Source organism: Aotus nancymaae, unplaced genomic scaffold, assembly GCF_030222135.1.
Source record: "Aotus nancymaae isolate 86718 unplaced genomic scaffold, 86718_ANA_hifiasm-v0.15.2.pri h1tg000108l, whole genome shotgun sequence".
Classification (NCBI taxonomy): Eukaryota; Metazoa; Chordata; class Mammalia; order Primates; family Aotidae; genus Aotus; species Aotus nancymaae.
In genome coordinates this window covers 36,173,370-36,243,091 of record NW_026988523.1, presented here as the reverse complement: position 1 = coordinate 36,243,091, position 69,722 = coordinate 36,173,370, and the positions used below count along the sequence as shown (strand labels likewise).

Below are 69,722 nucleotides of genomic sequence, written 5' to 3'. Positions count from 1 at the left end.
TTTGGTGTCTGAGTCAGACTATGGTCATAGCAGATCAGTCTTTTGGCCAAATGGGTCAAGGGGAGCTAGGGGGTCTCCTAGGCCCTTTGTCTGTCCCAGGTGCGTCTCCTGGGTGTGGTGTCTCAAGGCCAGCCAACTCTGGTGATCATGGAGTTAATGACCCGTGGGGACCTCAAGAGCCATCTTCGATCTTTGCGGCCTGAGGCAGAGGTAGGGACCAGGAAGACCCTGAGCCCAGGGTCTGGGGAGTGAGAGAAGAATTGGGCACGTTGTGAGGGGCAGGGGCCAGTTCTGGGCAGGAGACTAGCCTCTGGGCTCCTTCCTCACTAGCCCCTAATCTTGACTCTAGAACAACCCTGGGCTCCCGCAGCCAGCACTGAGGGATATGATCCAGATGGCTGGTGAGATTGCAGATGGCATGGCCTACCTTGCCGCCAACAAGTTTGTGCACCGAGACCTCGCAGCCCGCAACTGCATGGTGTCCCAGGACTTCACCGTCAAGATCGGGGGTACAGAGGGTACCAGGCAGATGAGGGCAGCCTGGAAAGTAGAGCAACTCCCCTACACTAGGCATCAGGAGACCCACAGCCCTGGCTCTGACAGCCTGTGAGGCCTTTGGCAAGTCATGTCCACCCTGGATCTCAGTCTCTCCTCCAGGGGCAGAGGAGTTTGGATGGGATGAGCTCTGAGGTCTATTGAGCCCCTACTTTCCAGGGTTCTTGGTGACTCTGGAGGGTGAGAAGATTGGGAGAGGTATCCCAGGGGCAGAAGCTAGTGTGTGGCTCTTATGCCCCACACCTCATCCACCCTCTCCCTCACTTTCCAGACTTCGGGATGACTCGGGACGTGTATGAGACAGACTACTACCGCAAGGGTGGGAAGGGGCTGCTGCCCGTGCGCTGGATGGCCCCCGAGTCCCTCAAAGATGGGATCTTCACCACCCACTCGGATGTCTGGTGGGGCCGAGATGGAGCATAGGGCTCCAGGGATGCGGAGGCGGGATCTGGGGAGGGGCCTGGAACACCCGCCTCCCTCAGAGTGCACCGAGCAGCATGAAGGGTGCTGGGCTCAGGCGCTCCTGCATGCCCTCCAGGTCCTTCGGTGTGGTACTCTGGGAGATTGTGACCCTGGCTGAACAACCCTACCAGGGCCTGTCCAACGAGCAGGTGCTCAAGTTCGTCATGGATGGAGGGGTCCTGGAGGAGCTGGAAGGCTGTCCCCTTCAGCTGTGAGTCACCTCTCCTCCCCTTCATCATCACTGCTCTACGTACAACCCTCCGCCTCCCGCCCCATGATTCTGGCTCACCTCCCCCTCCCGCCCCATGATTCTGGCTCACCTCCTTTGATGCTTCCACATCCACTGATCCTCAGCCATCAGCCCCTCCCGTCCCTGTCCCAAACCCCCACAACTCCCATTTAATCCCCTCTCACTCTCCCAGGCATAATGCCCCACGACCCCCACTTCCACCAACTGACCTCAGTGCAGGAGGCTGAATGTGGCAGGGGCTCCAGGATGCCCCTGACCCTGCTCCCCACACCCCCCAGGCAGGAGCTGATGAGCCGCTGCTGGCAGCCAAACCCGCGCCTGCGCCCAGCTTTCACGCACATTTTGGACAGCATACAGGAGGAGCTGCGGCCCTCCTTCCGCCACCTCTCCTTCTACTACAGCCCAGAGTGCCGGGGCGGCCGGGGCTCCCTGCCTCCCATGGATGCAGAGCCTGACTCCTCACCCACCCCAAGAGTGGCTTCCTCAGACTGCAGCCCTCAAAATGGGGGTCCAGGGCACTGAGGGGCACCCCATTCCCTGGCTGACTGGCCTCCCATGGGTAGAGAGGAAGGGACCCGACCTCTGTGGCTGAGATGTCTAGATGTGTGCCCCCACGCAGACAGGGCAGGGGGTAACCGAGGGTGGGGCAGAGAACAGGAGCAGGGAAGGCTGCAGGGGTGGCAGAGTGGTCTCACCATAAAACTTTCTCAGACTCTGAGTCCCTGGGGGAAAGCAAGCAGGGTCACAGCAGGAGGAGTGGAGATCGGGCCAGGGACAGATGTCCTGCCCTCCGTCAAGGGACCCTACTCAGACTAGGAAAAGGGGCCCCGCCCAGCCGAGAGGTCCTGCCCCTCAGTTTGGAGCCTCCTGTGGACAGGTAGGGGCATCGACATGTCTGAAATCAGATGAGCAATCAGAAGCAGGCCTGGGGCGCTCTCCCTGCATGTGTGGGAGGTGGGGTCGGGGGGCCACATGGCCGCCTTGCTTGCCACTGCTTTTCACCTCCTCCCCTCGGCCCCACTGACCAGGTGGTGTGGGGAGAAGCCAGGGGCCTGGGGAGTGGTTCCCAGCCTGCCCGCCCTCACCTCCTCCTCTCCTCTTGCCCCACCTAAGGCCCCCCAAGCTTGGTGCATCCCTTGGAGGACAGTCACCCCTTCTCCAGTCCCTCCCCTCAATGATTCGACCTGGATGCTTAAGGCTTTAAGAGCCTCATCTTCCTCCCTCCCCTCACCCTCGCCCAGCCCCGCCCCCAGCCCCTGCCTCTCATGGGAAGACTGAAGAAGGCACAATAAATGCTGAGGCCTGTTTGTACCCTGGTCCCAAGCAGCCCATTATCTCTCCATCTACATGGTGTTAACACTGGATGAACTTCCTCTCTCCCTCCTCTGGGACTCGAGGTGGTGACCCTAAGGCAGAGACACAGTATAAATACACTGCTGTCAAACACCACCTCCATGAGGACCTGAGCAGCCAGGGTTGCCATGGCAGTGAGGCAGGACAATCTTGCTATTATCTCCTGCTCAGGACCAGAAGTGGCTGAGCCCGGCAGGGAACCTTTGTGTCTAGCCTCCAAGCAGAACCAGCCAGGCCCCGACACCTCATCTTAATTACAGCACTTGTTATGTCTGTTATATCGGTCCACTGGGTGGGTATTTTCTGGAGTGTCATAGGACAGACTACAGACTTTAAGTGGGCAGACATGGGGCAGGGAAGAGGCCCTGATGACATCACCTGTTCATGCCAGATGCCCCCCCCCACCCCAGCCAGGGGACACACAGCAGAGCAGGGTCCGTGTGTCTGGCACCCTGTGGTTATCCTGGGGGGCCAGAATCTCAGTGTTTGTCCTGCACGTAGAGACGCCATTGAGGCATGTGGACATCGCACAGGACAGTCAGTTCCAGGCTTTTATGGCAGTGCCGTAAGGGCATTGGAAATGGAAGAGTTGCAAAAGAATGACCTCAAACCTTGGTGAAGGGGGTGGCAGCGGGAGGGGCTGCCCACGGCTCAGGACGCTTTAGCTTCCTGCACCCAGAGGCTTGGGGCATAGCTGCCATGCCACACCCATGCCACACGCTCTGGGTCTGGTGAGATGAGCCCCTCTGGGCATCCTTGCTCACCCCCGCCAGCAGCTGTCCTGCAAACCACAGCTCCTTCACACCACAGTGGAGTGGGCACGAGTCTGCGTGAGGCCGTCTCTATGACAACGACTACCCTGTTATCCCCACAGGGTCAGGGTGGGCAGCAAGGACCACCTGTGTGGAGCCCCACTCCTCCCCTGCCCCGCATTGGTGACTGAAGCAACAGTGACCCCTAATGGTTACCAGCAGAACCGCAGCTAAGGGAGAACGTTGGGGAGGTTGGGCTTCCCTTCCTCTGTTGCTGGGCCTCTAAGCGGCCTCCAGGAGGGTGGAAGGGTAGAGAGACTCCACGCAAGCCCTGGGTCTGAGACCCGCACGCTCACGCAGAGCACACAGGCATGCCTTCATTTGCATATGCCCGCAGGGCAGCAGTGGGGTCCACCCCTCTCCCCACCACGCCCCCCAACCCTCACAGCGCTGGTCGTCTGGATGTAGAAGAGCTTAATGAAGGGATTGGAAGTTGAAGAAAAGAGGGCTTCAGAAATACGCCGTCAGGGCTGCACCTGCAAAGATGGGCAGGTGGTGGCTGGCCCAGAAATACTTCTGGGGATGCTAGGAAACAAGCTCGATTGCTGGCCAAGTCCTAGAAAAGAAGTGGATTTAACTAGGTAGCAAGATTGATGGAGGCCGGACTTCAGGAGGGACTTCCGAACGCTACAGGGAAGCTTTGTGGAGGGAAGACATGTGTCCTCTCTGAGAGATAGTTGCAGACAGACAGCAGGTTGACCCGGAGGAGGAAGGATGGACACCTACCACAGAGGCAGAGCAGTAAATGCAGCAACTAAAATCCAGAAACACCCCTCCTCTCCCCCAGATCCAGACAGAACTCCAGAAAAAATAGCCTGTAGCTGGCTAGAAGACAGGGGAGCATAAAGGAAGGGGATGTTTGTCACCTATCCCCTCAGAACTGTCCCTGTGGCCTTGCGGCCGGTCCTCCATCTGAGAATGGGTGCTGGGGACTATGGCTCTCATACCCTACCCTTTCCAAGCTCAAGAACCACTGATGCTCTTTGTGGGGACTGGGAGAACGGGTTGGAGTTCTCTAGGGAGAGAGGCCTGGGGCAGGAGGTGGACATGGTCCAACCTCAGGTGAGCTGTGCCGGGCGTCGGTGGCAGCAGGATGAGGTTCCTCTTCCTCTAGGCAGGTGGAGCAGGGGGTGGCTCCTGACTGTCACCATGTAGGAAGAATAGGGTACAAGGACATGAGAGCTCAGCTTCCGACACCTGCTCTTGCCAATGTCTTTTATCCCACCCCGTAACACCAAGCTCCCTCCAAGTCCCAGGGAGCTTGGATGGCAGAGTACCAGGTCTTAGATGCCCAGCCAAGGGGCAGCCCTGGAGTGGACACTTTGGACCTTGCCCTTGGTCCAGTGTGGACACACTGTGGAAGCTCCCTCCCCGGTCCATGAGCTGTTGGCATCTTCTCCCACTTTCTGTTGAGGGCTAAGGACAAGGGGGATGTTAGTAGGTGACCGCCAACCCACAGCAAAGGTCTTCCTGCTTCTAGCCTGAGGCTCCCATGCACAACTCCTCAGGCCAACACTGCCTCTCCCAGGGGTAGGACTGGAGCTGATCTCCTCCCAGCCCTGTGAAGCCGATTGACAAAGTGCTGACACTCCTGCCCACCCGCTTTCTTTGCACAGGAGGCAGACAGCCTGAACACCTGGGTCATCTCCTGGCCATCCACCATGAAATTGAGCCCCTCTGGGTTCCTCAGCCAAGGGGCTCACTAGTGAGTGATCACCAGGGTGGCATCATCTACTGCAGGAGAGGGTGGGGAATGTGGCATCCTCTTGAATGTGTACCAAATAAGGAATCCAGGTGGGTGGAGCTGGGGATGGATTTAGAGCAGAAGATACTTGGTGAGCCCGTGGACCCTGGATGCAAAGCTGGAGTGGAGGATGCTTGGGGAGCCCTGGCGCATAGTACACAAGGTACCTGGTGGTCCCTGGTACACAGGTGGAGCGGAGGGTGCTTGGGGAGCCCTGACGCATAGTACACAAGGTACCTGGTGGTCCCTGGTACACAGGTGGAGCGGAGGGTGCTTGGGGAGCCCTGGCGCATAGTACACAAGGTACCTGGTGGTCCCTGGTACACAGGTGGAGTGGAGGGTGCTTGGGGAGCCCTGGCGCATAGTACACAAGGTACCTGGTGGTCCCTGGTACACAGGTGGAGCGGAGGGTGCTTGGGGAGCCCTGGTACATACTGCACAAGGTACCTGGTGGTCCCTGGTACACAGGTGGAGCGGAGGGTGCTTGGGGAGCCCTGGCGCATAGTACACAAGGTACCTGGTGGTCCCTGGTACACAGGTGGAGCGGAGGGTGCTTGGGGAGCCCTGACGCATAGTACACAAGGTACCTGGTGGTCCCTGGTACACAGGTGGAGCGGAGGGTGCTTGGGGAGCCCTGGCGCATAGTACACAAGGTACCTGGTGGTCCCTGGTACACAGGTGGAGTGGAGGGTGCTTGGGGAGCCCTGGCGCATAGTACACAAGGTACCTGGTGGTCCCTGGTACACAGGTGGAGCGGAGGGTGCTTGGGGAGCCCTGGTACATACTGCACAAGGTACCTGGTGGTCCCTGGTACACAGGTGGAGCGGAGGGTGCTTGGGGAGCCCTGGCGCATAGTACACAAGGTACCTGGTGGTCCCTGGTACACAGGTGGAGTGGAGGATGCTTGGAGAGCCCTGGATGCAGTCAGATGGGAAGGGTACTGGGTGAGTTAAGCACCAGAGATCAGATCTTCAGTTGTAGCTGATGCCTGGCTGAAGCAAGGCTTTTTAAAGGAGCCACAGGACTCAGAGTTCTGATGTCCTTGCTGTTGAAAGGTGGCCTGATGGGCCATGGGGCAAGTGCTCAGAGTGGATGTGGCAAGGCGTGGAGTGACCACTGGGCATGGATATATGGATTTCCCTAACTCTGAAATATTTGCCCTTTTCCAAAGCCAGAAGATCCAGCTGCCTGCCCAGGATCTTGGCTAATTGCATGGCTTGTCCAGTCCCAGCTTTGATATGCTCCTCATTCAGCCCTGTGAAATATGCTTCTCATCCAGCCCTGGGAAGACAGCACATCTGAACGGTTTGGCCTCCCCAACTTAGCAGGCCCAGAGTTGCAGGCAGAGGTCCAGCCTCTCCCCACCTTCATCACTCCCACCACAAAAGGGGAGGGAGGAGAGAAGAGCATAGGGAGGGGCTCACAGGGTGAACGCAGGACTGAAGGTCCAGGACCAAAAAGTGAGGCTAATCAGGGACAGAGGGCATTCCTTCTTGCCTCTCTCCCCACCCTCTCCTTCCACACAGAGGGAGGCAGCTGTCAGGAACCAAGGCCTCTATATGTCGGAGGTAGGACAAGAAAGGATGGGGTGCCAGGTAGGTCATGAGGAGAGAAAGAAGCAGAGCAGGGTCTGGAAGAGAGACAGCGGTAGGGAGATGGGAACTCAGAAACCTCCCTGCACACATCTGTGGATGCTCTGAGGACACCCCGGGACTTTTTACCCAGCCCTGCCCCTTTGATGTCTGTGGGTCTGGCCCCCAACCCTCCCCACTTGTGAACAGAGGGACTTTCTGCTCAGTCATTTCCGAACATGAGATGGGTCCCATCCTGAGGGCCCGCTCTGGCTCCCAGCCCCCAAGTGTGTCAAGCCGTATCTTCAGCAGAACTGGACAGGAGGAGGGGGGCAGGCAGATATGCAGGAGGAGACAGGGGAGGACAGATGAAGCAGAGAAGACGACGGTGGCAGCTGAGAGGAAATTCTGAGACTGTGAAGAAGGAGTCTCAAGGAAATGAGACAAAAAGGACAGAAGTTGACAGCAGGGTCAGATAAGAAGTGGAGAGGGAGAAGGGGCCTGGCCAGCGTCCCTCCCTAGAGGGTGGTGACTTCCAGGGAGCAGGAGGCACAGGTGTGAAGGAGGCAGGGGGGCCTCTTTTGGAAGCAGAATTTCCTAGGGGAAGACCTTCATGCTGGAAGGCCAAGAGCTGAAATAAGATAATGAATGCCCAGGCCGGGTGCAGTGGCTCACGACTGTAATCTCAGCACTTTGGGAGGCCGAGTTAGGTGGATCATGAGGTCAGGAGTTCAAGACCAGCCTGGCCAAGATGGTGAAACCCCACCTCTACTAAAAATACAAAAATTAACTGGGTGTAGCGGCAGGCACCTGTAATCCCAGCTACTCGAGAGGCTGAGGCAGAGAATTGCTTGAACCCAGGAGGCGGAGGTTGCAGTGAGCTGAGATCGCGCCACTGCACTCCAGACTGGGTCACAGAGTGAGACTCCATCTCAAAAAAAAAAAAAACAGATAATGATGCCCAGTGCTTTGTAAGCTCTAAAGCACCATACAAATTATTGTCGTTGTTATCTGGTTGTGATATCATTTACAAAGATACCGCAGAAGCACATTTAGTGACACGGAAAGATGGCCATGATGGACTGTGGAGTGAAAAGAGCAGTTTACAAATAATATAAATGATGCCATTTTTTTACATTTACATGTGCAGATTCAGAAAAAAATATCTGGAAGCATAAATATGCATCTGGGTGATGAGGTGTGGATGATTTATACCTTCTTTTTGCCTATCTGTATTTTCTCTTTGTGTTTTTTAAAGAATATACATTATTCATACAGTGAAAAACAAGCAGTTTGCTTTTAAAAGAACGAGGCTTCCTGCCCAGAGGTCTGGGCTCAGGATGAGTGAGCAAAGCCTTCCAACTCCCCCCTCCCCGCTCTACCTCCTCGCTCCCTGGGTGTGTATTTTGGGTTCTGTCTCACACATACTCTCCAAGAACACTTTTTTCCTCCATGTTTTAGGCTGCGGCAAAGTCCATTTTCTTGAATTCAAGATTGGCAGCATGTTTTTGTAGCCCTACCGTGTCTTCCATCCCAGGAGACATAAAACAGGAGGGAAGTAGAGAAAAGCAGATAATTCTCAGAGATTCCCAGCAACCCTAGGCTTACCCCAAAGGAGGCCAGTAGCTCTCTGCTTGCAGGGTCTTTATTATTATTATTATTATTATTATTATTATTATTATTTGAGATGGAGTTTTGCTCTTGTTGCCCAGGCTGGAGTGCAATGGTGTGATCTAGGCTCACTGCAATGTCCGCCTCCTGGGTTCAAGCGATTCTCCTGCCTCAGCTTCCCAACTAGCTGGGATTACAGGTGCCTGCCACCACGCCCAGCTAATTTTTTTTTTTTTGTATTTTTAGTAGAGATGGGGTTTTACTATGTTGGCCAGGATGGTCTCAAACTCCTGACCTCAGGTGATCCACCCGCCTCGACCTCCCAAAGTGCTGGGATTACAGGCATGAGCCACCGCACCTGGCCTCTGCTTGCAGGATCTTTGGGGCCTCCGAAAGTGAGGGCACCTTCCCCTCCCAACCCTGTGGGGTCAGCCTCTGTCCATAGAGGCTCAAAGGCTCAAGTCTAGGTTTCCACAGCCTTTCATTTCTCACACATTCCATGCCCATCACCCAGATGTGTCTCCCTCTTCCATTCCTTCCCTCATTCTCTGCCCACCTTTCCTCCCAGTCTGCATGCGGACCATTGCACCCCTTGAAGCCTTCCCCAGATTCTTCCTCACTGGGCTCCCACTATCCTCCCTTTCCCAGCCTGGAAATACAACCCCCCTCCTAAAACCCCTCCCCCAGAGCCACTCCTCCCCACCTACTCAGAATAGCTTTTGTTCTGTTTTGTCTTTTTAAATAGAGACAGGGTCTCTATCACCCAGACTGGAATGCAGTCAGAATAACATTTAACATCAGTAACTTTTATACTGGCAAAGAACTTTCTATTTCCAAATTAGATTCTTTTGAATCTACTTTAGAGAGGGTGGCACGATCTGAGAAGCAAAATGACTCGCCTAAGATCACATAGCTAGTTCCTGGAGGTCCAGCCCACGTCCACCACCCCACTCTGCCTGGAGGGCTGCGAATCCAGCTGCATTTTTCTCTCTTGGCCTTCAGTCTCTGTCTATAGTTCTAAATTGCATCTTCCCTGTCCCTAGGCTGTGGCATCTAAGCCTTCTACTTCTAGCTGCAACCTGCCTTTCCAGCATCATGACATGCCCCAGCCTAATACAAACCCCATGTTTCAACCAATCTAGACTCTTCCCTATCTGCCAGCTTGTACTGTGCCACCCATCATCAAACCTGGGACTTGCATCTTCTGAGACTTGCCTCCACATCTGTCCCCATCCCCTCCGCTGCATCCTTGGTCTCTGTGGCTTCCCTGTGATGCCCTTTCTGATCTCTATACCACCCACAGGGCTTTTACTACCTACTACCGTACACAGCCATGGTGTGAGTGTTAGGGGTCCTCTTAGGAACACAGAAACCATTCGAGGTATTTCCATAGAAAGTATTGAATATAAGGGATTGACTCTTCTGGTGTGAAAGGGTCAAGAAACAAAAAAGAGAACACGAAGTAACACAGAGATAACTGCAGGAAGATGCTAACTCCCCTAGGCTGGGGGAACAAAGAGGTGAGGTTGAGGTTGTGATAATCTAGAAATGCTAGAAAGGGACCCTACAGAGCTGGGACCCCTCCTCCTCGGAGGTGGTGCTGCCCAGCTGGTACCCCAGCAAAACTGAAAGGAAACAAACAGAAAGAAATGAGTCCTCCCCTGTCTCCCTGCAGTACCCACTACTGGCAGAACCTAACAGACAGACAGCTGGCAAAGGAGTCTGGGAAATGTGGTTGGCAGAGTTTCAGCCCCAGCCTCACACAGCAGAGTAGAGAAGGGAGGGTTTAGAGCCAAGAAACAATGGGGAAATGACCAGCATGGTGGTAGTTATTATTTCTCTTATACCTAAAATATATTGAGCAACTACTACATGTCTACACTTGACATACACATTCTTTTTTCTTTTTTTTTGAGATGGAGTCTCATTCTGTGGCCCAGGTTGGAGCGCAGTGGTGCAATTTCGGCTCACTGCAACCTTCATCTCCCAGATTCAAGTGATTCTCCTGCCTCAGCCTCCCAAGTATCTGGGATTACAGGTGCACACCACCACACCCAGCTAATTTTTGTATTTTTAATAAAGATCAGGTTTCACCATGTTGGCCAGGTTGATCTCGAACTCCTGACCTCAGGTGATCCACCTGCCTTGGCCTCCCAAAGTGCTGGGATTACAGACATGAGCCACTGCGCCTAACCTTGACATACACTTTAACACAAAAAACAATCTGGTAAGCTCATACTATTGCTGACATTTTACAGATGAGGAAACTGCGCCTTACACAAGTCAAATAACTTGCTTAAAGTCCCATAACTAATAAATGGCAGAGCTGGGATTCAAAGTCAGATCTGTACACATATTCTCCACTGTATCATGCTGCCTACATGGGGTGCACCACTCTGGACCAAGAGGGCTTTGGAGATGGGTGGGCATTAATCCTTACGGGCAGGACAGTGTCTGTATGGCCCCAGCACCAAAATGTGTTTAGCGAATAGCGATGTGCTGAATACCCACTCATAGCAGGTCCTGCAGTGGGTGAAGAAGTCACAGAGATGGGCAAGAACGAGCCCCTGCCCTGCGGGGCATGCTGTCTACTGGGAGAGAAGCTCCTCACGGAGCTGTGTAAGAACCAGATGCTACAAGAGCACCGTAAATGAAGGAATGAGGACGATGAAACTTGGATCTCGACGCTTTCCTGCTGAAAAGCCTTCAATGGCTCCCTAGTGCCAATGAGGTAAGCACAAAGCTTGCAGACAGGCCTACCTCCAGGCTTCATCTCTTCAGCCTCCTGCCTCTTCACACCCATACCATCCTCCAGAGGGCTTTGCAGCTCTAAGCCTGCATGCCCTCACTCACTTTGCTCCTGCGACTCAGCATCCTCCACTCTCCTCCACCTCTCCCTTCCCATTTATCTTGAGGATCACCTACTCCCCCTTTAAATCAGCTCTTTCAACTGCCACCTCCTCTCTGAAGCCCTTCCTGACTTCTCTCCCCCATGCAATCTCATCCTAGGCAGAATGGATCGCTCCTTCTTATACCTCTTCCCCCAAATCCTTGCTTCAAAGTTAAACTCTGAATTACCTGGATTTGTTTGCCTATATATCTTTCTTATCCTCATGTCTCTTTATCTTTGCATCCCTTGAAGCCATAACAAATGCCAGCACATTCTAGGTTTCCAATAGACGCTCGATGTATTAATGACAACAAGCCAACTAGGGGCAGAGAACACAGAAAGGAAAAAAAATACTGCCTGAGAGCCAGACCTAAAGCGAACCTTGCTTCAACATACTTAACTAAAACCCGTTAAGTTTAATTTTCTCTAGCAAAGTTATTGGTAATTTACTTCTCCGATCCTCGGTTAAGTCGTCTGTCAAATGGAAAGTCCGCCACGTACCTCGGGACACATGATGCCTGAGCCAAGCATCAGCTGGACCAACTGCCTCGTCCCTGAGGTGGTCCGGGATGATGTTGGGACCACGTGTGAGGACCTCAGTCCCTGGAGCTGCACTAGGAAATCTGAAGGCCTGACTGCCATGACTGCTCCTCAGCCATCAAGTCTACACTCAGCCATGATCAAGGAGGGAGGAGGGAAACCCTTAAATCTCCCATCCGCTCCAGCCCTCCAGTTCCAGCGCTCAGCGTCTGTGAGATCCTCAATTCCCTCTAACATCTTTCTTCCCCGACCCTCACATCCTCTGATTCCTTTGATGCCTTTAGCTTCGTGGGTCCCTCAGAACATCTAAAGCCTCCTTGGGCTCTCTAGGGTATCTCTTAGTATCCTTGAGACCACCAGGACACCAAGCAGTATCCCTCCCCGATGACCTCCAAGCAGTCCTGGAACGTGGCTCTCAAGTCGCCAAGCACTTTCTCTGCCAGTCTCTCCAGACTCTCGGGCTGTCTCGTTCTCTTCACCATCCTTCTCCGCCCCCTCCAGGCACTGCCAGCTCTGACCTAGCACCATCTGGACACGCGGCCCCCTGACACAGGGCTACAGCTGCTGTGGGGCACCTCCCCCTGCCCTCCTGTCACCGCTGCCCCAGCCGGTTCGTTGCCATTCAGTCTAACAGCAAATTCAGGCTCAGGAAATTTCTGGCAGCAAAGCACCCACAGCAGGAGAGAAAAGAAGGAGAGAAGTGGGGAGGGCAAGCTGATCTGACCCAGCGTGCTCCTGCCACAGCTCCAAGTGACCCCCCGCCCCCACATCCTTGCCCAAGCCCTTCCCCATGCTCAGGACACCCTCTCCACCCATGACTTCTTATCAGGATCCTACTTAGTTTTTAAGGCCCAGCCCAGATGCCCCCAGACTGCACTCTCTTGAGTTTCCTCCTCTCCTCTCCAGGATGTAAGCTCCTCGAGGAGAGGATGACATTTGGGAGGCCTTTCAGGGCCCAGCAGCATACAAGGTTGAAGAGACAGATAAACCCAGAGGGGAGACCTGAGGTCTGACCCTCAGCCCTAGTCAGCAAGAACAAGAAGGTTGCTACATGTTCCCTTCAGGGTTCTGGGGGCTGGAAGAAAAGAAAGGAAGAAAATACCCAAGCTTCTGATGGCTGGCACATCCATTTGCTGATAGAATCCCACAACCATTCCAGGCGTGGTTGCTGACCCCTGTAATCCCAGCACTTTGGGAGGCTGAGGCGGGTGGATCACGAGGTCAGGAGATCAAGACCGTCCTGGCCAACATGGTGAAACCCCGTCTCTACTAAAAATACAAAATTAGGTGAGCGTCGTGGCTTGTGCCTGTAGTCCCAGCTACTCGGGAGGCTGAGACAGGAGAATCACTTCAACCAGGGAGTCGGAGGTTGCAGTGAGCTGAGATCATGCCACTGCACTCCAGCCTGGAGACAGAGCGAGACTCCATCTCAAAAAAATAAAAAAAAGAAAAGAAAGAGCTGCTGGCCTGGGCCCAGGCTTCCACACACAGAGGGACTGATTCCATTTTAAAGGTGAAAACACTTCTATGGCAGTGATTACAATGTGTATCAAAGGGGTGAGCACAGTTTCTAGAAGTGGGCTGTGCAAACAAGCGTTCAGTCCATGCAGAGTGGAGGCCCAGCGTTTGACGGGTTGTACTGAGACTGCCCCACTGCCTGGAAAGCAATGCTTAGACAGCGGGCTTTGGAGAGAATGGCAATCAGGTGTTTGAATGCTAACAGTCAGACTCACTGCTCTCCTTGTTTGGCCCTTTTCAAATAGAAAAAGACAACCAGGCCAGGGGCGGTGGCTCACACCTGTAATCCCAACACTTTGGGAGGCCAAGGTGGGCAGATCGCTTGAGGTCAGGAGTTCAAGACCAACCTGCCCAACACAGTAAAACCCCGTCTCTACTAAAAATACAAAATTAGCCAGGCGTGGTGGCACGCACCTGTAATCTCAGCTACTCAGGAGGCTGAGAGGAGGGCTCAACTCTCTTGAATGAGCTGACTGGATGGACCTCCACTTCTTATTACTCCTCTACAATATAATATAAACATAACAATGATAATAATTCCAGCCTGACAGCAGCAGCCTTTTGCAGTTGACAAAGCAATGCACTGAGTCACTGGGCATGTCCCACCTACAATGACTTAGTCTGGGTTATTCTCATTTTACGTATGAGGAAACTGAGGCTCAGAGGGCCTCTGGGATTTGCCACAGGCCACAGGGCCTTTGTGGTGGCAGAGCAGAGACTCAAAAAGGCCCCGACCCCCACTCTCCTTCCATAGCCTCACAGTCACCCGTACAGGGAAGGGTAAACCACGGCTCCTTCTTCCTCATCATCCTCATCCACGCGGGTGCTCGTGGCAAACACAGGCATGTGAGTGAAGAATCATCTGCCACACACACAGGCTGACCCGAGACTGTGCGTGAGGAGACTCGTGGACCCGCAGGAGGGCAGCCTGCGAGGGGCCCATCGGGAGCGTGGGGGAGGAGTCAACACGGAGCCGCCCCTCCCTGGGAGGGCGATTATCCTCTACACCTTCCTTTTCTTCCTTCCTTTGCTATATTTTCCTCATAATGTCAATAAACAGTTATTCAGCATCTCCTACATGCCAGCATTTCACCAGGCACTGAGAATTCCACATAAATAAGACAAGGTTTCCACCTCAGAGTGGAAACGAATGAAGAAAATAAATTTGAAATCTATCGCTTCTGCCATTGATTTGTTGTTTAGTCGAGCAAATCAGCTGACCTTTGAGCCCATTATAGTCCTGGAATCCCAACACTTTGGGAGCCTGAGGCAGGAGGCTGCGTGTGCCCAGGAGTTTGAGACCAGCCTGGACAACATAGTAAGAACCCCATCTCTCTTAAAAAAAAAAAAAAGGGATATCTTATTATACTATATAACATTTTGTGAAATAAGTTTTTTTCATACCTTCATAAGAACAAGGACCGATTTTACTAGGCCTGGCTCATTATAAATTCATGCACTAATTCTATAATAAAGCCTGATTTAGAAACCCAGCCAGACACATGTCAGACCCACAGAAAAATAAAAGTCCCTGTTGAAGTCAGGGCCAAGGGCTGACCATTTCAGGTTCACAGTCTCTCACTTCTATTTCACTTGTTACCTGCTAATTTTCAATTCGAAGTAAGAGGCACTAAAAAGTTAACGTGCAGCCAGGCAGGGCGGCTCCTGCCTTTCATCGCAGCACTTTGGAAGACTGAGACGGGAGGATCGCTTGAGCCCAGGAGTTCAAGACCAGCCTGGGCAACATAGGGAGACCCATCTCCACAAAAAATTTAAAAATAGGCCGGGTGCACTGGCTCATGCCTTTAATCTCAGCACTTTGGGAGGCCAAGGAGGGCAGATCACCTGAGGTCAGGAGTTCAAGACCAGCTTGGCCAATATGGTGAAACCTCGTCTCTACTAAAAATACAAAAAGTAGCCAGGCGTGGTAGTGAGCACCTGAAATCCCAACTACTTGGGAGGCTGAGGAAGGAGAATCACTTGAGCCCGGGAGCCAGGAGAATCACTTGAGCCCGGGAGGCAGAGATTGCAGTGAGCTGAGATCATGCCACTGCACTCCAGCCTGGGCGACAGAGTGAGACTCTGTCTCAAAAAAATAAAATTAAAAAATAAATAAACTAGTGGGGAAAGGGAGGGCCCACTGAGAACCATTGCAGCAACCTGACCACGGCTGGTCTTCCCTGGACACCATGAGCCATACTGTCCAATCCTTCTTCACTCCCGCCAACACCAACCGTCCCCCCACCTATGAGATGCTGAGGGAAGAGCACGAGGTGGCTGCACTGGGGGAGCCCCACAACCCAGCCCCCCTGACATCCACCGTGATCCACATCCGCAGCGAGACCTCTGTGCCCGACCATGTCGTCTGGTCCCTGTTCAACACCCTTTTCATGAACTCCTGCTGCCTGGGCTTCATAGCGTTCACCTACTCTGTGAAGTCTAGGGACAGGAAGATGGTTGGTGACCTGACCGGGGCCCAGGCCGATGCCTCCACTGCCAAATGCCTGAACATCTGGGCCCTGATCATGGGCATCATCATGACCATTCTGCTGATCATCATCCCAATACTGATTCTGCAAGCCTAGCAATAGATCGAGAGGAATCATCCAGGCCAGGGGCTCTGCCCGTCACCTGTTTCCCACGTACTCCACCTTCCATTCCTCGCCCTGCTCCCAGCCAAGTCCTGTATCAGCACTTTGTCCTCACACGCTTTTCTACATTGGTGTTCAATAAAGTGCACGTGTTCCTGATAAAATAAGTAAATAAAATTAGCTGGGTGTGGTGGCGTGCACCTGTGCTCCCAGCTACTTGGGAAGCTGAAGTGGAAGGATCACTTGAGCCTGGGGGCTCAAGGCTGCAGTGAGCTGTGATTGTGCCACTGTACTCCAGCCTGAGTGACACAGAGAGATCCTGTCTCAAAAAAATAAGGAAAGAAATAAAAAGTTAATATGCAATGGTTATTTCTTTTCCCTCAGATGTGAACTCCAAAACAGGGAGCTGAGTTTTTATTTACTTTTGCATGTTTGGTGAACTGTAGGCATAGAATCCGTGTTGACTAAATAGATACAGGAAGAGTAACTACGAAGTAATGCTTTGGCTCTGCAAATGCCTACAACTATTCAGAGAAAAGGCATTATGTGAAATCTAAGACATCCCACTGCTCCTTTCAGCGGTGTTGTGGGAGGGTGCTATGATTGCTCCTGATGTTGGCAAAGCACATTCTGCTGAAAGAAAACTACTTGCAGAAAGATACTATGGCTCTGCAAATGAGTCATGTTTGGGGTTTAAACGGCTGTAAAGCATACATTCCTGCAAGGGTAGGATTGGGGCTGGTGATTAGAAAAACGTCCTGGATTCTGGTTTCTTTTCTTTTTTAATTTTTTTTTTTTTTTTTGAGATGGAATTTTGCTCTTGTTGCCCAGGCTGGAGTGCAATGGTGCAATCTCGGCTCACCAAAACCTCCACCTCCCAGGTTCAAGCAATTCTCCTGCCTCGACCTCCCGAGTAGCTGGAATTACAGGCATGTGCCACCATGCCCAGCTAATTTTGTATTTTTAGTAGAGACGGGGTTTCTCCATGTTGATCAGGTTGTTCTCGAACTCCTGACCTTAGGTGATCTGCCCAAGCAGCTTCCTAAAGTGCTGGGATTACAGGCGTGAGCCACTGTGCCCAGCCGCATTCTGGTTTCTTAAAGCTTGAAACTGAACTGGATGTGGTGGTATGTGCCTCTAGCCCCAGCTACTCAGAAGGAGTTCAAGTCTAGCCTGGACAACATAGCAAAACCCCAACTCTGAAAACAACAAACCAAAAAAAGCTTGAAACTGTCTTCCCAGGGCGATTCCGTACAGAGCTCTTTTGCTCTAGCAGTAGTTCAAGGCTTTGGAAAGTCCTGCTCCTTTTCCTTTCTCCTCAGGCATCTTTACCGTGAACTCATTCCATGGAAAAGCAGTGAGCAGTGCCCACCCATCTGTGGGTAGCTGTGTCCCTAACTCTTTGGCAGTTATACTGGCTAGTGATTGATATCCCAAAATCTGACACCAGATCATCTGGTTCTAATCCCCACTTCTTTCTGTGTGACCCTGGGCAAGTCATTAACCTCCCCAAGTCTCGGACTCCCTGTCTATAAAGTGGGGAGAATAATAATAGCGCCCACTTCACGGGCCAGTTATAAAGGCAGGTGAGTTCATACCAGTAAAGCACTTGGCACAGCGTTTGCTCATGGCAAGCAGGACATGACCATCTATCTCTCTCCACCCCCACAGCCTACAGGTTCCAGATCGGAAGCCCCAAGTTCAGACTAATGTTCTTACTGTGTGACTGAAGCCAAGTCTCTTGACCACGATCTCAGTTTTCTCACCTGTAAAATGGCACCAGGTAATCCTCAAATCAGGCAAAGCCAGGCCTGGGCAGTTATTTGTCAAATCATCACTGACTTACTAAGGTAACAATGGGCCATTGTCAAGGTTTGGACACAAAGAGCAGGGTGGTAAAAATTAGAACTCATCAGTGCTGTTCCCTGAAAGCAGACAGTAGGAATAAAACAGTGAAGAGTTCTCTCTGCATGATCCACTGTGCTATCATTCTTGCTATATTGGACACAGATCTCCTCAGATTCCCTTGATCACCATATTCTTTCCAAAAGCCCCATCCTAGAGCTTGCTATACAGGACAAGATGTTGCACCCTGCGCTTCCTGGCACTAAAAAAGAGGCACGGCATTTATTTCATCTCTCTGCATTTTGGAGGCAAGATATGCTACACTTGAGAATCTTGTTCCACCTGGTTATTGGGTGACCCAGAAGGCAGCTGATTCAAGTGAGTCCCAGGATTAAAAAAAAAAAAGTCCCTACTAGGCCGGGTGCAGTGGTTCATGCCTGTGATCCCACCACTTTGGGAGGCCGAGGCAGGAGGATCACTCGAGGTCAGGATTTCAAGACCAGCTTGACCAACATGTTCAAAACCCCCATCTCTACTAAAAATCTAAAAATTATCCGGGCATGGTGGTGCATACCTGTAATTCCAGCTACTCAGGAGGCTGAGGCAAGAGAACTACGTCAACCCAGGAGGCGGAGGTTGCAGTTAGCCAAGATTGTGCCATTGCACTCCAGCCTGGGCAACAGGAACGATTAAAAAAAAAAAAAAAAGGAGAAAGAGAGAGAGAGGGAGGGAGTGAGGAAGAAAGGAAAGGAAGGAGGAGGAGAAGGAGAAGGAGAAGGGGGGAGGGGAGGGAAGGGGAAGGGGAAGGGGAAGGAGAAGGAAAGTCCCTACCGAAGTTCAGGCTGTGGCGCAAGCTGCTCTGCCTCCTGGGTTATGTGACCCAGCATGTTCAGTGATGCTGGAATCACCATGGTGGATCAAGGATGGAGTCTCTGGTGAGCTCCCAGGGAGAACTGCAGCACATGCCCTAGGGTTCCAGAACAACCCTCCCATGTCATCTCTGACAAAGAATTACACTCTGAAAAACAGCTATAGTATGCTCTTGGGCCCTCACGGAGACTAAGTGCCTGACCAGTGGACACCAAGTGACCATTCAGCCTGAGATGGCCATCCTAAGCTGAATGATGGGTCACAAGGTTGGACATGCAAGGCAGCAATCCAGTATGTGATGGGAGGGATACATTCGAACCAGGCTCAAGTTGGTTCAGAGCACAGAAGTAAATTGCATGAGCAGGCGGTGGCCCAGATCCCGAAATCACCTGCCTCTATTGTACTACTGCTGCTTCAATCTGCATGTACGACCTCTGGGCAGGGGTGGGCAGGGGGTCCATATAACCAACTGATAAATGCGCCAGCATCATATGCTGGCACTAGCAGCAGTGTGGCTGAACTCAGGAGGTCCCTGAAGGACAACAGTAAAGGAAAATCCTACCAGAGATCAGAGCTGCAAGTATATGGCTGTTCATCCATTTCGGACATGGGGAGCGATAGTCCAGGGTAAGAATATACACTGACTACAGGGAAGTGGCACCTGGCCTGGCCAGCTGGACAGGGCTCTGAAAGGAATAAATAAAATGGAAAGACTGAGAAAAGAAGATCTGGGAAAAACATAGAGTATGGCAGGGCCGGGATGAGGGAGCATTTGCACAATCTAAGGATGTGTGCCTCCCCAGGAACCTCATTGCCTCATCCAGTCCCAGCCCTGGCACATGGGCTATGGAAGTGGGTACACAGGGTGTAGATCTTTGGGACTCACATTAATGCTCACTGAAGAGCATCTGTCACCAGGGAGGCAGTCAACAACCCGTTGGGCAGGATAACTCATCCTGTAGATGTTAGCCAGCCTTTCCCTTCAGCCACCTGTACCCCCCAGTGCTGGCACAATGGGTCAATCAACATAGTGGACTTGGTGGCTTCTCAGGGGCTCAAGATCATGGACACCTTCTCACTAACGTGCAGAGCTACAGCTAAGCACCCAACTTGCTTGTAGCAGAGACTGACACGGAGCCCTATACCTGGTACTATTCCTTAGTGGGGAGAGAAAACATCCAGCCATATGGTGGCAGGTTGATGACATCAGAGCCCTTCCTCTTTTCAGGGAGCAGTGATTCGTCCTTACCAGAATTATTACAAACTCCAGCAGCAGCCTCCACGTGCCTACAGAATGCCTGCTCTCTCCACATGGTATCCCACAGCACAGTGCCTCACACCAAGGAACCCATTTCACAGCGAAGAGGCACAACAGGCTTTCGATCACAGGGTGAACTGGTCCTGCCCCATCACCCATAATTAATCAGCATGGTAGAATGATGGAGTGGCCTGTTGAAGGCTCAGGAAGGCACCATCTGGGGAACAACCCTTTGTTGGGGTACTGGTATAAAAATAGACATGTAGACCAATGGAACAGAATAGAGAATCCAGAAATAAAGTCAAATATGTACAGCCAATTGAGCTTTGATGAAGCACACAAAAACATAAATTAGGGGGCTGGGTGCGGTGGCTCACACCTATAGTCCCAGCACTTTGGGTGGCCAAAGCAGGCAGATGGCTTGAGCCTAGGAGTTCAAGACCAGCCTGGGCAACATGGCAAAACTCTGTCTCTACAAAAAGTACAAAAATTAGCCATGTATGGTGATGCATGCCTGTAGTCCCAGCTACTTGGGAGGCTAAGGTGAGAGGATCGCTTGAGCCCAGGAGGTTGAGGCTGCAGTGGGCTGAGATTGTGCCACTGCATTCCAGCCTGGGTGACAGAGTGAGACCCTGTCTTAAAAAATAAACAAATAAATTGGGGAAGGACACCTTGTTCAATAAATCGTGTTGAGTAAACTGGCAAGCCACATGTAGAAGAATGAAACTGGTTCCCCATGTCTCACCTTATACAAAAATCAACTGGAGATGGATTAAAGACTTAAATCTAAAGCCTGAAACCATAAAAATTCCAGAAGATAACATCGGAAAAACTCTTCTGGACATTGGCTTAAGCAAAGAATTCACGATTAAGACCCCAAAAGCAAATGCTACAAAAACAAAAACAAATAAATGGGACCTGATTAAACTAAAAAGCTTCTGCATAGCGAAAAACCAATCAGCAGAGTAAACAGCCCACGGAGTGGGAGAAAACATTCTCAAACTGTGCATCGGTTCCCATAGGATAAACAAAGACTAGTGTCCAGAATCAAGGAATTCAAACAAATCAGCAAGAAAAAAAAATCCCATCAGAAAGTGAGCAAAGGACATCAATAGACATTTCTCAGAAAAGGTATTCAAACAGCCCAAACACATAGGACAAAATGCTCAATATCACCAATCATCAGGGAAATGCAAATTAAAACCACAATGAAATACCACCTTACTTCTGTAAGAATGGCCATAATTAAAAAGTCAAAATACAATAGATGTGGCCAGCTGTGGTGGCTCATGCTTGTAATCCCAGCACTTTGGGAGGCTGAGGCAGGGGGATCACCTGAGATCAGGAGTTTGAGACCAGCCTGGCCAACATGGCGAAACCAGGTCTCTACTAAAAATACAAAAGTTATCTGGGCATGGTGTCAGTCACCTGTAATCCCAGCTATTTGGGAGGCTGAGGCAGGAGAATCACTTGAACCTGGAAGGCAGAGGTTGCAGTGAGTCGAGATCGCGCCTCTGCACTCCAGCCTGGGCGACAGAGTGAGACTCCATCTCTCACACACACACACACACACACACACACACACACACACACAAATAGATGTTGGCATAGATGTGGTGAAAAGGGAAAAACAGTTTTACATTACTGGCAGGAATGTAAATTTGTACAACCGCTATGAAAACCAGTATGGAGATTCCCTTTAAAAAAAAAAGTAGAATTACCATTATATCCAGCAATCCCATTAGTGGGTGTCTATCCAAAGGAAAAGAAATCATTCTATAAAAGACATATGCACATGCATGTTTATAGCAGCACAATTTGCAATTGCAAAGATATGAAACCAACCTAAGTGCCCATCGACCAACGAGTGGATAAAGAAAATGTGGGATATACGCACCATGGAATACTACTCAGCCATAAAAAGGAATGAAATAATGTCTTTTGCAGCACTTGGATGGAGCTGGAGGCCATTATTCTAAATGGAGTAACTCAGGAATGGAAAACTCATTTATAAGTGGGAGCTAAGCTATGAGGACACAAAGGCTTGAGGGTGATATAAGGCAATCTGGGGACTTGGGAAGGATGGGAGGTGGAGTAAGGAATAAAAGACTACATATTGGGGACAGTTACACTGCTTGGGTGACAGGTGCATTAAAATCTCAGAAATCACCACTAGATAACATATCCATGTAACCAAAACCCAACTGTACCTCAAAAACTATTGAAAATGTAGAACACGTTTTAAAAAGGAAGAGAACAGTACATAATTTTTTTTCGAAAACAGTATGTCTTGGCAAGTCCATCTCCCCCACCTGACATCTTGAGACAAAGTTGTTTTCTCTCATTGTTCTCAGTACCAAGAACAGCGCATAGCACATAGTCATGAACCTTTGGCCTAAATCACAGTGAAATTAGTGAAAGGCAGTCTAGCTTCTAGTCCCAGTGCTCACACCAACTTCTCAGATACTGAATGACTCTGGCCAAGGCACTTCTCTGAACTTCAGTTTACCCTTCTGGTAAATAGGGACAATGTTCCTGTCCCCTTCTTAGTCTGTGAGATCAATTCAGAGAGAAATGGGATTAGTCCTTTGGTGTGGCGGGAAGTCTAAGCACACTGGAAGTTTAAGACATCAGAACCAGCCAGCTCACGCCCGTAATCCCAGCACTTTGGGAGGCAGAGGCAGGTGGATCACTTGAGGCCAGGAGTTCAAGACCAGCCTGGCCAACATAGAAATCCCTCTCTATTAAAAATACAAAAATTAGCCAGGCGTGATCCCAGCTACTCGGGAGGCTGAGGCACAAGAATTCCTTGACCTGGGAGGCGGAAGTTGCAGGGAGCTGAGATTGTGCCATTGCAGTCCAGCCTGAGAGACAGAGCTAGACTCTGTCTCAAACAAACAAACAGAAGACACCAGCACTGATGTTATTAACAACAACTGCTGATAGCGTTGATACTAATGATGACCTGCTTAGTTGGAGAATTCTCCTTCCTCCCTCCAGGATTGCCTGGTTTTGACCTAACTCAGCTCCATTATCTGCTGAATGATGGAAGCCAGGCCCCCTCCTCTCTAACCCCTTGTCTCACAGATTTCTTTTTTAATTTTTAAAAAATAGAGATGGGTCTCACTATGTTACCAGGCTGAGCATGAACTCCTGGGCTCAAGCAATCCTCTCGGCTGAGCTTCCCAAGGTACTGGGATTACAGGTGTGAGCCACCATGCCCAGACTCATAGATTTCATATGTCCTCAAAAAGTCCTTCCAGAAGTCTGACCCACATCCTTCATGTTGCAACCCTGCCCCCTCCCTTCCTCATGTCCCCTCAAATCATAATCTGCAAGCACCTTGTGTGGCTTATCCCTGAGAGTAACATCCCCATTCCCACTGCAGAACAGGCCAAGAGGCAGAGGGGAAGATTTTCCAGAAAGAAAGAAATATAAGCCAAGAGAGACGAGAGAGAAGGAGTAAGGGGGGGAGAGAGAGAGAGAGAAAGGGAAGTTCTAGTTTGAGGTGAGGGAGCAGAGAAAGAATCTGGAGGGATGGAGGTCAGATAGCAGTAAGGACTTCCTAACACCTAAACACAGAGTGACACAGATACCCCCCACCGCTATACCACCGCTATCAACAGCTGCACGGCTTCCGGGGGTGGGACCATTGTCTTAAGTCTTTCCATGACGTGGGTCCTCTGCCAGAACGAAGGCTGTGGGTAAGGCGACATTTCCTGCCCCCGGGGTCAGGGCGCGGGGAGAGATGATGAGTTGCTGAGTGTGCACCCCTTTCCGGAGCACATACACACTCCCTGTCTGGGGTCCCTTGTCAGGCCTCCCCCATGGAGCTCCCCCTGGCCCAGATATGTCCCCGAGGTAAGTGTGAAGTTGGAGGATATGGGTGGGAGGGGGCACCAAGACCCCCACCCCCCTGCCCTGTCTCCAGGGCCGGAGCTCCCACTTCAGGGATGAGGGGCCCCGCCCTAGGCCAGAGCTGGCAAGGTTCTTCAGCACCACAGCCCTGCCTGGGGCTCCGTGCTCACTCATCCCTGAGGATAAAGGTGACAGGGTTTGTTGAGTGCTTCTCAGAGAGGAGAGAGGAGGGAGCAGAAGGATGAAGGGAGGAGGAGGCAAAAGATCCTGGACCAGAAGAGGGGCCTGCCCTGAAGCAATCTGCCTCCCTGACCATCCAAAGGCCAGCCTGGTTCCCAGGCTTTCCTTCTAGGCACCTGGTGTCCCTGACAGCCTCCTCTGGCAGCATTAGCCCCCCACCCAGGAGCCACCTTGGCTCCTTATCCTCATGCCTGAGAAACTCCCCTGCTGCCCTCCTGCATTTTTCCTGTCTTTAAGACTGTCCCAGCCCTCCAGGTCCCCTGAGCCTTGGGGGACGGGTGGTCAGGCTGAGATAGACATGGTCCGTCTCTGAGAAACCCCGGCAGCCCTCTTTGCACTCACAGGGAGTCACGAAGTCCCCATCCCAACCTTCAGCACCTTCCAGCCCACGGACATGACCCGCAAGAGCTGCCAGCACCTGGGCTACACTTCGGTGAGTGGAAAACTGGGATGGCAGGGGGGTGCAGGGCCCTCTTCTCTCCTGCCCTCCCATGAGTAAGGACTTGCAGATGGACAAAGGCCACCCCGAGAGAAGGCAGGAATGATCAGGAATGATCCGGGTCTGCCAACAGCCCGGGGCACAGAGGGAGAGAATGAAATGGGGAGTACCTCCTTCATGCACTGAGTTTCCCACTCACCCGCTCGATGCTCCTAGGCCCTCCAGCAGCTCAGGCTGAGTCCGCAGGTGACCAGGGTCCAGCGCATGGAGTCCCAGAAGCAGCCATCGGCGCTCTGTGTCAGAGGCCTTCATTTGCCCAGTGCATTCCACGTTCCCATCTCAGCCCTTCTCTCCCCCCCCCGTCAAGAACCTTCCCTGAGAATTAGCTCAGTCCCTCATATTGTGGAATAAGCCCCTCCCTCATTCTGGCCTCTTGGGTGACTTCTTGCATCATGTCCCTTCATCCTCAAGGCCAAGGAATGACTCTGTCCATCTGGAAGGCCATGCTGCCTTTCCCGCCCCTCCTAGAGCCCAGCATGACAGCTCACTGCTGCTGGATTAAAAGCCCTCAGGACCCAGATGGCAGAAGAGAATCTCTGGAAGCCACAACAGCTGGAGCTGACAAAGGTTTTAAGTTAGACTTTAGGAAGGACTTGCTGGGCAATTGTACCCTAAAATAGGCAGGAAAGGCTGGGTATGAGGAAGAGAAGGTGGCAGGTGGCTCGAAGTCAGGAGAAAGCCCACTCATCATGCTGCTTCCCTCTCGAACTCTTCCCCGATCCAGGCATCTCCCCAGGCCCCAGAGGCTGCCTCCATCCCAGAGAATGCTGAGAAGGCAGAGGAGGTGCCTGGGAAAGGAAGCCTGTCCCTGCAGGCCGAGATCCGGGCTTGGTTCCAGAAGACCCAGGCCCACTGGCTCCTGCAGCACGGGGCAGCCCCTGCCTGGTTCCATGGCTTCATCACCCGGAGGTGAGTCACGGAGGAGGAAATCAGCCCAGACAGGGGCAGGGCAAGTCCCGGGTCTGGGTCCTGCCACCCGCCACGAATAGATGAAGGCTCCCACTCCCACCAGTGTGGAGTAGATGGAGGCACCCACTGCAGGCCGCCACTCCCAGAGTTTCCCAGACCTTTCACTGAGGCATTTCTCCAGGGGAGATCATTGGAAAGGCTCCAATCCAGCCTGCTCCGTGCCTCAGTTTCCCCTCTCTAAGCTCTATTATCCTCCTGTCCCTGAGGCCTCAAATGCTGGTATTTTCCAGCTCTCTCTCCCTCCAGACTTACTCCAGCTTTACCTCCCAGGCCTCTCTTCTTCCACCCTTGCAGATCCTCCCTCCTCCATTTCTCAGCCTCACTTCTCTCCTGTGTCTTTGTTCACCCTCCTCAGTTCAGCTTTGACTTCTGAAATCTGGAAGTCCAACTACTATCCCATCCCTGTTGCTGAAATAGCAGCCCCTGCAGGCTGCCCTTCCAGGATGAGGCTAGAGGAGGATGCGGGGGTCTCCTGAATGGGACCTCTGGCCCCTGTCCACGCCCAGTCCCTGCAGCGGGAGAGCAGCGCCCACATGTTCTCTCCCCATCTCAACTCTAGCCCTCCTCTAGCCGCTCCAGCATGCTCGCTTGCGGGTAGGGGTTCCTCGTGAGAGCCGGGGAGACAGAGGCGAGGCTGGAAGTGTCAGAGCAGGGTTCGGCCCCCTCTGTCTGTCACCCACAGGGAGGCAGAGAGGCTGCTGGAACCCAAGCCTCAGGGATGCTACTTGGTGCGGTTCAGCGAGAGCGCGGTGACCTTCGTGCTGACTTATAGGTGAGGGGCGAGGTCGCCCAGCGGGGCTCGGACTTGTCGGAGGGGCGGGGCTTGGGGCTGATACCGGGAGGAGCCGGGCTCTCAGCTCAGTCCCCGGGCTGCTGAAGTGGGGTCACGCCTCGCGCTAGTGGCCCTGGCCGAGGAGAGGGAGACAGTCTGATCCCTAACGGCGCCCTCCAGGAGCCGGACTTGCTGCCGCCACTTCCTGCTGGCCCAGCTCGGGGACGGGCGCCACGTGGTGCTGGGCGAGGACAGCGCCCACGCGCGGCTGCAGGACCTGCTGCGGCACTACACTGCGCACCCGCTCAGCCCCTACGGGGAGACGCTCACCGAGCCCCTTGCCCGCCAGGTACGCGCCCCAGACCCTGACCCGAGAGCCCAGGGTCTCAGGCCAGCGCCCCTCCCACCCAGAGCCCAGGCGCATGACGCGGCACCAGGCACTTTCTCATCCCGAAACACCACTGGCCATGCCTCCCTTACGCGGGCACCTTCAGCTTCGTGGGAGGCCCTTCGAGAAACATGAATGCTGGTCGTGGGAGGGCCGTCCTTGAGAGGCCAGCCCAGCCACACGGAGACAGAGGGGCAAGGAGAGACCAGGGGCGCACACAGTCATTTGGGGTTTTGTGTGTGTCTTGTTTTGTTTTGTTTTGTTTGAGACAGAGTCTCTCTCTGTTGTGCAGGCTGGAGTGCAGTGGAGAGATCGCTGCTCCCCGCAACCTCCGCCTCCCGTGTTCAAGTGATTCTCCTGCCTCAGCCTCCCGAGTAGCTGGGATTACAGGCGTGAGCCACAGCGCCCAGCCAAGTCATTTGTTTTTTTAATGTAAGAGATATTTACAAAGTACTTAGGCCCTACCAAGTGCTGGCAGGCCCTGAGAATAGACCCATGAAAAGACAGACAGGTGGGTCTCAAACTCACAAAGCTTACTTTCCAGCAGCAAAAATGGACAAGTAATAGAAATCCAGTGTGGAGAGTGTGATTCAAGAGGAAACCCAGGGCGCCCTTTAGCCTAGCAGGCCGTGGCGCACAAGTTCAGGCAGTGCTGAGGGGCCATTCTGTGCCAGGCAACCTTCTGGGTACTGGAAAAACAGCAAGGAACAAAACTGAGCGGGTTGGAAGGATAAGACCACGCAGGGAGAGGAGTCAGGAGCCTGAACTAGGGTGCTGGCCATGAGCATGGAGAAAAGTACACAGATGTGAACAACAGACAGTGGAAGGAGCAGGACTTGTGTATGATTTCATGTCGGGAGGGAGGTGGAGGCATCAAGGCTGGCTCCTAAGGTGCTATTTTGGCAGCAGGGTGGAGATGTCACTTTTTATTCAGGAAGGACATACTGAGAGAGGAGGGGGTTAGGGCAGGGAAAAGAATTCTTCGGATTCCACTACACCGACAGCACACCTCCCGATGGAGATGTGCACTTGGTGGATAGCAGGAGCATGAGAAAAGCCCTGTGACCTTAGCCTACAGTGGCAGTGGGCGTGGGGACAGCATTCATGGACCAAGGACTACCGAACGCTGAGCTAAAAGCACACCCTCTGTGAGATGGAACCATCCCACATGGGGATCCTCTCTCCTGAGGTGGTCTCTGCCCTTAAGAATTTTAGCTTATGGCTGGGCACGGTGGCTCATGCCTGTAATCCCAGCACTTTGGGAGGCCGAGGCCGGTGGATCACCTGAGGTCGGGAGTTCAAGACCAGCCTGACCAACATGGAGAAACCCTGTCTCTACTGAAAAATACAAAAATTAGCTGGGTGTGGTGGCGGGCCCCTGTAATCCCAGCTACTTGGGAGGCTGAGGCAGAAGAATCGCTTGGACCTGGGAGGCAGAGGTTGCAGTGAGCCGAGATCATGACACTGCACTCCAGCCTAGATGACAGAGTGAGACTTGGTCTCAAAAAAAAAAAAATTCGTTTATAACTCCATAAATTAACCAGCAGTGCAGAAATAAACACAAGCACAGCTGTCATAGAGATTGGTCCCCATGCCAATAATTTTTCAGCTAAAGACATGTAAGGCCTACAGTGTAGAGGATAGCTAGGAAAAAGGAAAAAAAAAGACATGTAAAGCCATGTTGCATTTTCACAACCACAGGCACAAATGGAATCTGGACTGGCCCTGTGTTCCAGATGCAATTAAGTTTAATGCAGCCAAGTGTGGTTGCTCACGCCTGTAATCCTACAACAACGGAAGGCTGAGGTGGGAGGATCACTTGAGCCCAGGAGTTCAAGACCAAGCCTGGGCAACATAGTGAGACCTCATCTCTATAAAAAATGAAAATAGTTAGCCGGTGTGGTAGCACGTGTCTGTAGTCCCAGCTACTTGGGAGGCTGAGACGAGAGGATGGCTTGAGCCCAGGAGGTTGAGACTGCACTTCAGCCTGGACAACAGAGTAAGACTCTATCTTAAAAAAGAAAAAAAATTTAACGCTAGATATGGTCTGTGACCAGAGCTTAGCACTGCCTCCACCCAACCCAGGGTCTTCTCACCATCTCCATCCCCTCTTCCTCATCCAGAAAACCCAGCCCAGGCCACATTTCTGTGCCCATCCCACCCCCCATCCTCCACTTAGACCTGATGATTTTGTTCTCCTGATCACCTCCCCCTCCCCTCAATGGCCCGCCAAGTCCCTCAGACCTCCTTCTTTCCCAGCAGACTCCTGAGCCTTCAGGACTTTCCCTGAGGACCGAAGAATCAGACTCTGGAAGCAAAAGCCAGGACCCAAACCCCCAGTACAGCCCAATCATCAAGCAGGGGCATGCCCCAGTCCCGATGCAGAAAGAGGGGGTCGGGGAGAAAGAGGTATTGGGCTGAAGAGGCTGAGGGAAGGGGAGGAGAGGCCTGCGAGGGGGTGCAGGCAGCAGGGAGGAGGAGGGGTGTAGCAGGGCGGAGGCTCAGCTGGGAGTTAGGCTAGGGCTTTAACCCCGCTGGGGTGTTAACCCTGCCTCCCTCGCTCCACTCTTCCCTGGCCTCACCTCTCCTAGCCCTCCCAGCCACTCAGGCCCAAGCCTCCCATCCCCGCCAAACCTCAGCTGCCCGCAGAACTCTACACAAGCCCTGCTCCACGCCGCTGCTCGGCCTCACCCCCCAGGCCCCCCAACCCTATCTACAACGAGCCTGATGAACCCATAGCCTTCTACGCCATGGGCCGGGGCAGCCCCGGGGAAGCCCCCAGCAACATCTATGTGGAGGTGGAAGATGAGGGCCTGCCCGCCACCCTCAGGCACCCTGTCCTACGGAAAAGCAAGTCCAGGCCTGTCCCAGGAGGCCAGGTAATGGGTGTGCCAGGAAAGGTGGGTGCAAGAAGGTCTCCCTGCAGGTAGATCGGGGAAGGGGAAGAAGGTGTTGGGAGTGGATGCCCAGGTCAGGGTGAAGGACAGAGGTGTGAGGTGATGTGGGAAGGACAGGATGATCCAGGTGCCAGCCTCCCTTCTGCAGGCCCAGAGACTCCCCCCTCTTCTCCCCAGAGTCACTCAGACCTCATCTTTGTCAAGCCCCCATGCCCTCCTACCTCACAGAGAAAATAGAGCCCCCCGGGCAGGGCTCCCCTCAGCCTCCCCCATCGAGACTTTTTTGATCTGCATCCATCTTGTCCTGCAGGCCCTCTTCAGACGCACCTGGGGCTGACCCCACCCCATGCCTCTCTGGCTCTCTCCCTTGGCCTTCATGGTCCTGCTGTCCTGGAGAAAAAGAGCACTTGGGGTCCCTTTTATCATCTCAGTGAGCTCCCAGGAGGGGGACTCTGCTCTCCCAGCCTCCTTCTGTGTACTCCCCATCTCCCTCTTTCTTCTCCCCACCCCTAAGTCTTCTTGCCTACCCTTCAAGTCAGTATCTCATGGCATCTATCCCACCCTCTCCCTCGGCCTCTGTGGCTCTACCGAAGCCCTTCCCCAGCCTCCCTCCTCAGACCCTTCCCCAGGCTCCCCCTCAGCCTGAGCCTGCTGGCGCTCACCCACACCCCTGCCGACGCCTCCTGTCCTAGAGCTGACATCCCTGTCCATGTCTCCAGCCACACTTCTCTCCAAGCTTCTGGTCAGTTTCCCCAGCGTTCCACGGTCCCTCAGACTCAACACAGCCAACACTGCTCTCACCCTTGCCCTCCTAACGGCTCCTTCCCACTTTCCCTGTCCTGACTGCTAACTCTCCAGCCACCCCACTATCCAAGCCAGAATCCCAGGGCTCCCTCAGCACTGCTCCCTCTCCACTCCCCACAGAAGCCACTCGTTCCTGCTGGATCCCTTCCTAAGTGTATTTTTCCTTTCCCCAGTTCCAGCCCCCATCATTGGGGTCTGGCTTTGTCACCCAGGCTGGAGTGCAGTGGCACAATCATAGCTCACTGCAAATCTGAACTCCTGGGTGCAAGTGATCCTACTGCCTCACCCAAGATTTACAGGCTCGAGCCACCTCACCCAGCTCCCAAGAGCTTCTTTTTTTTACAGAGTCTTGCTTTGTCACTCAGGCTGGAGTGCAGTGGTGCAATCTCGGCTCACTGCAACCTCCGCCTCCCAGGTTCAAGTGCCTCAGCCTTCCGAGTGGCTCCTTCTGTGTATGCCCACCACCTTGCTCAGCTAATTTTTGTATTTTTAGAGAGACAGAGTTTCACCATATTGGCCAGCCTGGTCTTGAACTTCATGATCTACCCACCTCGGTCTCCCAAAGTGCTAGGATTACAGGCGTGAGCCACTGCACCTGGCCCCAAGAAAAAGTTTCTTAACTGGTTTCCTAACCACCATTCTTGCCACTTCTGATCCACTCTGCACCAAAGAAGCCAGGATGGTCTTGCTGAAGCAGCTGCCTGGCCCATGATGCACTCTAGACTTGGACGAGGGGATCCCACCTCCAAAGCCTTACCACCAGCTGCTCCCATTCTCCTAGAACGATTCACAACTCTCGAAACTCACCAAGTAGTTTCAAGCCTCCTGGGATTTGCATCCACCAGTATCTCTACCTGTAGCAACTTCCTGCAAGCTCATCCTCTCGTTGCTTGGCAACTTTCTAATCATCAAAGCTTCAGGACCAGCTTTCCCCTCTCAGAGGCCACAGAGGCCAACCCCTGTGCTTTACAGACACCTGCCATGCCACTGATCACCTGACACACCCATCTCTTCCCATTTCCTTCTCTCTGTCCCTTCCCTAGCTTAGAGTGTGAGCTCCCTGAAGGCAGGAGCTGAGACTTACTCATCTGTTTCCAAAGCACCCAGCCCAGAGCCTGGCACGGAGCAGATGCTCAGGAGACGTTTGTTGAATGAATGAATGAATGAATGAATAAGAGGAGTTTAGACACCCTCTCTGGAAGCCAAAGTCTGTTATGTGTTGAGACTGTAGGTACACCTAGGAGGCAGAGGGTAGAGGGTGTGACCTTGGACTGTCCTCTCTGCAGAATACAGGTGGCTCCCAGCTGCGTTCTGAGATCTCCGTGATTGGGCAAGGCCCTCCCCTGCCTCACCAGCCCCCACCTGCCTGGAGACATACCCTCCCCCACAATCTTTCTAGACAGGTGCTTCAGGACAGAGGACAGGCATGGCTCCCTCTCGGGCCTCCTCAGTAGGCGGTAAGTCTGAGCTTGGGGAGGATAACTTGGAAGCATCATGTCCACAGACCTTCACACACACCTGGCACCCTTCTCAGGAAATGTGGATGGAACAAATCATAGATGATCAAAGCTGGAAAGGACCTCAGCCATCATCTATTGCAAGGATGGCAAAGAGGTGTCATCTTGCATGCCAACTCCAATCCATTGGTCGTGGCTGCCTAGAGTGCTGCATTGGAAAGGATGTTAAGGTCATGTCTGAACTCAGCAGAAAAAAGCACATGATTGATTAGTGATGTCTGCCACGGGTAGGGGCGGAAGGATGAGCAGCATTACATTTGCCCTCACTGATCAAGTCCAACCCCCTCACTGTGCGGAAAAGAAACATGGCCCGAGAGGGACAGTGACTTGGCCAAGGTCAAGGACCGGAATCCAGCTTCCTGATTCCCTGTTTAGTGCTCTGCTCCTTACCACACATCCACAGACTCCAGGCCACAGGAAACATCAGAGATTTTCTCAAATAGGAAGTCTGGCCGCTTTCCAGAGTTCTGCTACACGGAGGCCTGGGTGCTGGGTCCCCTCCTCTGGATCCCAGCTTAACTCTGTCCCCCTGACAGGTCTGACCTGACCCCCGCCAAAGAAGCCTGGAGGTCAGAGAAGCAAATGTGGAGTCTGCTCCCTCCTGAGATCCCACGAATCCAGTGGCTCAGTGTTTGGTGATCCTCTAAGACAGCAAGGAAGTGTGCGAGGAGGGCGCTGCTGGCTCCCACCGTCCTGGTTTCTCCTCCTGGAGTCTAATTTCCTTGGCCTTCTGAGCCTTTGGGTCTGGGCCCTGGTCCAATGCTGCTGTTGTCTGAGGAATGGTTTGGTGAGAACAGATGTTAGAACTTCTTTGTTGATTCTTGTCTGGCTAATAAATCATCACCAACTGCCTCCCCCTACAGGAATTCAAATCCTCCAGGCTCCCTCTGTCTCTGTCTCTGACTTTCTCTCTCTCATACTGTGGAAGGCAAGTGGTTGAACTGCCACTGCAGGGAAGGTGGAGGGGCTTGAGGGCTGACAGACACCAAGGCCAGGGACACAGACCTCTGCAAAGTATTCCTTCTCTGGCTGGGACGGTTGAGTAGGCAGCCAGGGACATAGGGGCGGCTGCACCATCTAAGACATAAAGAAAGAGGGGCAGAGAGGTGAGCAGTCAAGAGACAGCCCCTTCACTTCCTCTGCAACCCTCTCTGCCATGTACAGGACTGGGAGAAGGAAGATGTGTGTGTGAGCCCTTAGAGGACAGGAATCCCCTTGGAACTGGCTCCAGGACTCTCATCTTCTAGCCTCTTGGGCTCAGGCCCTTTGCCTCAGTTAGGACCCCATTCTCTCCCCTCTCCCCCTTGCTTCCCCGTTCTCTGCCCAGACCCACTCAAGAGCCAGCCTCCTGTCCTCGTGCAAAGCTCTACACGCGGGGGCTCTGGAGCGTGCCTTAGGTCTTACTTTTGTCTCAGACTGGGGACTTTTTTTTAAGACAGTGTCTTGCTCTGTCGCCCAGGTTGGAGTGTAGGGGCACAATCATAGATCACTGCAGCCTTGAACTCCTGGGCTCAGGGATCCTCCTGTCTTAGCCTCCCAAGTTGCTGGGACTATAGGTGTGCACCACCATGCCTGGCTAATTTAAAAACAATTTTTTTTAGCCGGGCACAGTGGTTCATGCCTGTAATCCCAGCACTTTGGGAGGCAGATCACCTGAGGTCAGGAGTTCGAGACCAGCCTGGCCAAGATGGTGAAACCCCATCTCTACTAAAAACACAAAAATCAGCCAGGCATGGCAGTACATGTCTGTATTCCTAGCTACTCAGGAGGCTGAGGCAGAAGAATTACTTGAACCCAGGAGGCAGAGGTTGCAGTGAGCCGAGATTGCACCATTGTACTCCAGCCTGGGCAACAGAACAAGACTCCATCTCAGGGAAAAAAAAAAACTGTAGAGACAGGGTCTCACTACGTTGCCAGAGCTGGTCTCAAACCCCTGGCCTCAAGTTATATATTCCTGTGGCAGCCTCCCCAAGTGCTGGGATTATGGCTGTGAGCCACCACACCCAGCAAGGCAGGGGGCTTTCCAAGGCAGGGCTGTGTCTGCCCCTTGATCGTTCTCAGGGCTCAGAGCTGAGATGAAACTCTCCAGAGCTGTCCAGGCCTGGGGACTCCTGTGGTCCCATCTGTGCAGGCTGCTCTTTTCACATTCACTCCTACAAGAGTCTAGTCCTGGCAATCAGCTGGTCAGGGGCCCTGTACCTACCTGAGACACAAGAATCTTCCAGACCCTTTCCTTAAGCCACAGTCCCTAGGCCTGGGCATTGCCACCACCACACCACCCCCAGCCTGGCCCAGATGCCAGCTCCAGTGACTGGCCAATTCCCCTCCTTTCCACTCCAGTGCTAATCAGCTTAAGGAGAAATATGGTGCTGAGTCAACAGAGTTGGGGTTCCACTTCCCTTTGTTTAGACCTCAGATCTCAACACCCTCCTAAACAAGAGGAGAGGTGGGGAGGGAGGCAGAAGGGCGGGGAGGGAGGAGCAGATGGCTTTGCTGAAATCAGGGAGGAGGCTGAAAGTGCCAGAAAGGTCTCAGATTAGACACAGGGAGCCAGTTACCTCGTGGCTGATTCCTTGGGGCAGGGGAGGAGGCAGAAAAGAGTGGCGTATTTATTGCACAGCAAGAGACAGGAATCAGAAAGTCAGAGAAGAGATTTCCTCAGACTTAGGGGTGTAACAGAATGGGCAGGTGTGGGGAGGGGGCCAGAACAGGGGCAGGAGCAAAGCCAGGGGCAGGGCAGGACCTAGGGACCCTCTCCTTCCTTCCGCAGCTCCACAGAACATGGGTGGACACACCAAAGGGGTATTGGAACTCAGAAGAAGCTACAGCACCAAGACCCTGGGTCTGTCGTGGACTGGTGGTGCGACCTTCAGCGGGGAGCCCTTTATCGGATCCACTGCTCCCTCCATTCCTTATGCAAGGGAGATATGCCTCATTTGCACACAGGGTCTCATGGCACACAGATGAGACCATGCAAGTGAAGGGCTTTGAAAAGCAGTACTGCTGGGGCTAGAAGGGACTTCAGAGACCCTTGATGACAGAGTTTTTGGCTCAAATAAAGAGGAAACTGAGCTCTAGAGAGGGGAGGTGACAGGGAGCTAGATACAGTCAGGCCCAGGGATCGGATCTTGTCATCCCAACCCAGTGTTCCTCCGAATACCAAGGGGCCCCTCCTAGGCCAAAGAATAAGGTCCCAGTCCTGCTGAGGGCCATAGCTGCAGGCCCAGCCCTGCAGACCAAGGTGATGGAAGCTTCCTTCCCCTCATGAGGGGCACCCCTGCACCACTGCACCATCCTGTTCACTTTCCTCCAAGCTGAGGCCTGGGGCTGCGGTGAGACCTCAGGAGGGAGAAGCTGAGTAACTGTACAGGAAAAGGGAACTGGGGCATTTATGCTGAGCCAGACTCCACATGCCAGGAGGGGGAGAGCATTTCTCACCGCCTCAGTCTTCCCGTGGCCATTCCATCCTTCCTCCTGCCTCCTCCAGGCAGTCTCTCTGGCTGAGCCCATTCCCAGATCTGTGAAAGGACAGCCTCTTACCCTGTCACAGCACATGGAAGACCTTGCTGTGAGCAGAGGGCACTGTGCCCACTACAGGGTCCAGCTCTGCCCTCCAGCCCCATCCCCTTCAGCACCACGCCTTACCCTGATGGCTCTTTCCTGCTCCAGCCTCCCTTGAGCTGCCCCTTTCATCCTACCCGCTCTCTCAACTAATGCAGCACAGTCTCAGTAAGATCTGTAACTCTGGCTCAGGGGCTTCTCAGGGGGACTAAAGAGCTAACATCACACCCCACGAACCCACTCAGGGAAGGGCAGGGGCTGGTCATCACTGAGTCCTCACCTGAAAGAAAGCTGAACCTAGGCCGGTCATGGTGGCTCACGCCTGTAATCCCAACACTTTGGGAGGCCGAGGTGGGCGGATCACCTGAGGTCAGGAATTTGAGACCAGCCTGGCCAACATGACAAAACCCCATCTCTATTAAAAATACAAAAACTTTAGCTAGGCGTAGTGGCAGGGGCCTGTAATCCCAGCTACTTGGGAGGCTGAGGCAGAAGAACGGCTTGAACTCGGAAGGCTGAGGTTGCAGTAAGATGAGATCACACCACTGCACTCCAGCCTGGGCAACAAGAGCAAAACCCTGACTCAAAAAAAAAAAGCTGTTATAACTCAATCAAGACAGTAAAAAAAGAAAGCAAGCTGAACCTAGAGGGAAAGGGATACAGAGGCAGACAGGAGCACGCAGCCCAGAGCGTTCCAGCGCGTTGCAGTATCCTTGCCACTTCCCCCAGGCACCACTGAACTTCAACTACTCCTTGATACATGGACAGCGAGCTCAGCACCCCAGCTAGAGTGATGTGGCTGCCCCTCTGAAGGGGCCAGTGGTGTTGCAGAGGCACTGAAACACCCTCTTTACGACAACTTCATCATCTCTGTGATCCTTGTTGACCTCAGCTTCTCCAGCTCCACCGTCCTGGTCAATGTGATGCTGCACACCCAGCTTTGCCCCGGCCCCTCCAACATCTTCCAGCGCTAATTGGATCCATTTCTGACCAAGGCCTTCACACCTTCCTCCTTCTGCCCCTTGGCTGTTGCTGCCATGCTAATTTTAACCAACTGTCACTTATTTCTCCCTCATTCCTGTCTCTGTCTTCTGTTCATCAGAACTTGAGGCTACCACCTCCAGGAAGCCCTCCCAAATGAAGGCTATCCATTTTCTGTTAGTTATTCCTCAGTGACCAGGAAATTCCAACCACCAAATAAAATGCCATCTTCGGTAGGACTAAAAAGTGGCTTTTAAACTAAATGTGGCTTAAGACTACTTGAGTGAACTGAAGGAAGTGGGAGGCTAGAGGACCCTTAGAGGTATCGAGCCCAATTCTGTCCATTTCCAGAAGACCCTGGGACTCTCCCTCTCACCATCTTCTGCCTCCCAGCCCAGAGTACTTCCAGCTGCATCATGGCACAGCCCCTAAAATGAGAAAGTTGAATCCCAGGAGTGTGGCAACTCACAGGGGCCGGGCGGCATCTAAAGTATACTGGATATAAGAAAGGAGGCCGGGCGCGGTGGCTCAAGCCTGTAATCCCAGCACTTTGGGAGGCCGAGGCGGGTGGATCACGAGGTCAAGAGATGAAGACAATCCTGGTCAACATGGTGAAACTCCGTCTCTACTAATACAAAAAAATTAGCTGGGCACGGTGGCGCGTGCTTGTAATCCCAGCTACTCAGGAGGCTGAGGCAAGAGAATTGCCTGAACCCAGGAGGCGGAGGTTGCGGTGAGCCGAGATCGCGCCATTGCACTCCAGCCTGGGTAACGAGCGAAACTCCGCCTCAAAAAAAAAAAAAAAGAAAGAAAGGAAGCACTGGACTCATTGGAACTTGAGGTTTTAGGCCCTGCTGAGCCCACCTCACCACCTGCGACATCCCAAAGGGACAGGATCTCAGCCCTGACCCCCAGTGCCTGTTACCACTGGGAGCATAATGGGGCTGAAGCTCCTTGCTGAAGGCTTGACTGGATGCACGGATTTGGACAACTACAGCCTGAGTGTCCCCGTGGGATGCAGGAGCCCTGTCTGGCTCCAACCCGAAGTAGGTCAGATTTCAGATAAGCGGGTGGTTTTCCTGTAAGTGATGAAACCCTCTCTGTACTTAATGAGAAACAGACTCCTCAACTTACCCCAGCATACAAAACCAGAAGCTTGGTGAGGTTCCTAACTTCTGTCTCTTCCTTCCCATCCCCAGATCCCCACTACATACCTCAAATGGCCCCATGGCCTTAGCGTCCCCTCTCTGTCACCAGGAATTCCAAACACTAATTCGTCCCAATGTTTTCCTGCAACAGTACACTCAAGCATCTATTTCTGGTCAACAGCTCCTCCACCTGACATCCAAGGCTCCCCAGGCTCTCTTGTAGGAGTTTCCTCAACAAACCACAGCAGCTGAGCCCTACTGGAATCCTGGTACCCTTAGCCGTATTTTTCAGTGGTGGTTTGCAGTATGATTTGCACATCGTTTTGGAATCATGCCATCTGTCTTGTCACTTCTGGGCATCACAGTGCCTTACAGATAATTGGAGTCTATAGATTCTGTATCTCCTGTCTTCAAAAAATGCTAGGGCTCTGGAAGTCTCCAAGGAGATATCTCTAGTGCCCAAGTTCAATGTGAAACTTCCAAACCGATCGAGACCAATGACTACCAGTGTCAACCTGAATCATCTTCAGGGACAGGGATTTTGCCACTTGACCTACTGCTGGATAGGACTTCTATGTCTGAGAACTATTTCGTGCTACCGAAAGAACCTCTTGACTTCATCCAGTCTCCAGAGGTACCTGAGATCAGCAATATACATTTGGGATCACGGGCCCCTCTGAAAATCATCCCGCCTCATATGAAGTTGTGCACACAATTTCTAGGGTCTTCAATGGCCACGAACTCACATTAGATGGTGGATAGAGAGGGAAAAAAGTAAAGTGATGAGGCAGCTCAAGACGGTTTGGAAGGTGCTTTACACAAGGTAAACACGAATCCAGGGACATGGCAGGCAATGTCTGTCAGACTGAATGTTTTATTTCAACAGACATCCCTGGTTTAAAAAAAAAAAAAAGTGGTGGTGGTGGGGAGGGTTCAACATTTCATCACACCTGACAGGGAGCAAAACTCCCATCCCAGAACTCAGAGCCCCTTCGGAGGCGTCACACAAGTCTTTGCTAGCTCCAGGACAGAAAGGAGCTGAATTTTCTAACTTGTTAAGAAAAATCTATCAAATATGTTCATTCTCGCAGAGGCGAGGGCTGGGTCCTTGGGGAAAGAGATCCTAGGCTTAGAGCAGCTGGGGTCCCAGAGGTGAAGCTGGGGGCCAGGCCAGCTGGGCTGGCAGGAAGGAGATCCTGGGAGCAATCAGTTCCAGAGCCCTAGAATCCGTATTTGGCTTGGGTCTGACGGCGGCTGAGCTTGTTCTCTGACCAGGTGTTCTTCAGTTCCAGCTCCCGCTCCTTGGCCTGTGGCAAGGAAGAAGGGGGAGGGGAGGGTCAAACTGGAATTCTGAGAAACACTGTCCTCTTGCCTCTGTGACCTTCCCAATTTACAATCTTTCTCCTCTCAAAAAAATTACGGGGAAACAGCAAATGCCTTGAAAAACTTACCCAAGTAAAAGGGGAAGACCCCAAGAAAACAAAGAAAAAAATCATTTCTTTGGAGAGTGATAAAGGCTTAAGCAGAATAAAGACTCAAGAATCCTGGTGTTTCCTCTAGTAGAATTAAAACTCAAAAGCTGAAATGGGAAATGGGCAAATGAAAACTAGAATTTAACATCTAAAAGGAAGAAAATCAGCTGCCTTAGACACCCAAGCAACAGAGTAGGAGGGGACAGCTTCAAAGGCTTGGACCAGTCAAAACGGAACACTAACTAACAATCGCTTAGCTTGGATATGCAGTTTTGCAGTTGTGTCAAATACAGTATGTGTGGTACCTTAGAAATTCAAACAATTTTAAAGTAAGGACTGAAGCTGTGAGAAACTGAGAGGTACAAGAATGACTTCTCTCTTCAGATCTCAACAACTCCTGGCTCTATACTGCATTCTGAAATGTAGAAGTACCACCCTAGAAAGAGGGTTCTCAAGCCCCCTCAAAAGTGATCTGATGCCTGTTCATTTCCTTTGGAATTTGGGGTGGGGGTTAAGAGAGTGGGTTTAAATAATATCATACTCTCAAATCCTTTCCCACAAATCACAAGATAGGGAAAGAGTACAAAGGAGTTCCTGAAAGGAAGGTGAAAATACGACAAAACAATGAAAGCAAGATATACCATGAAATCACCAACCAGAATGTACGCTCCCCAGGAAAAGGGCCAGGAAAGGGTCTTATTCATATCTGTATCTTTGACAGAATTTAGTTCAATTAGTCTTAAAAAGATGTTTAGCCAGGCGCGGTGGCTCACGCCTGTAATCCCAGCACTTTGGGAGGCCAAGGCAGGTGGATCACAAGGTCAAGACCAGCCTGGCCAAGATGGTGAAACCCCATCTCTACTAAAAAATACAAAAATTAGCTGAGCGTGGTGGTGGGCGCCTGCAATCCCAGCTCAGGAGGCTGAGCCAGGAGAATTGCTTGAACCCAGGAGGCGGAGGTTGCAGTGAGCCAAGATCATGCGACTGCACTCCAGCCTGGACAACAGAGTGAGACTCCAGCTCAAAAAAAAAAAAAAAATGTTTCATGACTATTGACCCTTGAACAACACGAGTTTGAGCTGCACAGATTCACTCATGCGTGAATTTTTTTTCCAATAAATATTTAATATTTTAGAACTTTTTTTGGAGATTTGAGACAATTTGAAAACACAAATTGTGTAACCTAGAAATACTGAAAAAATCAAGAAAAAGGTATGTTGTGAATGCATAAAATATATGTAGATACTAGTCTATTTTATCATTACTACCATAAAATATACACAAATCGATAGAAAGTTAACATTTATAAAAATGTACACACAAATACATATCATATGTGATGCCATTTGTAGTCAAGAGAAATGTAAAGAAATTAAATCCTAACTGTGTAAAATTCAACGTAGTACACACTGTACTAATGTCATAATTTATCATAGACACCTCTTATTGCTATTGCAGTGAGCTCAAGTATTGTATCTGCTTAAAACACCACATGACACTAACCATTTCCACGGGAGCTGCTTGTCTCTTAGAACGTTGCATAACACAGTTAAATGTGCATGTGCTCTCTCAGTTCTTGTGTGTTTTTCACTGTGTACAATACCATAAATCTTTTTTTTTTTTTTTGGAAAGAGTCTCACTCTGTCACTCAGGCTGGCATAGGCACGATCTCAGCTCCCACCTCCCAGGTTCAAGCGATTCTCCTGCCTCAGCCTCCTGAATAGCTGGGATTACAGGTGCACGCCACCACACCCAACTAATTTTTTGTATTTTTAGTAAAGACAGGGTTTCACCATGTTGGTCAGGATAATCTCGAACTCCTGACCTCGTGATCCGCCCACCTCGGCCTCCCAAAGTGCTGGGATTACAGGTATGAACCGCTGCGCCCAGCCCATAAATCTTAAATAACACCATGGAACCCATATGAAGTGCTACTAGTCATGCTAAAGTGTTCCCAAGCAGCAAAGTGATGACATCACAAGAAAAAGGTGACTCATTTGGTATGTTCTGTAGATTGGGGTCTGCAGCTGCAGTTGCCTGCCACTTCAGGACAAATAAATCCAGCATAAGGACAATTGTTAAAAAAGAAAAGAAATCATGCCACTGCACTCCAGCCTGGTGACAGAGCAAGACTCTGTCTAAAAAAAAAAAAGGAAATTTATGAAGTTATCGTTGCAGCTATGTCAGCAGGTGTGAAAACCCAGCATATTTTGCAAAATACAAAATGTGTTATTGGTAAGGATTCTGGTCAACAGCAGGCAATTAGTAGCTTAGTTTTAGGGGAATCAAAAATTATACACATAGCCTGGGCTACACAGGGAGATCCTATCTCTACAAAAAAATTCTTTAATTAGCTAGATGTGATGGCACACACCTGTGGTCCCAGCTATTTTGAAGGCTGAGGTGGGAGAATCATTTGAGCCCAGGAGGTGGAGGCTGCAGTGAGCCGTGATTGTGCCACTGCACTCCAGCCTGGGTGACAGAGTAAAACCCTGTCTCCAAAAAGGAAAAAAAAAGTTATACGCAGATTTTTGACTGTTCAGGGTGTTGGCACCCCTAACCCTCTGTGTTGGCCAAGGGTCAACTGTATTTGAAAGCTGCCCAGTCATATTAAATAAATTGCAAGACACTCTAATTTCAAAAGACATTGTTGGATTACCTGTAATTCTGAATTATTTGTGTTGATGTTCCCTGCCACAGAAGTGGAGAATATAAAACCAACCTCTTCATCAGGTGGATGTTTTGCTAAATTGATGAATCAACTTTTTTTAAAGTTTTTTAAATTACTAGAGAAAGTTGCTATTTAAAAGAACCCTATGATAAACCATTTCACTCTCCTCTTAAATTACGTTTTGGATATCTGGATTTTCACTTAACAGAGTTTTATTGAAGCACCTGCACCTGAATCTTATCTGCAGTCAGACTGAAGTAGAGCAGAATAATTCTGAAGGATATATCCCCTCCTAGTGGCCACTCTGAGAACAGGAGAGGATGCCTGCCAGAAGATGGTCCCTGGCATCCGGGCTTCTAACCCGTATCTCAGCCTTCAAATTCCCAGATTTACAGGAATTCTGCCTGAGCCAGAGCCCTCAGCTCTCTCTCACCTGATGAATCAGATATGTGATCTGGTGTTTCCGCCGCTGCTGGCCTGTTGGCTGCTCACCTTTCTTCTGTAAGAGAAGAAAACATAGTCATTAATCCACAGGATGAAAGCAGAAATTTCTCATGTGCCCAGATGGTGCGGTGTTAGGGACTGAGAGGCTGATTCCACAGCCCAAATCCTGGGTTTTCTCCTGGGGGAGAAAAGTTGGAGCTGTTTTTACCTCTATATACTTACAAAGCCTGTATTTTCATTAAAGCCATTATACAAAAAACCCAAGCTAAGAACACTTGCCTGAAATAGCCTGCTAATATACCCCGCTAGACTGGAAATACTTTGAGGTCAGGACTGTCTTCTGCATCTTTGGTAATCCCACCAGACCCCTAGCACCCAGCACGGGGCTTTGGCCGCTGTGGACATCTGAGATCAGTTTTACTGCCGGCAGTCAGTCTGAAACAGTTTGTAGGCCAGGGTACAGGTGACCTTCTGCCCCCCTGCCAGGCCCCTCCACAATCCCCATGCCCATCTCCCTTCAAACCCTCTTCATCTCTGTCCCCTTCTCCCCAGTCAAGCCAGATGTCTAGCCTGTCTCCTACCTACTGCTTACCAAGCTCGCTCCCATCAATCACCTCTGGCTAAAACCCCGCCTTCCCCATTCTAGTAAGTGCCAGCAGCTTCCCTGGAATTAGAAATTTCACAATCACTCCACCTCTACCCAATCTTCCAGCCTCCACCCGTAACGGCATTGAACCCGTAACCAAACTTTGATGCAAATGATTTACTGTCAAAGTCTATATTGGTCTGGGCTTTCATTCTGCGGTTTTTCTGTCCTCTGCCAGAGTTGTCTCAGACTAGAAGCTTCCTAATCATCTCCACCCAACTCCCAAAACTCCTCTCTAGAGTCTCCTCAGCACTTATGTAATCAATTTGTGCTGTAATCATTTACACTCAAGTGTCCTTAAATCTCTTCTTCCCAACTATGCTGTCAACTCCTCAAGGACAAGGACCATATCTTTTTCTCCTTATAACAAAATCTACTTCCATACAATGAGAGGGTGGCAAGAAAACCTGAAGATAGGAAAATAGCAAATACTAGCTGCTTGCTGCTATTAAATGTCATTTAACGTGACAGTTAAAGATGACATACATAAAACATCCAGCTCCATTCCTGGCCCACGGTGAGCATTAATGACAGTAGCTATTACTACGTGACTATGCTTCTCGACCCACAGTTGGTAGAGCACACTCTCCTAAGTGGCTTTTCCAGTAAACAGTGATGGATCTATGCTGATCTAACCACCATCCTTTGCTCTGTCCTGTATGACCGCCAGCATTCAGTTAAAACAAATGGCTGGGGCTTGCATGGCCATCTGTGGCCACAGAACAAAGCAAAGCAAATGGGGGGAGGAAAAGGGAACAAAATCCTCGACCCTGGCCTTGCTGGTGCTGGGCACAAGTCCAGGGCTGCCCAACATTCTCCCCCAGTGGCAGGCTCATAAATGTCCACATTTGCTGTTCTCAGCTACTAGGTGGAGATGTTCATCATACTGACTGAAGAAAACTAGGACAGAGAAGGCAGGAGTGTGGTGTGGGAAATGTGATGAATAAAAGCACTGGAAAAGACTACAGCTGGCTACAATAAATAATGGAGAGAACACAGAAGAGTTGTACGCTCAGAATCTCGGGACTCCAGGACTTCTGAGGTTCTGTTGTGCCCACACCTCAAAGATATGCTGAGCCAGGTCCCAGCTTGAAACAATGAACTGAGGTCGGGTATAGTGGCTCATGCCTGTAATCCCAGCACTTTGGGAGGCCAAGGCCAAGGCCAAGGTGGGTGGATCACTTGAGGCCAGGAGTTTGAGACCAGCCTGGACAACATGGTGAAACTCCATCTCTAAAAAATCAGATGGGTATATGGTGGCATGCACCTATAGTCCCAGCAACTCAGGGGACTGAGGTGGGAGGATCATTTGAGCCTGGGAGCCAGAGGTTGCAATGAGCTGTGATTGAGCCAGGGCATGCCAGCTTGGGCAACAGAGTGAGACTCTGAAGAAAAAAAAAATACCAAAAAAATGAAAACAAAAGGAAGGAAGGAGGAAGGGAGAGAGGGAAGGAAAGGAAGAAGATAGTATTTTAAAAGAATAAAAATTAAAACAAAAAACTTTAAATCAAAAAAAAAAAAAAAGGATCTGACTATAGGGAAAGAGTAGAGCAGCTGTGGATTCTGTGCAGCCTGGGAAGGAGCCACAAGCACAGGCTGGGAGTCCTTTCCAACCACTCAGTCTCAGCAACCAGACACCCCCATCCAGCTGGAGAGCTGTTAAAAGTACTGCAAAGTTCTGAAGGGCAGGAGCTGTATCTGTGAGGTTTGCTGCATACTCTAGTGCCATGGGCAAAATGTGTTTGCTAAAGATGCTGTGGCTGGGTGAGGTGGCTCATGCCTGTAATCTCAACACTTTGGGAGGCCAAGGCAGGTGGATCAGGAGGTCAGGAATTCAAGACCAGCCTGAACAAGATGGTGAAATCCCATCTCCACTAAAAATACAAAAATAAGCTGGGCATGTTGGCAGGCACCTATAATGCCAGCTACTCAGGAAGGCTGAGGCAGAAGAATCGCTTGAACCTGGGCAACAGAGGCTGTAGTGAGTTGAAATCATACCACTGCACTCCAGCCTGGGTGACAAAGTGAGATTCTGTCTAAAAAAAAAGGGGGTGCTGTGACAATAACAATGGGGTGTGGGGTCAAGATGGGGCATAAGACAAGATTTTGCTTTGCAGTTTTCCAAGTTGGCCACTCAGTAGACCTTTCCCACTTACTTTGCTGAATGACTTCATGGTTTTCTCTTCTGTCAATGACTTAGTCATCCATTGCTGGGCCCCACTGAGCTGGTCATCACCTTTGATCTCCACAAAGTTGATTTCTTCTCTCCCTCGGTTCCTCTTGCCCTGTAGCCGCTTAAACTGGAAAAGAAAAAAAATGCAGGAGTCAGGAATCTGGGCAAGGGGATCAGCAGATGTCACTAAAGAACCAGAGTTTATGGAATGATATTGTGACTCCCCAATCCCAAGGTACCCTCAGTTCTTCTCTCCGTCCTTTCACCCTGCCATCTACCAAACTCCCTTGATGCCAGATAAAAGGCTACTTCTACTCAGGTCTCCTGGACCCAGGGAGAGGGAAGCTAAGAGGTATCGCCAAATGTGAACAAGTGCAGAGAACCAGCGGTATAAATTTGCACTCAAATGGTATCTGCCTACCACTATGCAATATATCCATGTAACAGACTGGCACACGTACCCTTGAATCTATTTTATTTTTAATGGCATCTGCCTAAAAGGACTGTATACAATTTCCATATTAAGAATTCAGAGTAGGCCAGGCAAGGTGACTCAGACCTATAATACCAGCATTTTGGGAGGCCAAGGTGGAAGGACCATTTGAGCCCAGGAGTTTAAGACAAGCCTGGGCAACAAAGTGAGACCCCATCTCTACAAAAAAATTAGCCAAGTGTGGTGGTGTGTGCCTGTGGTCCCTGAGAAACACAGCAAGACCTTGCCGCTAAAAAAATAAAAATAAAAAATAAAATTCCAAGCCCCCAAAAAACACAAAACTCCAGGATTTCTCCTTTAAAAATCAGTTATTTGTCCATTTCTGTTCCTTCTAATGGTTCGGTATCATCGAATCAACAGACCCCCACACCAGAGTGGACATTACAGACAAAGAATGTGGGGCTGCAAAGAAAAGAAGCCTCATGCACACACACAGGTTTAGCTTTACTTCAAAGGAGTTTTTTTCCTTTACTTTTCTGCTGGCTTCTCAACATGGATCAAAAGAGTTTTTAAGGGTAAAGAAGAAAAAAAAAAAAAAGTCCAGTAAACTTTCTAGGTGACTGTTACTCTTTCCTCCTAAAAAAAAAAAAAAAAAAAAAAAAAAAAAAAAATTGCAAATCACACAAGTCATCCAGAGGTGTGCCTCAAAGGGAATGTGGGTGAAGCAGAATCGAATTTTAAAACTCAGAAGCTTCAGTGAGACTGAGACCCAGATCCTGATCTCAACATTAGTGAGGCCTTCTACACTCACTCTACTTATAAGAAACTGACTTTTCCAGTAAGTGGGTTCCCAGCTAGGCTTAGCTGGTTCGAAAGAAACCAACTATTAAACTTGCCAAGAAGGAGAGTGGATGAACACACTATCAAGCACTGGCAGAAGCATGCAAAGGGATGGATGTGTTTCTGGGAAAAGGTAAGCAGAAAAGAGTTATTTTTTATAAGAACCTCCATGGAGAGGTAGCACCCTCTATTTCTGCAGATTCCTCCTAATAGGCTGTGACTTACCTGCAGATAGAACGGTACTTTATATCCTCAATAAGGGCCTGAAAGTCACAGGACATTGTCCTTTTACCTTTCCTTTGGCTGAAGCTTGGGAAAGCTCAGCAGCAGGGAGATGATACCATTATGCGAAACACAGGGTTACTTAATATAGCTGCTTGGTGCCTCCCCAAATCCATTCTCCCCTTCTTTAGTGTAAATGAATCCAAAATTTTTGCTAGGCATATTACCATACAACTGAAACACTACATTTCCTAGACCCCTTACAACTAGCTGGATGTGGTGGCTCATGCCTGTAATCCCAACACTTTGGGAGGCTGAGACCGGCGGATCACTTGAGGCTAGGAGTTCAAGACCCACCTGGGCCAACGTGGTGAAACCTTGTCTCTACTAAAAATCCAAAAATTAGCTGGGCATGGTGGCACACGCTATAATCCCAGCTACTCCTATTTGGGAAGCTGAGGCACAAGAATCGCTTGAGCCTGGGAGGCAGAGGTTGCAGTGAACAAGATCATGCCACCACACTCCAGCCTGGGTGAAAGAGCAAGACTCTGCTCCAAACAAAAACATAAAAAAAAAAAAAAAAAAAAACAACTAGATATGGCCACGTGGGCAGATTCTAGTCAGTGAGATCAAAGTGGACATGCTCTTAGGAATTTTCAGGAAGTCTCCTAGAAACGGGGGGAAGTGTTCCTCCTCTTTCTTTCTCTACCCTGCTGCATCTCCAACGCCAGTGTGATGGCTGTAGCTTTCTTGAGCTGCTATCATGGACCATAAGAATAAAGGCCACAGCCTAGGGATGGCAAAGTGATAATCAGAAAGAGACCGAGACCAGGCATGGTAAATCACCCCTGTAATCCCACCACTTTGGGAAACCACTTGGGCCCAGGAGTTCAAGTGCAGCCTGGACAACAAGCAAGACCCCATCTCTACCAAAAAAAAAAAAAGGGGGACTAGATACCTGACTCTGCGGAGCTGCAAAGTACCCCTGGCCTGCCTACCTATATCCTTCTTCCATGAAGAAAAAAGCTAACTTCCTTTATAAGCCACTATTATTTAGAGTTTCTCAGTTACATGTTGCCAACCTAATCCTGATACAGTTTTGTCTTTTGTGTGTGCTTTTTTTTTAATTTCCTTTGGCTTCAGATGTGAAACATGGTGCCCAGGGGTCAAAGATGGTCACTTGCAGCTTTGTTAACTTACTGCTTCGTCATCGATGAAGGAGGCATCTGGGGCAATTTCCTGTGGGGGGACCAGAGCCGGGTCCTGTGCAGGATAGTAGCCACCACTGTAATAATCCTGCAGCCAAAGAGGAAAGAAAAACACACCAAGTGAGGGCAGAGTCGGACAGGGGACGGTAAAGTGTGTCCAGAAACAGAATATCCTCATCAAACAGGCAATGGTGAGACACCCACACTGCAGCTTCCTCAAACAGACCAGTTAAAGGCACAGATCCCAAGGACCTGCCCTATAACTCAAGAACAATCCCTACAGCTTTTCTAATCTACACTATCCAGACAGATGGGTATTTTTTAGGAAAGGGTAACAAGAAATAAAGACAGTCTCTCTTGCTTCAATCTATACCCTGCTCCCTCCTAAGAACAACTCTCACCCCTCACCTCTACCATGCCCTCAGCCCTGCTCCTCCTGCCCATAAGATCCCCAGTGAGCTGCAATGTGAGCAGGAACAAGAAGGCATATGTCATGCCATTCCTGCTCCTCATTCTAGTTTGGTCCTGTGGATATAGGGAACAGTCTAGACGGGGTGGGGAGTTTGCAGATCTCCGATTTAAAATAACCACTATTAGGAATGTAAGGAAACTTACAAAGCTGAGAACAAAGCAGGTTTGTTTACCAGATTTTTAGGTCAGGAATCCCATGATTCCCCTCAGAGTTGAGTGGCCCAGATGTTGTTGCAGACCCTAACGGAAGAGGAGGGTGAAGGCAATGGCAAGGCCCCTGCATGGCCAAGTCAGGCAGCCACAGGGCCAATAAACTCTTTCCTCCTTGCCTACACTTTTTCCTAACTCTTCAACTTCATCTTAAATTCCATGAAATGCACCACTAAGAACATTCGTTTTATGATGAGGTAAATGAAAATAGGTTTAATATTCACTACATAAAAATAATATATAAAAATCCAGAGCAATTACAGTATGGATTTTTTTATAACGGTATTCACAATAAGATACATTTAAATTTCAGCAAACCCTAGTATATTTAAAATGTTTCACTTTATGTAGATTATCTCAATGATGTTTATAACTGCATATAGAATTCCAATTTGTTGGCCGGGCTTGGTGGCTCATGCCTGTAATCCCAGCACTTTGGGAGGCCAAGGCAGGTGGATTACCTGAGCAAGACCAGCCTGACCAACGTGGTGAAACCTTGTCTCTACTAAAAATACAAAAATTAGCCAGGCATGGTGGTGGGCGCCCGTAATCCCTACTACTTAGGAGGCTGATGCAGGAGAATCGCTTGAACCCAGGAGGCGGAGGTTGCAGTGAGCCAAGAACGTGCCATTGCACTATAGCCTGGGCGACAAAGAGTCAGACTCTGTCTCAAAAAAAAATAATAATTTCAATTTGTTATTCATTTGCTTGGTGTAAATCAGTGGTTTCTTGGATTGAAATAGCATCTTTTTGTTTTTCTGCTAAAGAAGTAAAAACACTTATTATCTTCCTCCTCCATTCTTTTTTTTTTTTTTTTTTTTTTTTGAGACAGAATTTCACTCTTGTTGCCCAGGCTGGAGTGCAATGGCACCATCTTGGCTCACCGCAACCTCCACCTCCCAGGTTCAAGCGATTCTCCTGTCTCAGCCTCCCCCAAGTAAGCTGAGATTACAGGCGCATGCTACCACATCTGGCTATTTTTTATATTTTTCTAGTAGAGGCAGGGTTTCATCACATTGGCCAGGCTGGTCTCCAACTCCTGACCTCAGGTGATCCACCCACCTCAGCCTCCCAAAGGATTACAAGCATGAGCCACCACGCCCAGCCTATCTTCCTCCATCCTTCTAACAACAACCTTCAGGGAAGATATACTGTCTCTGCTCAGCCTATAGGAAACAACAAGGTTTAACAGCAAAGATTTAGGAAACACAGTAGTTTTCAAAGTATTTGGTCAGAACAGGTTCTCCTCAAAGCCCTCCCTCCTTACTCATGCCCAGATTGAAAATAATAACACTGACCATTCAGAGAGTCACAGCAATTGAAGGGACTCTTAAGTCTTCCAACCATCCCAGGCCGGCAGTAAAACTTGCTGAAGCTGCCCAGTCCATGGGGCCAGCCAGCTGCCTCTGTTCAACTCCACCACTGGTGCTAGGTCCCCCAACTCCTGCTCCTAGGAGCCGTCTACATCTTGGGAAGGTCTGACTGCTAGGAATTATCTCTTAAACCTACTTACAACCTGGAATTCTATACTTTCACTCTCTGAGGCTATCTGGAACAAATCTAAATAGCTCTTCCAAACAACGGGTGAAAAAAGCGTGAATAAGTTACAATCACCACTTACTAAACATTCACTATTTTCCAGGAACCACCATGCTCAGCTAATGTAATTCTTTTAGCAAGCCTTTGAGTTGTGCTCTGATACCCCATTTTACACCTGAAGAATCTGAGACTGAGAGAGGCAGTTAAGTAACTTGCCCAAACTCAGCTTGTGATTCAAACCTCAAACCACCCTCAGGATTCACTTTATTCTTACTTTGCACTCAACCCTCCAGATTCCCCTCTTTCCTCCTCGGCCCCACCTCTTCCTTCCTGTTTTCTCAATACTCCTCACCTCTGGAAACTCTTCTCAGACTAAGTGCTATCTAGAAGTCTATGCCATAGCTCCCTTATCCTCATCACCCACTCTTGAGGACGCTATCCTGTAACTCTAAGATTAGAGACCAGTCCTCTTCCGCCTTCTCCTCACACCTCTCACCAGCTCCCACAATCGGATTTTGTTTTTAACATAAGTGATGTGCTCCAGGACATCAGTCTAGGCAAAAATTTTACAGCTAAGACCTCAAAAGCACAGGCGATAAAATCGAAAGTCGGTCAGGCATGGTGGCTCATGCCTGTAATCCTATCACTTTGGGAGGCGGAGGTGGGTGGATCACAAGAGGTCAGGAATTCCAGACCAGCCTGACCAACATGGTGAAACCCTGTCTCTACTAAAAAATATAAAATTAACTGGGCGTGGTGGCAGGCACCTGTAATCTCAGTTACTCAGGAGACTGAGGCAGGAGAATTGCTTGAACCTGGGAAGCAGAGGTTGCAGTGAGCCAAGATCACGCCACTGCACTCCAGCCTGGGTGACAGAGCGAGAATCCATCTCAAAAATAAATAAATAAACAAAAACAGGACAGGTGCAGTAGCTCATGCCTGTAATTCCAGCACTTTGGGAGGCCAAGGCGGGTGGATCATTTGGGGTCAGGAGTTCGAGTCCAGACTGGCTAATATGGTGAAACCCCATCTCTACCAAAAACACAAAAAAATTAGGCATGGTGGCACATGCCTGTAATCCCAGCTCCTCAGAGGCTGAGGCAGGAGAATCGCTTGAACCCAGAAGACGGAGGTTGCAGTGGGCAACAGAGCGAGACCCTGTCTCAAGAAAAAAACAAACAAATAAATAAAATAAAATAAAAATAATAAAAATTAAAATACAAAAATTAGCTGGGCGTGGGAGCAGGCACCTGTAATCCCAGCTACTCAGGAGGCTGAGGCAGGAGAATCTCTTGAACCTGGCAGGCAGAGGATGCAGTGAGCAGAGAGTGTGCCAACTGCACTCCAGCCTGGGCGACAGAGCAAGATTCCGTCTAAAACAAAACAAAAACACAAAAAAACAGAAAACCAAAATTTGACAAATGGCACTATATTAAACCAAAAAGCTTCTGCACAGAATAAACAGACAACATGTAGAATGGGAGAAAATATTCACAGACTATCTATCTGACAAGAGATTAAACTGAAGAATATATAAGAAACTCAAACTTAACAATTAACTCCTGATCACAAGGTCAGGAGTTTGAGACCAGCCTGGCCAAGATGATGAAACCCTGTCTCTACTAAAAATACAAAAATTAGCAGGACACAGTGGTGGATGCCTGTAATACCAGCTATTTGGAAGGCTGAGGCAGAAGAATTGCTTGAACCCAGGAGGCGGAGGTTGCAGTGAGCCGAGATCAAGCCACTGCACTCCAGCCTGGGCGACAGGGCGACAGAGCAAGACTCCATCTCAAAAAAAAAAAAAAAAAGAAGTAACGGAAATGGCCAATAGCTATATTTTTAAATGCTCAACATCACTAATTATCAGGGAAATATAAATCAAAACTGCAATGAGATACCATCTCACACCAGTCAGAATGGCTATTGTTAAAAAGTCAAAAAATAACAGACACTGGCAAGGCTGTGGAGAAACAAGAACACTTATACGATGCAGATGGCAATGTAAATTAGTTCAACCACCATGGAAAGTAGTTTGGAGATTTCTCAAAGAACTTAAAACAGAACTACCATTCAAGCCAGCAATCCCATTACTGGATATATACCCAAAAGAATATGAATTATTCTACTGTAAAGACCATGCACACATGTTCATCATGGCACTATTTGCAACAGCAAAGACAGAATCAACCTACTTGCCCATCAACAGTGGACTAGATAAAGAAAATGTGGTACATATATACCATGGAATACTACACAGCCATAAAAATAGAAGAAAATCATGTCCTTGGCAGCAGCATGGATGGAGCTGGAAGCCATTAAGCAAATTAACGCAGAAACAGAAAACCAAATACCACATCTTCACTTATAAATGGGAACTAAACATTGAGTACACGTGGACACAAGGAAGGGAACAACAGACACCAGGGCCTACTTGAGTGTGGAGGGTAAGGATCAAAAACTACCTATTACAGCCAAGCATGGTGGCTCAGACTATAATCCCATCACTTTGGGAGGCTGAATCAGGAAGATCACTTTAAGGCCAGAAGTTCAAGACCAGCCTGGCCAACATGGTGAAACCCCGTCTCTACTAAAAACAAAAAAATTAAATTAGCGGACATGGAACACACCAGTAGTCCCAGCTATTCGGGAGGCTGAAGCGGGAGAATTGCTTCAACCTGGGAGGCGGAGGTTGTAGTGAGTCAAGGTTGTGCCACTGCACTCCAGTCTGGGCCATAGAACAAGACTCCATCTCAAAAAAAAATAAAATACAAAAATTAGCTAGGCCTGGTAGTGGTGGTACACACCTGTAGTCCCAGCTACTCAGGAGGCTGAGGCAGGAGAATCACTTGAACCCGGGAGGCGGAGGTTGTAGTTGAGCCAAGATTAAGCCACGGCACTCCAGCCTGGGCGACAGAGTGACTCCATCTCAAAAAAAGCCAAAAACCTAACTATCGGGTACTATGCTCATTACCTGGGTAACAAAATAATCTGTACACCAAACCCCTGTGACATGCAATTTACCCATGTAACAAACCTGCACACGTACCTCCTGAACCTAAAATAAAGGTTAGGAAGAAAAAAACATATATGTATCAATCATAAATATGTACAAATACGGATCAATAAAAAATAAATAGATTGTTTTCAGAATAAAGGTGTCATTTATGTGGTTCACCCTGTCAGATTTCAAGACTTGGGCAATTTAGATTAATATGGTTCAGAATAAAGGTATGTTCTGCAGCCTAATAAGTACAGAAAAATCAAGACACTGGAAGGTTAATTTAGCCAAAGTGACACCACAGAGGCTGCATCTCTAGCTCAAAGCTCTCCCTGACCACCATGCTCCAACATTCCCTCATCTGCCCTCCATGCCTCCTACCCACCTGATAATAAGCACCAGCGGCATTGGCATCGCCATATGTGGAAAACTGATTGTAGCTGTAGTCGTCCCCAGGCTTAGGCATCCAAGGGGCGCCACTTGAGCCTGCTGCCATCTTGAATTCAAGGGGGGCATTGGCCGCATCGTCCTGGAAAGCCGGTTCTGGTTCCGTGCCTGGAGGCAGCTCTTCAGGGACAGTAGGGATGGGATAAGGGTATGGCTCAACTCCAGGTGGCTCAGCCTTTTCAGGGAGGGAGAAAAAGTTTTCAGGGGCTACTTCCTCATCACTGTCATCTTCCTCCTGCGTGATCTGCTTTGTCACCTGCAGGGCAGCACTCTTGGCAGCAGCCTTGATAGCAGAGGGCGACGGAGTGGTGGTTGTGGTGCCCACAACAGGGACAAGAGAGGAAGTCTTGGTCTTAGACGCCAGTCTGGAGGGCTTAGTATCAGGGGAGCCATCCGAGGATTTTCGGGAGAAGGCATGGGGCAGGAGCAACCTGTTAGTCTCTTTCACAGTCAGGTTTTTAGGTTGGGGAAGCAAGGCAGACAAACCAGTCCCCTCGCCGGATCCCTGGTGAGCCCGGGTTTGGGGTAGGAGGAAAGAAAGATGACAAGTGAGATTTTATGTACGAGCATCACCAAAAACAACAATTACAGATAAGTTCTCCAGCCTAATATCTTAACAGCCCTTGTTTCCTCCTTACCTCCATCTAATCAGATCACCCAATCTGGGTTTGACTACTCCTACCTCAGGCCCTTCTGCTGGCTGCTTCTCCCAAGGTGAGGTATCATTCCTCTTCTCTTAGACTCCATCCCAACCCAGCTCCACTGCCCTCTTCCACAGAGCCTTCCTCAACTCTGTGTCTTCAGCAAATACAATGCTCTTAACCCCACATTGTCCTTCCTCCCAAAAAGTCCAGGTCTCTCTCCAGCTCATTGGTCAACCTCTCTCCATGTCCTGAAGGGACCTCTTAACACAAGAACCCTCTCCTTCCTTTGGAATGCTACCCAAAATCAAGAACACAGTTCTGTCCAAAAGAGACAGTAATAGTGTTGCCAAAAGTCCCTTCTCGGCTGGGAATGGCAGCTCACGAGTGTACTCCTAGCACTTTGGGAGGCCAAGGCGGGCGGATCACGAGGTCAGGAGTTCAAGACCAGCCTGGCCAACATACCGAAACCCCATCTCTACCAAAAATACAAAAATTAACTAGGCGTGGTGGCACACACCTGTAATCCCAGCTACTTGGGAGGCTGAGGCAGGAGTATCGCTTGAACCTGGGAAGCAGGGTTGCAGTGAGTTGAGATCACACCACTGCACTCCAACCTGGGCAACAGAGTGAGACTCCACGTAAAAAAAAAAAAAAGGCCAGGTGCGGTGGCTCACGCCTGTAATCCCAGCACTTTGGGAGGCTGAGGCAGGTGGATCATGAGGTCAAGAGATCGAGACCATCCTGGTTAACATGGTGAAACCCCGTCTCTACTAAAAATACAAAAAATTAGCTGGGCACGGTGGCGCGTGACTGTAATCCCAGCTATTCAGGAGGCTGAGGCAGGAGAATTGCCTGAACCCAGGAGGTGGAGGTTGCGGTGAGCCGAGATCGCGCCATTGCACTCCAGCCTGGGTAACAAGAGCGAAACTCCGTCTCAAAAAAAAAAAAAAAAAAAGTCCCTTCCCCTGACCAAGGGAGTAAGCTAACCCTGAGTGAGACCCCTCAGCAGTGCTATTGATTCTTAGGAAAGAGTGGAGGCCCAGCATGTTCGACAAGGAAGCAGTCAGCCCAGAGACTGCAAGGGGCCTGACACAGCTTTTTCCAACTCTTTAAATTGCTCTTGTTGTCACCATCCCCAAAGCAAAGAAGATAGGATTTCCTTTCTCTTTATTTTTTTCCCCTTAGATGGGAACCTGAAGCCTCAGCTCAGGTGGGGCAGATCCCTTTGGACTTGAATGCTAAGGGTATTATTTCTTGAGTTGGAGTCTCACTCTGTCGCCAAGGGTGGAGTGCAGTGGCACAATCTAGGCTCACTGCAACCTCTGCCTGCCAGGTTCAAGCAATTCTCTGCCTCAGCTTCCAGAGTAGCTGGGATTACAGGTGCCCGCCGCTATGCCTGGCTAATTTTTGTACTTTTAGTAGAGACGGGTTTTCACCATGTTGGCCAGGCTGGTCTTGAACTCCTGACCTCGTGATCCAGCCGCCTCTGCCTCCCAAAGTGCTAGGATTACAGGCATAAGCCACCACCCCTGGCCTGAAAGGGTTTTTATAAGATCATCTTCAGTTCTTTTCAGACTTACTCAGCTTGCAATTTCCCTAATCTAAGACATTATTGCTTTTTTTTTTTTTTGAGACGGAATCTCACTCTGTCGCCCAGGCTGGAGTGCAGTGGCGCAATCTCCATTCACTGTAACCTCTGCTTCCTGGGTTCAAGTGATTCTCCTGCTTCAGCCTCCCGAGTAGCTGGGATTAGACACCCACCATTAAACCCTGCTAATTTTTGTATTTTTGTAGATACGGGGTTTCACCATGTTGGCCAGGCTGGTCTTAAACACCTGACTTCAGGTGATCTGCCCACCTCAGCCTCCCTAAGTGCTAGGATTACAGGTGTGAGTTACCATGCCTGGTGACATTACTGCTTTTTACAAAAATATGTAATTTTAGTGCCATCATACATACAGAGGTAGTTTTGTCAGCCAGAAATGAGTGTATATATGCTGTATTTTTTAAATCTGAAGACAGTCCCCGACCCTACCAAAGGAAAGCCCTATAGATATGGCTTATTAGCTTTTTTGTTTGTTTGTTTGTTTTTTGAGATGGTGTCTTCCTCTTCCAGGAAAGGAAATACCAGCATGTTAAAGCCAGGAACAGTGTGGAGTGTGTAGAAATGCACAAGTTCTGAAATTATAAAGAAAAACAAAGCCAAACCTAAACAGTCCTCAAATATTTGTGTTTGCTCTAAACCTAATTTGAAAACTGCTAGATACTATTAAGTCCTGTCTTTCAGGAAACAATATAGGAAGACAAAAAAATGGTTTCTGTCACAATGCTTACCTGAAGGATAGTTTTCTTCTTTGTGGGTTCATCTTCCTCAGAATCTGACTAAGAGAAAAAGAGGAAGTAAGGCCTCACTGTTTTAGGACAGTAGAGGAAACATATTAAATAAAGCACATATGAAGGGTTGGACAACACAGGCCATCCTGTCTGTGCCTCAATTCTGTACAGACGTACACTCACCCCAGGCCCAGTCAAACAATACAGCTTCCTTCCTGATCGGAAATAGCTTCAGAGAAATTGGGGTATGCCTTGGCCTCCCTTGATTACTGAATTCCCCTATCTTCTCAGACCTGTTGCACAGACTTTTTGGCATCAATTTCTTTTCTGTTAAATTGACAGTATTTCCTCCCACTTGGTCCTTGGTGGAAAGAAAAAGCTATACCCATTCTTCCTCCTATAATTCTGTCCACTAGAAGATGAATGGAAATTGGCCCACAATCTCACCCAATCTCAGCTTCACTTTTAAAACCACTTATATAGACTACATAACCACAAGGCTGGGGAACTCCAGTGGGATTGAGTGGTGTGTTAACTACTCTTCTATGAGGCATTAAAGGTCAAAGCCATTGGAGAAATCCATTCCCTCTCCAAGTATGATCTATTGTCTGACACAGTTGGTCATGACCAAGAAGAAGGCAGGCAAATGATGACCATGAGGGTCTGGGGCAAGACAGGAGGTCATCTGTGTTATCCTTCTGACTCATCAGGACTGTTTCTAAGACAACCTCTCACATTAAAAAATAGCTAAACTTTTAGCTCCATCTCAGTTCCTCGGCACCTTCAGGTCTAGGAGAGATGTGAGGGATATGAATAGCAAGCTTTAACATTTTTATTTTAAAAAATTACTCCCCCAGCCATGAACCTTAAAGCTTTCCATTTGTTCCCAGGGCCTTGGTTTGGATATCTGTAAATACAAAGACGATTACTCAAGAATCTCACATCCCATTCATCTCCAAGATTCTGTGAGAAGTCAAATCCTCTGTTCTATACTCACTTGCTCTCATATCTCACAAGTTCCTTTTTTTTTTTTTTTTTTTGGAGATGGAGTTTCGCTCGTTACCCAGGCTGGAGTGCAATGGCGCGATCTCGGCTCACCGCAACCTCCACCTCCTCCTGGGTTCAGGCAATTCTCCTGCCTCAGCCTCCTGAGTAGCTGGGATTACAGGCACGCGCCACCATGCCCAGCTAATTTTTTGTATTTTTAGTAGAGACGGGGTTTCACCATGTTGACCAGGATGGTCTCGATCTCTTGACCTCGTGATCCACCCGCCTCGGCCTCCCAAAGTGCTGGGATTACAGGCGTGAGCCACCGTGCCCGGCACAAGTTCCTTTTTGAATTCATCTGTTCCCAGGGTCTTTCAATCATAATTATCTATTATATTCAAGACACTTTGGGTCGGGCGCGGTGGCTCACACCTGTAATCCCAGCGTTTTGGGAGGCTGAGGTGGGTGGATCACCTGAGGTCAGGAGTTCGAGACCAGCCTGACCAACAGGGAGAAACCCCGTCTCTACTAAAAATACAAAATTAGCCAGGCGTGGTGGCACATGCCTGTAATCCCAGCTACTCGGGAGGCAGAGGCAGGAGAATCGCTTGAACCCAGGAGGTAGAAATGCGTAAGCCAAAACTGCGCACCACTGCGCTCCAACCCGGCAACAGAGTGAGACTCTGTCTAAAAAAAATTAACAATAAAATTACCATATGACAGGCTGGCAAGGTGCCTCATGCTTGTAATCCCAGCACTTTGGGAGGCCAAGGTGGGGAGGTCTGCTTGAGCCCAGGAGTTCGAGACCAGCCCAAGCAACATGGTGAAATCCCGTCTCTAACACAAAAATTAGCCAGGCGTGGTGGTGCATGCTCCTTGGGAGGCTGAGGTATGAGAATTGCTTGAACCTAGGAGGTGGAGGTTGCAGTAAGCTGAGATTATGCCAGTGCACTCCAGCCTGAGTGACAGAGCAGACTCTGTCTCAAAAAAAAAACAAAAAAAAATTAGGCCAGGCATGGTGGCTCACACCTGTAATCTTAGCACTTTAGGAGGCCAAGATGGGAGCATCACTTGAGACCAGGAGATCAAGATCAGCCTGGTCAACACAGTGAGACACCCATCTCTAATATTTAAAAAAAAGATGAAATAGAAAATAAAAAAGAGGGACCTCACTCAGAAATGTTTTACAAAATAAAAATAAATAAAAATTTAAAATAGGCCAGGCATGGTGCCTCACACCTGTAATCCCTTTGAGAGGCCAAGGAGGGCAGATTACTTGAGGTCAGGAGTTCAAGACCAGCCTGGCCAACATGGTGAAACCTCGTCTCTACTAAAAATACAAAAATTAGCTGGGTGTGGTGGCACACATCTGTAATCCCAGCTACTCGGGAGGCTGAGGCAGGAAAATCGCTTGAACCCAGCAGGCGGAGGTTGCAGTGAGCCAAGATCGTGCCATTACACTCCAGCCTAGGCAACAAGAGCAAAACTGTCTCAAAAAAAAAAAAAAAAAAGATCATAAGACAGCTTGGGCAATATGGCAAAACTGTCTCTACAAAAAATACAAAAATTAGCTGAGTGTGGTGGCGTGCACCTGTAGTCCCAGGTACTCGGGGGTCTAAGGTGGAAGGATCACTTGAGCTATAGTGAGCTGTGATTATGCCACTGCACTCCAGCCTGGGCAACAGAATGAAAACTTACCTCAGAAAAAAAAAAAAAAAAAAAAAGAATTACTATATGATCCAGTAATTTCACTTCTCTAGGGGTTTGCCTAAAAGATTTGAAATCAGTTTGCAGAGAATAAAAATAAAAATAAAAAAAGAAATCAGTTTGCCAAAGAGGTATCTGCACTCCTGTGTTCACTGCAGCATTATTCACAGTAGCCAAGTTATGGAACCAACCTAAGTGTCCACCAACAGATGAATGGATAAAGAAAACCTGGTGTATATATACACAACGGAGTAATATTCAGCCTTAAAAAAAGAAATTCTGTCATTTGCAGCAACATGGATAGAACTGGAGAACGTTATGCTAAGTGAAATAAGCCACGCACACAAAGTATACAAATAGCACATGTTCTCACTTTTATGTAGAATCTAAAAGAATGTACGTCATAGGAGCAGAGAGTACAATGGTGGTTACCACTGGGGAGATGATGGTCAAAGAGTACAAAATCTCAGACAGGAAGAATAAGTCTGAGGGTTTTTTTGAGATCTATTGCACAGTATGGTGGATATAGTTAACAATAGTGTATTATACATTTCAAAATTGCTGAGAGTAAATTTTGAATGTTCTCACCACAAAAAAAAATGAGCATTTGAAGTGATAGCTATGTTAGTTTATTCTACAGTATTCATAAATCCTAACATCACCTTGTATCCTATAGATACAATTATAAATTGTCAACTTACACTAAATATGTTTAATGCCCTTAAAGAATCTGCTGTTTGTATTTGTGCTTCCTCTCATGTAAGTCCTTCCCCTTGTCACTCCCACCCCCCATATCACTGCCACCTCTCATTCTCTTACCAATCTGCATTCTGTACTTACTGACTCAAAACTCCTGAGAAGTCTCTCTGATGAATCTCACTTTGCTCTTTTTCACTAGGTGTCCCTACATCACTCATTTGTTTAGGGTGGCATCATATTAACTCAGGTTCATTTGTGCCTGCTCTGTAAACATTACATTTTTCACATATATTCTTGCTTTTACTCTGACAGTAAAGGGTATTTCTTATAGTTGAATACTGCCTCCCAGTAGTCAGTACACAATGAATTTAATTACTAACTGCTGCCAAATATGTTTTTTTTTTCTTCTTTGAGACAGTCTTGCTCTGTCTCCCAGGCTGGAGTGCAATGACGCAATCTCAGCTCACTGCAACCTCCTTTTCCCGGGTTCAAGCAATTCTCCTGCCTCAGCCTCCTGAGTAGCTGGGATTACAGGCACCTACCACCACACCCAGCTAATTTTTGTATTTTTTAGTAGAGACAGGGTTTCACCATGTTGGCCAGGCTGGTCTCGAACTCCTGACCTCAGGTGATCCGCCTGCCTCGGCCTCCCAAAGTGCTAGGATTACAGGCGTGAGCCACCACACCTGGCCCAAATACGTATTTCTTTTTAAAACCCATCAGGGAAATCCATCTTGGTATCTAAATGTGGGGATAAACAAAAGGGTGCCAAAGGAAAGGACAATCATCTACCAAGTAAGTGTCTCCTACGTGTCAGGCAATTTACTCACTTTTCATTTAATCCTTATAGTAACATTTCAAAGTAGGCATTATCTCAACTTTATAGTAAGGAAAGTAAGGCTCAGAGAGGTAAAACAGGACGGGGCAGAACCAGGATCAGAACCAGTCTGGGGCCCAGGCTTTTGCAGGACCACTACGCTGAGCCATCTGCTGTCCAGGTCTGAGATTCACACTCGCTAGATCCCACACATCACAGCTGGAGAGCATGAGGCACAAAATCAGAGGCACACGTCTGAGTCTCGGCTCTGCCACTTACTGGCTGAGGGATCCCGCTATTTAACTTCCCAAGCCCAAGCCGCAAATAATACTCACCCATGGCACAACCACAGCAGCTACTGTCAGTGAAAATGATACAAACTAAAATCCTAAACAAAGTTCAAAAATTACTGTTTTTCCGGTTTGTCAAGACATCAAACTCACCTAAGAAAAGACTTATGCACCTAGCACATTTTCTACCTTTTATCTCTACTCTAAACTAACTCTCATTGCCTCTTACAGACTCCTGACCATCTCCCTTGTCTTCTGACCATGAAGACTTAGCTCCTTTCTGGCAGCCCACACAGAACCACCTCACTATGGGGTATACAAGGTTTTCATGGAGTCCCCGAACGCGTTTACACTTTGACATCCTGGGCAATAGGTCCGACGGCAATAATCTGAAATAAACGAATTTTATCCAAATTTAAGATGATTACATTTATAAAACTATACAAGCATATTCTTATTTTTCAGATCCTATAACAAAGAAAAAGTCGCTACTGTGAGAGTGTAGTAGGCAAACTGTCCCACAGCTAATAGAATTGAAGGCCAGATCCGCTGTGGAAAGAAAATTCAATTTCTCTGTAAATGTCACAGATTGTTTCCATTATACTGACAACCTGAGTTTATAATTTAAAAGCACAGACACACACACACACACACACACACACACACACACACCCTGTACAAAGACTTAAGAACAGTCTATTATTTCTGGATTTAGAGGATTGCTATGGCTACTCACAATCATCTTTCTCTCTGAACATCTTTTTCCCTTGAGACATGGTCTTGCTCTGCTGTGCCCAGGCTGGAGTAGAGTGGCACAATCATAGCTCACTGTAACCTCAAACTCCTGGGCTCAAGCAATCTTCCTGCCTCAGTCTCCCAGTAGCTGGGACTACAGGCACTTGCCCTACCATGCTCAGCTATTTTATTTTTTTAATTTTTTTATAGAGATAAAAGGTAGGATCTCACTCTGTTGCCCAGGCTGGTCTCAAACTCCTGTCCTCAAGCAATCCACCTGCCTTGGCCTCCCAAAGTGCTGGGATTGGAGGCATGAGCCACTGCACCCAGCCCGAACATCTTATACAAAACTTCTACTGACCCCTATTATAAATCATCTCATGACATACCCTAAATGACCGACTCCTTGAAACAGAACACTAGAACAACAACTTCAAAAATGAGGTGAGGCGGGGATGGGCAGGCACAGTGGTTCACACCTATAATCCCAGTATTTTGGTAGGCCCAGATGGGAGGACTGCTTGAGTCCAGGAGTTTGAGACCAGTCTGGACAATATAGTAAGACCTCACCTCTACAAAAAAAATTTTAAAAACTGGCCATACACCTGAAATTCTAGCTAATCAGGAGGCTGAGGTGGGAGGATTGCTTGAGCCAAAGAGGTCAAAGCTGATGTGAGCTAAGATTGTGCCACTACACTCCAGGCTGGGCAACAGAGCAGGACACTGTCTCAAAAAAAGGGAAAGAAAAATGAGGCAGGAGGATCGTTGGAGCCCAGGGGTTTGAGATCAGCCCAGGGAACATGGCGAGACCCTATCTCCACAAAAAAAAAAATTTTTTTTGAGACGGAGTCTCGCTCTGTTGCCCAAGCTGGAGTGCAGCACCTCCTGGTTCAAGCAATTCTCTGCCTCAGCTTCCAGAGAAGCTAGGATTACAGGTGCCTGCCATCACACTCAGCTAATTTTTGTATTTTTAGTAGAGACAGGGGAGGGGGTTCACCATCTTGGCCAGGCTGGTTTTGAACGCCTGACCTCGTGATCCACCAACCTCGGTCTCCCAAAGTGCTGGGATCACAGCATGAGCCACCACACCAGGCCAAAAAATTTTTTAAAAACATAGCCAGGTATACCGGCACATGCCTACAGTCCCAGCTACTGGGGAGGGTGAGGCAGGAAGGAGGTGGGGGTTGCAGTGAGCCATAATCGAGCCACTACACTCCAGCCTGGGCAACAGAGTGAGACCCTGTCTCAAGACAGACAGAGAAAGAAAAAAAGAAAGAGAGAGAGAGAGAGAGAGAAAGAAAGAGAAAGAAAAAAGAAAGAAAAGAAAGAAAGAAAGAGAAAGAAAGAAAGACTCTGTACCCATTAAACAGTAACTGTTCATCCCCACCTCCCCTCAGCCCCTGGTAACTGCTATTCTACTTTCGGTCTCTATGAATTTGACTTTTCTAGGACCTCGTATCAGTGGAACTATACCATATTTGTCCTTTTGTGGCTGGCTTACTTTACTTAGCATAATGTCTTCCAGGTCCATCCATGCTGTAGCACGTGTTGGAATTTCATTCTTTTTAAGGCTGAATAACATCCTAATGTGTGCACACACCACATTTTGTTTATCCAGTCGTCTGCTGATGAATACCTGGGTTGTTGCCACCTTTGGCTACTGGGAGTAGTGCTGCTATGAACACTGCCGTTTAAGTATCTGTTTGAGTCTCTGCTTTTGATTCTTTTCACCTAGGAGTGAAATCGGTGGATCATCATTCTGTTTGTTTAACCTTTTAAGGGACCGACGAATTGTTTTCCTCAGGAGTACATTAAATGGAGGTTGTGGAGTCAACTCCTACAGAATACTGAAGACCAGCAAGCGGCCATCTGAGTGGTTCTGTGCCATTAGATCAAGAAAGACGGGCAATGCCAGACACACTGGAGCATCCAGGGCTGAGAGAAGCCGAGCCACAACAGGCACACATGGGTTTTGAGGCACAAACTGTGAGTCTGTTAATAAGAAAGTATTGCATTTCTTCTCAGCCTCGTGAGAACCTGAGCCTCAATGGCCACCACTGTCCTCTCTGTTCCAGCTGCCAAGAGTGACAAGACACACGTACCCCGAGACTGCTGAGCAGGAACGGAAACAGACATTTTCCATTAAGCTAGCTAGGCCCAGTGGGATCTGCTAATCTATCAGAGCCTCACTCCCCATGGCAGCCTCTCTCTTATCTTCCCACACTCTGGTTCTGAGACACTCCCGCTCCAAAAAGCAATCACGAGCTGCCAGGGCTAAGAGCCAAGGAGGGAATAAGAACCCAAGAACAGACACCCCATGCCTCACGCCCCGGGGCTCCAAACCCTAATCATTACTACTGTCATCCCCATTAGCTAGATTCATCAAAAAGTACCTGCTGCTAAGATACCGTTTGTGCTCCTGTTTTCACACTCCTCATTTGTATTGCTTTCTGCTTTCTGGCTGTCCCAGGCTCTTCCTTCTATCTTTTCCATAGACACTCTGATAAATACAGCAAATCTCATCTAGGTTCAAATCCAATCTCGGCTACTCACAAACTGTGCGTTTTCAAGCAAATCACCTCTGTTCTCTAAACTCCTGTTTTCTTCTTTGCGAACTAAAGGTAAGTGTCCAGCACAGTGTCAAACATTAAGCAGGTGCCCCACAAATAGCACACTCTCCCTTCCCTTTAGCTAGGTCTAAAATTTAGCTAAATCCACTGCAGGCAATTCTTATTTGGTTACTAGAAGTGACAAAAATTAGTGAAATCTGTCTCAGAGCTTCAAGTTTTCTACTGTCTGGGTAAACAATCTGAAAGTGGTGGTAAAGATTAATCCAGATGACCCTACCATTTCTGTGTGCTTTGGAATACACATTATATGACAGAAAACTCTTACAGCAGACTTATTTTTCTGATTTTGGTTTTTCATATCCTAGGGAAGTCTGCCTCCCCTGAGCCTATGACATCAACTAGCGTAGCTTGGGTCACAGCAAGAAGGGAAAGAAGGGAAAAAGAAGGTATGATTATCCATTTATCGATCATTCCTAATGCCTCACAAAAATCAAAAGCTGACTGAATTTAATTTTAGAATACACCTGGAGGGAGAATTTGGTACTACACTGACTGCAGATGATCGGACAATATGACCCAAATCAAATCTAGTTCAATCTAGACTAATCTCTAAAAGGAAAGAAAGAAAAACCAAGTTGTGGGTGGCCATCTTTCACCTACAACAAGGGTTAAGAAGCTAATCCGCAGAGAAATAATGAATCAAGGCCAGGAGCAGTGGCTTGAGCCTGTAATCCAGCACTTTGGGAGGCCAAGGCAGGCAGATCAGTTGAGCCCTAGGAGTTTGAGACCAGCCTTGGCAACACGGTGAAACCCCGTCTCTACTAAAAATACAAAAATTAACCAAGTCTTATAACCTCGTCTCAAAATTATTCAAATTTTAAAATAAAATAATTTTTTTTAAAAAAATCAATCACGCCTGGGAATACCGGGTGCTATAGGCTTTAAAAAATAAAAATAAAAATCAATCAAGGCCGGGTGTGGTGGCTCACGCCTGTAATCCCAGCACTTTGGGAGGCCGAGGCGGGCGGATCACGAGGTCAGGAGTTTGAGACCAGCCTGACCAACATGGTGAAACCCTGTCTCTACTAAAAATACAAAACTTAGCTGGACGTGGTGGCATGCACCTGTAATCCCAGTTACCTGGGAGGCCAAGGCAGGAGGATCGCTTGAACCCGGGAGGCAGAGGTTACAGTGAGCCAAGATTGCACCACTGCACTCCAGCCTGGGCAACAGAGTGAGACCCTGTCTCAAAAATAAAAAAAAGAATCAAATGTTCAAAGAGCAACTGTGTGGAGATCCCCAATAGATCTCCAGTTCCTGATGCCAGGTCCCTTCTGAGGTATCACAGTATATTTATGATGCATTACCATTTAAGGCCAGGCGTGATGGCTCACATCTGTAATCCCAGCACTTTGGGAGGCTGAGGTGGGAGGGCTTTGAGCTCAAGAGTTCAATACCAGCCTGGGCAATACAGCAAAACACTTGCAATAAATGAAATCTAACTAACCCCAATCTGCTCTGCCTCCCATACTCCCTCAATAAATGCCACCACCATTCCCCAGCTGCCTAAGGCAAAATGCAGCGGGGTCAACCCTGAATCCTCTCCTTAATTTAACATCTAATCAATCCTCTAGTCTTCTCATTTCTCCCTCCTAAATACGCCTCAATGCTCGAGTTCTCTCAATCCCCTGTTTCATCATCCAGGCCACGAGCCTCTCACATTCTGCTAGTCCTGCTCCCTCCAAGTTCCTCACCACTCTGTGATCAGAGAATTCTTGCCTGTAAGGAGTCTCCACTACCCCAAAATGAAGTAGAAAGACCCTATGGCATCCAAGGCCCATTCTCATCTGGCCTCAGCCTCTCTAGCCCCATTCTCTCAGCACTCCCCACCCTCTCAAATGCTCCACCCACTGTCCTTCACGTAGGTGAGGTTCCCTGAAAGCATTTTCCCTCTCTGCTCTCCAGGCTTTTATACATTGTTTCCTCTGCTGTGCTGCTCCCCTACTGCCTCCTTTCATCAGCCTAATCTCTGTTTAGACATCTTCCCCCTAGAGGGCTCCCCAATCTGCCAGGACTGGACTAGTGCCCACTAGGTGTACTCCAACGGCACCAGCTTATTATGGTCCTTCTCCGCCTTGATCTAAAACCTATTTCCTTCTCTGTTTTCTCCAGAAGATCATAAGTTCCTTTTGGGCTGGAGCTATCATGCTCGCTACTGTATATTCTTAGCTCCAGATACAAAGAAACAGCTCAATACCAATTGAATGAAATGGTTGAGAGTTCATTACTTCTAATTATTTCTACTTCAGCACCAAACTCTAAAGGAAAATTACTTATTTAAGGAAACCTAATTCATTCTTTCGAATGTGTACTAAGAGCTACTAAGTTTAAGACACAGAGCTTAGAACCCAAGGGGCTTAGAACTGGAGGGGGCACAGCTCTTTTAAAGACAAAGGTTACCCTCACCTGACCATCTTGAACATTCTTAGGCTAACTTTCTCCAGGAATTCTGTGTTCAGAGAACAAAAAGACCAACTGGAACAGAACAAAAGTGGGAAACTGAACCAGCAAGGGCTAGGATTTTAATTAGCCACGTCACTGTTCACCTCAGAAATGTAGTGAATGCTTACAGAGGGAGCGTGTTAGGAGTCTTCGGAATTTTCTGCCACCTTAGCCAACCTAAATCCTAAATGGTAGATTCTACAGTTTCTCCCAACTTTCTATAATGCTGCCTTCACAGAGCTAGACATGAACCTTTCCACTGTCCATGTAGACTGATTTTTTTTGTTTGTTTTTTGTTTTTGAGATGGAGTCTCACTCCAGCCCAGGCTGGAGTACGGTGGTGTGATCTCGGCTCACTGCAACCTCCACTTCCCGGGTTCAAGCGATTCTCCTGCCTCAGCCTCCTGAGTAACTGGGATTACAGTCGTGTGCCACCACACCCAGCTAATTTTTTTATTTTTAGTAGAGACCGGGTTTTACCACGTTGGCCAGGATGGTCTCCAACTCCTGACCTTGTGATCCACCCACCTCGGCTTCCCAGAGTGCTGGGATTACAGGCGTGAGCCACCACGCCAACTGTTTTTATTTGTCTCATTCAGGAGTCTTTCTTTGTTCCAGGTTAAATCAAGGCCAAGGTAAGTTTCCGTGGAGCAATAAAAGGCTTTTTTTTTGGGGGGGAGGGGGGATCCATGACTTAGGATGACAGACTCTCAGGCATGAAAGAAGACGGAAATAAGGCTGGGAGCGGTGGCTCACGCCTGTAATCCTAGCACTGTGGGAGGCTGAGGTGGGTGGATCACCTGAGGTCAGGAGTTCAAGACCAGCCTGGCCATCAGGGTGAAACCCCATCTTTAAAAAAAAAAAAAAAGAAGAAGAAGAGGGAAATAAAATGGAAGAAAGTTGAGAACAAGATAAGAAGGGAAACTCTGGAAGCTCCTTCCATGAAGAATCCATATTTGCGTTCTTTCACTCACAAAATATTCATGGGAGTATTCAGTATGTGCCAGGCACTGTTTTAAGTACTAGGGTATAGCAGTGAATGTTTTTTTTAAATCCCTGCCTTCATGGAGTTTATATACTAGTGGGAGGTGGAAGGATAGATGATGGTAAATGCAATGGAGAAAAAACAAAGAGCAATGCAGAGGAGGACGAGACAGGAGGTTGCAATTTAAACATACAGCAAACTAGGGAAGTCCTCACAGAGAACAGGCCTTTTAGGCCAAGACTCAATGACGTGAGGGACAGAACATTAGGATACCTGAGGGAAGAAATTTAAGGAACAGCAGGTACAAAGCATGGAAATGGCTTCTAGGCAGAGCTGGGAGTCAAGAAAAGCAAGGGCAATAAATTTCTCTCTAGTAAGCAATTATAAGCAGTCCCTGCTCCCAGGCTTAATCTCTCCTTATCTCCAAAGCCCACACTCCAGAAGAGGCCTTGTGGTATTTTTCCACTGTCACATATAGAAACAGGTTAATTCACCTAGGTTTGACAACAGCTAAATGGTGAAATGAGGCACAGATCTGAGATTCAGAGAGACTGAACCTTAATCTTCACTCTGCCCTTTACCAGGTAAAATCGTGCAGACTGGACACCTGTTTCTCATCTGTCAAAAAAAAATATAGTATGTTACCTCCCAGAGCTCTGTAATAATTGAAAGAAAGGACCAGTGAACGGCAAATCATCTGCACTCAACAAATATTCGATTTCTCCTCTAACTCCCCTCAAAAATGGAATCCAAGATTGCTATCATTTTCCTCCAGGCCTCATGCGTTTGAGTTCAGAGGCAAAGGAAAAGATTGGTCCCAGATGTTCGGCAGAGGTTCAGGAGCCCCGTCTCCTGTCATTCTTCAGGTGCCAGATTTCATCCTGTTCTCAGTAGTAGGAAAGGGAAAAAAGCCGGACTGAGTGAAGATGCAAAGAGGGGCAGCGAATCCAAGTGTCCCTAGGTCTGTCGGTACCAGATGATGACATGTGCTGCAGGCAAAGCCCAGCTTCGGGAAAACCACAAGAGCAAACGCCCAAACTCCCCGAAGTTGACAAACTTCAGCTCAATTAATCGCACTATAAGAGGATTCCAGTGGCCTTGAATCCACGGGTGCGTTTGTAGGAAGGAGTTCCGAGATCTCCATATGTCCCTCCTACAGCCGACTCAAACCCAATGGACAGTTTGGGGGTGCCTTCCCCGGATACTCACATCTCCCTTATGCAACTCCGGCGCCGCGATCTTCACGGGCTCTTTCCTCTTCTTTGGCTTGGGAAGCCCCATCGGGGGGCCGGCACCGCCAATTGGAGGGGGCAGATTGAGGCCAGGGCCCCGGGGCGAGGGCAACCCCAATCCCAGTCCCTCCCCAACTCCCGCCGCTTCAGCCAGGCTCACGCCTGGAGGTGGGGGGAAGCCTCCCAGGCCAAAGGGCAAGGGGGGAGGAGGCTGAAGCCTGGGGTCTCCGGTGGGTGGGGGAAGCAACAGCGACGGGGGAAAGGCTGGGGCCAGCATCTGAGGGGGCGGAGGCAGCAAGGCCGGGCCCTTGGGTGCAGGGAGAGAAGCGAACAAGCCCCCTAAAACGGGCCCAGATGTAGGGGCCACCGCCTCCTCTTCCTCCGGCTCGGGCTCAGCCTCATCCGGCTCGCTCTCATCGCTGCTGGCGTAAGCAACCAGCGACATGGCGCCTCCCGCGTTTGGGGCGCCCTTGCCGGCAGACGAGGCCTACTTGAGACCGAGGATGCCTGGAGGCCTAGAAGGCCCCGCCACCCGGCGGGGCGGGGAACAAAAAAGTCCGCCTGCTCCGTACTCTAGGGCTAGCCCCGGCGGAAGCTCATGGCTACGGCTGATTTCCACCGAACAAGGCGTCCCTCTTCACTTAAGCTCCTAGTCCCGGGCAACTACACACAGCTAATGGCCGCCGAGTCACTCCGCCTCCTCCTGCCTCACCAATAGGAGAACTACAACTGCCAGAGAACACTTTGACCACAGCCCGATTCTTTGCCTCAGGAATCTCAGCGCAAGGCACGGCGGGAGTTGGAGTCCGAGGAAGGATTTAGAGGCGATTTGGCGGAGACAGGAGAGAAACCCGCCTCTGACGCAGGGACACCTGGGATGAGTAGTTTTTTTGGTCGCCTAACAATTCCGAGATGACTACAAGCCCCACTGGTCACTAC

General features: G+C 49.4%; 4 protein-coding genes across 6 annotated transcripts in view; 3 read left to right on the top strand and 1 right to left on the bottom strand.

Moving 5' to 3' along the window:
• INSRR (insulin receptor related receptor) overlaps positions 1-1,812 on the top strand; it is a 17,683-nt gene extending 15,871 nt beyond the window's left edge. The window contains exons 18-22 of the mRNA XM_012449794.3: positions 100-210; positions 350-509; positions 827-956; positions 1,094-1,228; positions 1,546-1,812. Of these exons, the coding sequence (XP_012305217.2) occupies positions 100-210; positions 350-509; positions 827-956; positions 1,094-1,228; positions 1,546-1,789 (780 nt within the window). The 3' untranslated portion in view covers positions 1,790-1,812. The remainder of the gene's footprint in view (positions 1-99; positions 211-349; positions 510-826; positions 957-1,093; positions 1,229-1,545) is intronic.
• Positions 1,813-15,495: 13,683 nt separating this feature from the next.
• LOC105715429 (interferon-induced transmembrane protein 3-like) lies at positions 15,496-15,891 on the top strand. The gene has a single exon (XM_064370570.1). It carries the CDS (start codon positions 15,496-15,498, stop codon positions 15,889-15,891), a length of 396 nt encoding a protein of 131 aa, XP_064226640.1.
• Positions 15,892-23,865: 7,974 nt separating this feature from the next.
• On the top strand, positions 23,866-32,680 carry SH2D2A (SH2 domain containing 2A). Of its 3 annotated transcripts, none has more exons than XM_012449791.2 (8): positions 23,866-24,401; positions 25,192-25,376; positions 26,119-26,208; positions 26,389-26,557; positions 28,859-29,005; positions 29,188-29,496; positions 31,584-31,754; positions 32,351-32,680. In XM_012449791.2, exons 1-7 carry the CDS (start codon positions 24,363-24,365, stop codon positions 31,749-31,751), a joined length of 1,107 nt encoding a protein of 368 aa, XP_012305214.1. In that variant the 5' UTR covers positions 23,866-24,362; the 3' UTR covers positions 31,752-31,754; positions 32,351-32,680. The 3 variants fall into 3 exon arrangements, with proteins under 3 accessions (XP_012305214.1, XP_064226950.1, XP_012305215.1); XM_012449792.2 differs by having other exon boundaries at positions 23,869-24,401; positions 29,188-29,475; XM_064370880.1 differs by having other exon boundaries at positions 23,867-24,401; positions 29,188-29,475; positions 31,584-32,680.
• A 5,680-nt stretch (positions 32,681-38,360) lies between these two features.
• On the bottom strand, positions 38,361-69,522 carry PRCC (proline rich mitotic checkpoint control factor). Its single transcript, XM_012449790.2, has 7 exons — positions 68,761-69,522; positions 56,260-56,307; positions 53,220-53,786; positions 47,606-47,701; positions 44,894-45,037; positions 42,081-42,146; positions 38,361-38,811 (listed from the first exon to the last, which is right to left on the bottom strand). Exons 1-7 carry the CDS (start codon positions 69,226-69,228, stop codon positions 38,725-38,727), a joined length of 1,476 nt encoding a protein of 491 aa, XP_012305213.2. The 5' UTR covers positions 69,229-69,522; the 3' UTR covers positions 38,361-38,724.
• Between the last annotated feature and the right edge of the window lie 200 nt (positions 69,523-69,722).

Coding starts and splice junctions, on each gene's coding strand:
- PRCC (XM_012449790.2), bottom strand. CDS start 69,228: ATGTCGCTGGTTGCTTACGCCAGCAGCGATGAGAGCGAGCCGGATGAG. Junction 42,147..44,893: donor CCATGAAGTCATTCAGCAAA/GTAAGTGGGAAA, acceptor CTTCTCTTACAG/AAGAAAGGTGAGCAGCCAAC. Junction 38,812..42,080: donor TCACATATCTGATTCATCAG/GTGAGAGAGAGC, acceptor TCCTTGCCACAG/GCCAAGGAGCGGGAGCTGGA.
- SH2D2A (XM_012449791.2), top strand. CDS start 24,363: ATGACCCGCAAGAGCTGCCAGCACCTGGGCTACACTTCG. Junction 25,377..26,118: donor CATGGCTTCATCACCCGGAG/GTGAGTCACGGA, acceptor TGTCACCCACAG/GGAGGCAGAGAGGCTGCTGG. Junction 29,497..31,583: donor TAATGGGTGTGCCAGGAAAG/GTGGGTGCAAGA, acceptor TCCTCTCTGCAG/AATACAGGTGGCTCCCAGCT.
- LOC105715429 (XM_064370570.1), top strand. CDS start 15,496: ATGAGCCATACTGTCCAATCCTTCTTCACTCCCGCCAACACCAACCGT.